The 68,873-nt window shown below is 39.8% G+C and overlaps 1 protein-coding gene across 2 annotated transcripts; it reads left to right on the top strand.

The window, feature by feature from the left end:
• Nucleotides 1-19,479: 19,479 nt before the first annotated feature.
• On the top strand, nt 19,480-66,768 carry DICER1 (dicer 1, ribonuclease III). 2 transcript variants are annotated; one of them, XM_006925562.3, is made up of 28 exons: nt 19,480-19,555; nt 20,508-20,608; nt 24,060-24,248; nt 24,860-25,022; nt 25,990-26,120; nt 27,088-27,222; nt 27,676-27,836; nt 29,672-29,840; nt 31,061-31,533; nt 37,413-37,545; nt 38,784-39,026; nt 39,594-39,748; nt 42,207-42,339; nt 43,131-43,206; nt 43,769-43,908; nt 45,685-45,864; nt 46,085-46,298; nt 46,499-46,652; nt 47,615-47,797; nt 48,068-48,173; nt 48,999-49,174; nt 50,052-50,835; nt 54,135-54,290; nt 57,370-58,252; nt 59,880-60,148; nt 62,661-62,823; nt 62,915-62,990; nt 63,348-66,768. In XM_006925562.3, exons 3-28 carry the CDS (start codon nt 24,105-24,107, stop codon nt 63,511-63,513), a joined length of 5,766 nt encoding a protein of 1,921 aa, XP_006925624.2. In that variant the 5' UTR covers nt 19,480-19,555; nt 20,508-20,608; nt 24,060-24,104; the 3' UTR covers nt 63,514-66,768. The 2 variants fall into 2 exon arrangements, with proteins under 2 accessions (XP_006925624.2, XP_015455138.1); XM_015599652.2 differs by having other exon boundaries at nt 19,537-19,555; nt 20,513-20,608.
• Nucleotides 66,769-68,873: the final 2,105 nt, after the last annotated feature.

Here is a 68,873-nt window from a genome sequence, read left to right as displayed (position 1 = left end):
GCCGGACGGGAGCAGGGCTTTGACAGGTCCGGGTACGCGCGCGGAGGGGTGCGGGTCGGCAGCGGCGTCGGGGGAGCATCCTGGGGACCTGCGGCGGTGGCGGTCCCTGCGCTGGGCCTCAGTGGACACCTTCGCAAGGGCCGGGAGGGAAGGAAGCCGCTGTTGGCAGGAAAGCGCGAGCCTTAGGGGGCCCGCCCGGGGAGGATTGTTCGTGTGTGTTGGCAGGTGACCAGGTCTGGGTCCCAGGGGGCGGGTGGCCGAGGCCATCTTTCCGCCCCTCCCCTCCCCACCGATGTTGTGTGCCAGAACATCTGGACTCTGCAAAGGAGCCTTTCTCCGTGGTTTTTAATCTTTGGGATATCAGTGTTATATTTTAAGTTAGCACATCAGATTTATGTAGATGATTTGGAAAAGCTGAGCTGCTTTGCTCACAATGCAGAGCTGCAACCACTTAACGTATCTTTAGTAGCCTGAAGATTTGTAAAAACAGAGATGAGTGGGGAGTCCTTGCTCTATAGTGTTGTCAGTGCTTTTGTGAAGAAAGTCATGTTTAAGAGGGACGCGTTACTGATCATATAAGTCTAAGTGTTCTTATGATTAGTGCGGTTTAAAACGTTCATCTAATTAAAGAATATTCCTTTGAAGTCTGCTTCTTGAGGATGCTTTGAATTTTCTGAATCTTTACAGTTACCATTTTCAGTTGTCTTCGTGTTTGGTCTCCTAGTGCAGCAACCAAATGGAAAAGTGCAAAAGTTAGGAGTTAAGTAACTTGGAAAATATATGTGTATATATTTTAATGTGTTTTAATAAGAGGTTAAGTTGAAAACTGTATTGGTGCAAACATTAAACTTTCTAAATAAAAATACCCATCTTAACCAAGAGCTCCAATAATTTACAGGATGGATGATGGTACAGGATTTTGGATGTGGCTGCTAGCGTATAGTCATTTTGTATTACTAATATCTTTAGAAACTAGGTTCTGGAATAATCAGTTTATTTTGCCAAGTGCCTTTAAAACTAGCTACCTGTGGCACGTGAATATTAAATGTAATATATGCCGTGTACATATATTACAGACATGTAGATATTTTCAAAACTTCATTTTAGGCCATCTTTTACAAAACTTATTCTGTGGTTTAGAAATACTAAAGATTGCTCTTAATATGTTCACTTTAAGTATTTAAATGATAACAGTTTATGGATTTGTGGCATCAAAATGCTGTTTTAAGAAAAGATGTATTAGTCAAATTTTATTTGGAGAGAAAAGTCTCTTTCTGCAATTATTTGAATAAGGTCTTGCTTTACTTTTTACCCTACCGTATCATTATTAAAGGTTAAAAGTTCTGTCTTCTGTATAAAAGTTCTGTCTTATGTGTGTGAATTTTATAGTGAGGTGGTTTTGCCATTGCTGAGTTTTATTGTCTTGGTTTTAGAAGATGTTTTATTTTGATGTGGCTCATGACTTTATTTGATAGTGATTTTGTGGTGGTATCTGGTGGGTAGTACTCTTAGTGTAGAGCCACCTTCTAGGAAGGATGACTTTTATGGCATTGAGATATTTATTCCCTGCTACTGACAGGTGAGATGCTTGTTTCATTTGAGAAAGCAAATACCTCATTGATATTCTCTCACTTGTGACCTTAAGATCCCGTGGTCATTACTTGTGGCAAAGGATACAAGGGAAACATTTATTAATAAGAAGTGCCTTCTTATGTGCCAGGATGTTTCAGGTGCTTACATATATACTCACTTGATCTGCACTGTGACCCTGTCCTTATAGATAGTGTCCTTATTTTAATGCAAGGAGATTGAGACTCAGAGACCGTTGCCCCGAGTTTGTGAGTGGCAGAGCCAGGACCTTCGCGGTGTGATTTCAGAGTCCTTGCACGTGGGCTCTCTTCGTGTTGCGTTGCTGTTCCAAGTAGGTGCTTGGGAAAAAACCTGTATAACTTGTAGGTAAGTTGTTACTTAACACTTGTTGAATGAATGAAACTAACCTTAAATGTTCAGCTGACTTCTTATTATGTGACTATTTCAGACTTTTTTCCTTTTTTTGTGGTGGAATATACATAACAAAATTTATCGGTTTAACCATTTTTAAGTGTACAATTTTGTGGCATTAAGTACACACATTATTTTGCAAGGATCACCACCATCTATCTCCAGAACTTTTTCCTCTTCCTCAGCTGCAACTCTGTATCCATTAAACTCTAAATCCCATTAAACTCTATATCCATTAAACTCTGTATCCATTAAACTCTAAATCCCATTCCTCCCAGCCCCAAGCAACCATCCTTCTACTACTTCTTTCTATGACTCTGACTACTCTTGGAATCTCATATAAGTGGAATCATACAATATTTGTCCTTTAATGACTGGCATATTTTGTTTGGCATAACATCTTCAGGGTTCATTCATTCAGGATTCATTCATCTTGTAGCATGTGTCAGGATTGTCTTCCTTATTAAGGTTGAACTTTTTAAGTTCATTGTGTACGTATGGACCACATTTATGTATGCAGTCTTTTGTAGATGGATACCTGGGTTGCTTCTACCTTTTGGCTTTGTGAATAATGCTGCTGGGAACATAGGTGTCCCAATACCTGTTTGTTTGAGTCCCAGCTTTCACTTCTTTTAGGTGCATGGCCAAAAGTGGTCAAATTGTTTCGGGATCATCAAAACACTAGACTCAGAAGTTATTGCAATAAGACAGTTATACTACAAACAGTTCCCTCTGTCAGTTACAGACTTTTTCTCCTCCTGAGGCCCAGGATTGACTCCTTTTTATGAGTTCTTATCAGAGTCTGGCAATTGGATATTCAAATAACAATTTACTCAATTAATCCATCACGGAGCTATGTTGTGCTCGTTTTGATGCCAGAAGGATACGGGTAAGGTCTGTGTTTAACTTGTGTAAATATTAAGTTGGAGCCGAGTGATTTATCTTGTTTACCTTGTGCTCAGCTTTTTGGACATTCAGGAGTTTAGCTCATTCTGAAAGCCCAGTGGGTGCATGTTTTATTATTTGTCTGCTTTGAGAAAGGATTTGTGATTGTCTTAAAATAATGTTTGAGAGGACTGTGAAAATGGTAAAAGTTGAGGAGTACAGTGTGGAGGGGGATAGAGGGAATTAGATGAGAAGCTTAGGGCAAGGAGAGCTCAGCCATCTTCATGTAACTAACTAAGGGTTTTGTTTTTTTTTAATTAGTCAAAGCAAAAGTACAAATTATACTTGGCATTGATTAATGGAAGGAAGTATACCAATTAATCAGGAGCAGGCTTTTGTATGAAGAATAGATAATTGAATTCTTACGTGAATGACGTTAACAATACATAGAGAAAATGTTTTACACTTTACAAGTGATAGAGAAACATTTTTCACATGCCATTTTGGAGAAACTGGATAAAAGCCTCAGGCATAATAGACAAGCTTTAATATACGTGTACATTGTTCTGGTAATTTAATTTATTAGAGTTTAGTTAATTTATCATTCAGATCACGTCCCCGAAATATCACTTGTCACAGGCTTTTGACAATTGCCAAATGACAGTTCATCCATTCACAGCTTAACTCTTTTCTCGACAATATAGATTTCCCAATTTCTCTCTGTCCATCTTAGAAATGTGTGTTGGCCTAAAAGTAGGACTGTTTGGGTGGCGGTGTATACTCAGTGAATGAATACAGAGAGAAAGTGTTACAGTTGACCCTTGAATGATGAGGGGGTTAAGGGGCACGACACCTGCTCAGTCAAAATCTGTATAACTTGACTCCCCCAAAACTTAGGTTGTCCCTCTCTATCCTCAGAGGTCTGGTTCCAGGACCCCCGTGAATACCAAAATCCTTAGATGCTCAGGTTCCCTATATAAAATGGCATAGGTCAATGCATACAGCAGGCTCTCCGCATCTGTGGACTCCCAACCATGGATCGAAAACAGTACAGGTATTTATTGAAAAAAATGTGCGTATAAAGGGACCCGCGTTGTTCGAGGCTCACCTGTACTTTTGAGGTGTACCTGATGAAATTGAAATTTTCAGTCATGTTGGAAGACCTTTGTTAAAATAAATTCTTAGTACAAAATGGCTTTCTTATTTATCTAAAACTGTCAGAACTGTTGGTTCTCCTTTAATATGCAAAGTTCCTATGCATTTTAAATAAGTGATTAAGAAGATGCCTCAAGAAAACATGTCAGTAAGATGTCAGTAAGACTAGAAATAAGACATGAAAGACTTAAATTTTGGTTTTAGTGATTTGATTAAGTACTTAGAAGCTAACACAGGGTTATGGAGAATAACATTGCTTGTACGTTAAGCTTTTAAAAAGTTCGTAACTTTTGATTTTGGACCAATGTGCCTGGTTCCTCTCCATTTGTGAGGTACATGTGATTAGCTGCATAGAAACATTGTGGACTAAGAGAAGTTGTAAGAACTTCATAGAAGAAAACTGCTATAAAAATTGGGAGTTTTACAGGTACGGTAGGCTTTCTCATTGTTGAAGCGGGTTAACCCTGATAGTTGGGGTTGTTCTGTTTTAGGCGACAGCTCAATATGTGCAGTAAAGTAGGGATTTAAAAAAATAGACTTGCAAATTCTTTGGGGGATTAGAAGATGTCAGTAAAGCATAATGAGAGGAGGATTTCAGTTTAGAAACTGATCTTGATGTAGAAAGCGTCTTCGATGAAGGAGTTAGGTCAGTAACTCTCCTTGAAGAGAGAAAAAGGCAGTAGAATTGCCTGCTTTTTTGAGATTCTAGGATTTCTGGCGTCCCTTCGCTGTTAGCCACTTAGGGAGGGCAAGGGCAGGTGGTGACCCCAAAGGCGGGAGTGGCCTCTCTGCCTCTGAGCCGTCCTGCTACACGGCCATCACTCACTGGTGGCTCCAGTTAATGGTATTTTAAGCTTTTTAACTTTGCAAAATTAAATATTAATATCTTATTATAGCATTACAGGGATGTTTAAGAGTAAGTTGTTGGCGTCAGAGAGACCAGGGTTCAAATTCAGATTCCTCCGGTTTATAGCTGAGGAACATGGGTGTACGGCAGCCTCTCTGAGTCTCATCGTTGGTAAACTGCTCATAATAATCTTATCTACTTCTTGAGGTTGTGAGAAAAAAATAAATTCCTGAAGCTCTTAGACGAATTCTGACACATAGCTATTATTGGATAAATTTTAGTTGATATTTTTAATTTAAATATGTATGTTAGAGAAAATTATGCTACCTTCTTGATGTGACTAGATTTTATTATGATCCCCCCAATCATTAATATTTAGATGTATATGCAATACATTTGTAATGGAGATGTTGAAGAAAAGAGGGCTTTGAGAGCAGTATTCCACAGATTTTCTCTGTTGAGAATTGTCTATACTGGATCAAATGGTTCAACTATTTTAGTGATACCAAGTGTAATAGTACCTTAAATATTGCTGACTTTCTCTAAATAACCATTCTTCTATCGTGCATGAATGAATGCACCATCTTTGAATCTGTCTTTTGAACCAGCCTAAACTTTTTACATATGTGTCACATAGACTTGATGCGGGCCAATGGTTTTTGCTCTTGGAGGCTTCTGATTTGATGAAAGAGATGAATCTTATCCCTAGAATAATGTGCATATTCATAATGTTATGTAAAATTATAGTAGCTACAGTGACTCTGCCTGAACACCACCCATAGTTGCTTGATTTAGGCTGTGTCTACACATAGAAAGACAAGTAATAGTTAACTAAGGGACAGCAACAAAATTCCAGATGATCAAAGCATGGGTTCCACGTGACTGGTGAAACTGACTGAATAGTGCAGAATCATGAGTGGCTAAGAAACCTGTGTTCCGGTTTGCTTTTACTTCTGAATAACTAGCCGCATTTTAAGGGAAGGTTACCTTGGCTTTTCTAGACTTAGTTTTAATTTTCTCACTAGTAAAGTGAGAACATTCACAAGTCCTCAGGATATCTTACAGTCAGTCATCTTTGAAGCACCCATGTAATTCGGGTACCTCTCCATTTCACGCTGAGAATAAACTAAATGTGAGGCGTGGAAAAGAGAGACCGCGTTCGCTGAGCGTGAAGGTTTGGATATGAAAGGACATGATGGGATTGTGAGGTGTTCTGAGGAGGAACTGTAAGATGAAAACGGGGAAGCAGTCTTAACAAGTCAAGTCAGATTTTGCCTTGAATGAATGGATGGCAGAATCTTTCAGAGACAGTTGAGTTCCTTCATTTTCTACCTCTGCATCTGGTACAGGTTAGTAAATGTTAATGCTTGAGAATCTGACAAACTGTTTAAAGCTTTCTACCTGATCCGTATGGCGAAGTACAGGTAACCCATAGAGGCCCTGGCGCTGTTAATGAGAAAAGTGTCTAACAGGAACCCCGGTGTTTTAATTTTGAAACCTTTTATTTATAACTGTATTGAGATGACCTATCTTTTTTACCTAAACATTGAAAAGAAAACTCCAATTTTTAAATCTTTATATGTATCTGCTAAATATAATAAACTTAAGTGATTTATTAACCATAGATCAAATATAATTTTGGGTGTTTTAAGGACCATGCTTAATTTCGTTGATAAAAAAATAAAGAACAACGTAAATTAGGCATTTAAATGTAGCGTGTAAATTGAACTGGAGTTAAGTCGAGCTATAATTTCTATACACTACTGTATTAAAAGGAGTAATTCTTTATTGCTTATATAACACATAGACTTTGGTTTCTAACATTTCTTCAATAAATATGGGAAATAAGGCATTGCCAAAAGGTGCTTTCCATTTTGGATATGTTCGTAAAACCTTTCCATTGACGTGAACAGAATTCTGAAGGAGAAAATTGTTTTTACACTCAATCTTTGTAAACCTATAACTTTTCCCGTTTCTGAAAATTAGGGGAATTCCAGAAATTTTTTTACTTAGGAGCTGAGTTGGCCCATAGTTTGGCCAAGAGTAGGAAAAGAAATAATTTTCTTACAGCCCCTTCAGCATATGCACACACATATGCACATACAGTACACACACGCACTTATACACGCATCTATGCATATGTGAACTCTGTGTCTGGCCTCAGCAGCAAATGTTCTGGTAAAGTGCTTACCCGCATTGTCTGTCTGGAGTGGAGAAAAAGATACACAGTACATTTTATTTTCTATAATATAGTTTGTTTCGCTATGTCTGAATCCCCTTTGTGATAGTAATCTCTCCTAAGGTAGCACTTTTCACTAGAGAAAGAAGTCATCTTGTAGTGTTTATGTAAGCAGGAAGTCTTGTTTAGTCTTCAGCTGAATGGAATAAAGATGCTGGAAAAAGCGGTGAGTCATATAGTCAGTTACTGTGTATCTATTGAGCACCTATGTTCCCAGACGAGACAGGTCTGGCGAAACGCCAGTGGGCAGGACTGACTTCAGTCGCTAAGGTTTTACAATGAAAGCAATATTTACTTAGGTGCAGGTTCAGTTAAAAATAGAATATTCAGTTATTTTGCTTCTGTTTATGTGAAATTGGGTCCCCTCTTATTCAACCCCTTGGGGAGATCAAAAGGAGCGTATCAGGATGCAGCTTATTTTGAGTGGCAGATCAGTGTAAATAGATACCTCCTTTGGGATCATAGTGAACTGTATATTGTGGAAATAAAAGTTTGGAGTCAGATACAATTTTAGGTAGAATTCCACTTCTCTCATTTATTAGTCAAATGGCCTTGGATAAGTTATTTCGAATGCCTGTAAAATGGAGATCCTCATTTTAGTGTTGTTTTGAGGATAACATTAAACCAGACAATGGAACTTAAGTGCTCAAAAAACGTAAAATGTCTCCCTTCCCTTCTTATTCTGGGAGCTTTTGGTATTTCATACTCACCATGGTAAATGAAGAATTTTTATGCATTGTGTAAAGGATTGTTTTCTTTTTTAAAAATCTTTAAATGAAATCAGTTTCTCTTGATATACAGGAAAGTACATAAATCGCAAGGATATACACAGTGAACAACCTGTAAGCAAGCGCCAGCTTAAGGAACAAATATGCCCAGTACTTTAAAAAAATTTTTTTTAAATTACATTATTAATTACAGTTGACATTCAATATTATTTTCTACTCTGCTATCTTAATTCTGCCCAGTATTTTATAAGCTCCTCTCTGCTCCCTCCCAAAGGCCCCCCCACCAAAAAGGGTAAACACCATGCCAACTTTCTCTTACTTTTAACTTTTATAATGGAAATCATACAGTATGATTTTGTGTTGGAGTTTTGTGTTGGGTTTCTTTCACTTAAAATTTTTAGTTTGTGAGATTTCATGTTGAATCGTCCGTCTAGTAAGTATTCTGTAATATGAATATGTCAGTATTGTATTTTGTTCATGAGTATTAGGCTCGTTTTCAGTTTTGGTTATTATGAACAATGCAGTTTTGGGCATATTTTTCTGATGAATATAAGCACATATTTCAGTTGGGCATACACTTAAGAATGGAGCTACTTGGGATATAGGGTATGTGTACATTCAGCTACAGCAGTTACTTCCAAATTTACAGTTCTACCAACAGTGTATGAAAATTCTCTAAGCTCCACATTCTCCCCCAGACTTGATATTGTCTGTCTTCATTTTAACTATTCTGATGGGTGTGTGGTAGTAGCTCATTGTGGTTTAATTTGTATTGCTCTAATTTTTTAAGTTTGTTGGCCATTTTGATATCCTGTGCTGTGAAATCCTTTGTGCCTGCTTTCTATTTGCTTGTCTGCCGTTTTCTTATTGATCTGTAGGTGTTTATCTCCTGCTCTGGCCTATCTTCACTCTCTTAATCAGATCATTTAATGAACAGTTCTAATTTTAATGTAATCCAGTTTGTCAATTTTTTTTTTTTTATAATTAGTGCTTTTTACATCTTGTCTAAGAAATTTCTGCTCACCCCAAGAACATGAAGGTATTTGCCTGTGTTTTTTTCCTAATAACTTTTTTGTTTGATTTTGTACATTTATAGATCTGTAATCTGACTGGCATTGATTTTTGTGTGTGCTACGAGGCAGGAGTCAAGATTTACTGTTTCCATCTGGACACATGGTTAACGCAGCTTGTGTTTGGAAGGGCCATTCTTTTCCCTACGTTCCTGCAGTATTGTTTTTGCCATTAACTAACCTTATATGTCTGGGTCTGTTTTCATATTTTATTGTTTCATTGTCTTTTCTTGTGCCAGCACCTACACTGTGTTAATTATTGTACTAAGTCATAATAAATTGATTTTTTTTTTTTTTGTTAAGCCATCTTTGCATTCCTTGTGACAAACCACAACCGGTCATGATGCATTTTCCTTTTTATATATTCTTGTACTTGGTTGCTGATATTTTGTTTAGGATTTTTACATTTTTTGTTTGAGAGCTAGGTCTGTAATTTTATTTTCCTGTACTGTCGTTGTCAGGTTTTGGTGTCAAGTTTTGCGGGTCTCAGGGGAAAAGTTGAGAAGTATTCTCTCATTTTTGTCTTTCTGAAGAGTTTGTTTTTTAAGATTGCAGTTATTCTTTATTTAGAAGAATTCACTAGTGAAGGATCTGGGCTTGGAGTTTTTAATAATCAATTTTTAATAATCTGTTTTCTTTAAAAGCTATAGGCCTCTTTACATTTTTGTTTCTTTGGATGTTAACGTTGGTAAATTATGCTTTTTCAAGGAATTTGTCCACTTCATTTAAAGTATTTCCTAAGAAGTAATTGATACCAAAAATAACCACATTAATTTTGCTCCACTTGAAAAAAATTACAACTTTTTAAGAGATCATTAAGTAATATAAAGAATACTCTGTTGTGGTACATGGAAGAATAGACAATGGTAAATGCTACTTGAATTAGGTTTTTTACATTCTTAGAAGTTAGGCACAAGTGTGATTTATGTGGACAAAGTTAGTTCCCTGAAAACTAATGGTATTCAAAAGCTGTTGGTATGTGAAATCTAATTAGATTGGAAGCTAAATTTTTAATCTTTGACCAAAATTCACTTTGGATTAATCCAACTAGTGAATTATAATTTAACATATTCTTTATTATTCTTTGAAGGAGTTTTTCTAAGTAATAGTAAAAATAAGTATAAAATAGGAGTATCCTAACATTTTGAGAGAGGGACAATCAATATTCAAATGGCCTCAATGATTGAGGAGCAGTTACTCAGGGGATGGGAAGTGCAGAGGCTTTGGGATAGGCAAGAGCTTGGTGGAGGTTCTGAGAAATCCTGTGACTGGGAAGAGGTGGTGGAGTTACACAAGCCCCAGTTAGAGAGGTGGATGCAGGGACGTGCGTAGTAAGGATTTTGGATTTTATCCTAAGTGCAAAGGGAATCCATTGATGGTTTTGAGCCATCTTGCTGTACCGGTTTGATTCATTATTTTTCTCATACCTAGAGTTACATGATACTTTGAGCTCCATTAGTACTCTTGTTTTTAATCTCTTCTCTTTTTTTCTGAGACCGATGTTTGTTCGTAGTCCTTGGCAAGAGGTTGAGTCTGGCTAGTAACATGTATATATACTTGTGCTTTTAGTATTGCATCCTGTGTGTATCACATTGTGTGTTTGCCACTCCGACAGTTACTAAGTCCCCTAGGGTGCCAGACTTTAATCTCTGTGATAAGGCGTAAGCAGATGTGGAAAATTCTAAAGTACGTATTGAGTGTCCTAGTGGCTTTGCTCATGTTCAGGCAGTATAGGATGTTAAAAACATGCTAGCTTGCAGGATACGGTGGCTGCCAGTTTTGTCCTTCAGTCCAGTATGGATTCTTTCTTTTTTTTTTTAAGAGGGGTAGAAATGTTCTGCAGTTGTAGTTTTGGTTCTTGCTCCTCTTCTCATTCTTTGTAGTCCCCAAATTTGGTAGCAAAGTAGCGTGGTCTCAGTTGACCTTCAAGCTGAGGCTCTCAGAGAATGTTCTTTTGTAAGACTCCTGCCGTGTCTAACCTCCTCCCTCCAAGACATGCAGTTCTTTTTTCTACAGCAGACATCTTACCTGTTTTTTATGATTTGCATATTTGACTTGGCTAATGAGTTACATGTATGTGTTGTGGTTTATGTAGGGGAGCAAGAGGAGCCTCAGGTGGACAGCTTTGTAGGTTCCATTATAGAAATGAGGTTGACACTGGAAGGTGAGGCCATTAGCCCCAGGTCTTACAAATGGATTCAGTCACCACTCGGACTTTGCGCCCGCCTCCTTTTCTGTCTCTGTAATATATGTATGTTGGCTTTAATTGTAACACAGTTGACCAAGATAAGGGTTGTTACCCTAGAAGGCTGCATTTATTCTGATGCTGCTGCTTTTTTGAAATATTTCCAGAATTCCTGTAATGGAGGGTTTAACATTTTTTTTAAAAATTTATATTTAGCAGTAGCAAATCTTCATCTTTTTAGATTAGTTTAATTTTTAGAACAACCACAAATTCCCTCGGCAGCTAAGCGTGGCTCTCCCAAGTAGAAATGGGAAGTAGGCAGGCAAGGTTAGAGAACTGGAGCTAGAGATGGGGTCCCCAACCATCCTGGCTCATCCCGAGTCGGAGGACATGTGTGGGTGGTTCCTGTGACAGGGACTTTCAGTGCACTAACGGGGACAGGTCCAGGCAAGCCAGGATGAGTAGAGGCAGTGTTTGTAACCAGGAAAAGAAATGTTCTCTAAAGGGAAAAGTAAAGCCTGAAGTTTCTTCTTTGTTGTGTTCAGATGTTCTTGTCCTGGGCTGGCCTGTGGAGTGAGTTGTTTGGGCCTGAGGTTAACTCGGTGAGCATGAAGCCAGCAGTTCGAGGTTCAGATCCCTGTAGAGCTATACATAAGGTCCTTTATGATCTGCGTAGCTCCAGCTTCTCACCAGTTTCGTTGTTTGACCATTCCGTGGACCAGTGCTCCGGGCCGCTGGTACTTCCCTCAGCTTGACCTGCATGGTGTCTGTTACTTTTACACGGGCTGTCTCTTTGCCCCACTGTGCCCTGTACTGTCCCCTCCCTGACTAACTCAGTCTACAAAACTGACCTCTAGTCCAGTTCTTACTTTCTCCAAAGTACAGATTTGCATTAGGGATGCCTTTCTCACTAAATATTTGTCGAATGAATGAATAAGGGGCAGGAAGTAAAACAAAGGTTTTTAAATGGGGAAGCCAACTTCAATATTACTTTTTATACTACTCTTAAGTAAAATTGGGTAAGTTCCAATTTTCTGTATTCTACTGATAGCCAAACATATATATCGGTATTTAGTAGTGTTTTGTTTCTAACTTTGTTTCACAATATTTCAAGCTTATGAATAGAATTCCCTGCATTTACCAATAGTTAACATTTGCCATATTTGCGTTCTCTTTCTTTCTGCATGTCATTGTTTTTTTTTTTTTTTTCTGAAAAATTTTTAAATAAGTTGCAGGCATCATACTCTTCACTACCAAATGTTTCTAAGAACAGAAACATTCTCGTACATAACTACATTATAGTTATTACTGTCAGGGAATTTAACATTGATAATGATATTTCAATTTTACCTGAGTTCCTACGGGGGAGGGGAAAAACTCTTCTTCTGTGTTCTAGTTCAGTGGCTGGGGACTGAATGAAACAGATGAAGGACAGGTTAACGAGAGGAGTGAGTCACTGGAAGAAGCGAAAACCCAAAGAAGTGGTTGGGCCTGAGAGCTCATATACCGTTTTATTAAAGGGTGATAAATCGTGGAGAAGTGGTAAGACAAAGGAAAAGAGTTTGGGCTTCTGGGTGGTAAACCTGTGCGGGAAACTAATGGATGGTAAGAAAGGGTTCTTTCGGTCAGGTTTGTGTGTGCAGAGTCAAGTCAGATAGGGTCTCTAGTGATAGGCGTCATCTCCTCTTCCCGAACTGGAGTGGGGCGAAGGGACACCTTCACAAAGGGAAATTTGTGGCCTGCCTTTAGGCAGAAAGCGGGAGGGCAGAGAATTCCACCTGTTCGCTGCTTCCCGTTTGCCTTCAGCTCAAAAATTATCTTTATGCCAAGTGGCATATTTTGAGGTGGTGTATTCTGATCCTCCTTCATTCCAATGATGTCCTTTTTAGCCAGTTTCCTTCCTTAATACAGGAGTCAATCCAGGAGCAAGCAATATGTTTAGTTGTCATGTCTCTTTCTCTCTTAATCTGATGGTTTCTCAGCTTTTATCTTTAATGATACTGACATTTTTGAAGAGCATGAGCTAGTTGTTTTGTAAATAAATCTCAGGTTTGGTTTTCAAGTTTACTCGTGATTAGATTCAGGTTTTATACTTTTGGCAGGAAAACTACATAAATGGTATCATATCTCACTTCATCGTATTAGGAGGTACATGTCAGTTTGTCCCAATATTGGTGATGTTAAAACTTTGTCACTTAGAGTAAGTTAAAGTGATATTTATTAGGTTTTTCCAATGAAAAATTTCACTTTTTGTTTGAATTAGTAGATAATCTTTGCAGAGATACTTTGAGACTTAGCATCTGTAAATGATTCTTGCCTCAGTTTTACTAATGCGATGGTTAAAAATGGTGATGTTTTGGTCATTCCTTCTACATTTATTAGTTGACATTGAATAGCATTTTATCTGGATTTTAAACCTAGTAAAATTCCCTTTCTAAAATAAAAATTAATGAGAAGTATTATTTGAGCCTTTAGGTTTGCCCAGTTGTACTTGAAACATTAGTTTTAAGTTGCCGAAACATTTTCAGGGTCAGTGTTGTCGACTAAAAAATGATATCGGTGTTTTATCACCAAAGAGCATTTATTTGGGAAAAAGAAAGGATTGCAACCCAGAGCATGGAGCCATGGCAGGCCACATGCACCCTCTGGCCTTCGTGCCAAGATGGAAGGGTATTTACAGAAGGGAAGAGGAGGAAAAAAGAAAGGGAAGTTAGCACCATAGAGCTTTATTATAACCAGAGTTCTTCGGTAGGTGATCTCTCTCGTGATTATGTGGAGTGCAGAGCTTCTGTAAGCCCTAGCTCCTCCTGTCGACCTTGCCGATTGGTGATGTTTGCTTAAAGTTCCAGTTGGTCTTTGTAGGGAGCAGGGGGCAAGGATGGGGCATTAAACTTGTTAAAATCATTTGGATTGTTTAAAGTCTTTAAAAGGTAGGAAATATCTAAATTGAATTTTTTCTTTGACCTATAAAAAGATACATGTTAACTTAAGTTTAGATAAATAAGGTTTATTTTCAACATAGAATTAACTAATGAAAATTATTTATGGATATTTCCAGCTTTCCTTGAATTTAGTGTAAGTCAAGTGTGAGATTATCTTTCATTTCAAAGATCTTACACTTTTGGGCTGGGAGAGGGTAGCAATAGCAATAACATCTAATAGGAGACAGAAGATATAATTAAGCCCTGATTTGGATGGTATAGATAGCCCATGGATGCTGGACAGAGCAGAGTCAAGTGATAGAGGTTTTTAGGGGAAGCTTGGGGGTGGTGGGGCAGGGGGCAGAAGGTTGGGACACATTTGTCATGGCATTCCAGGGAGAGCAGGTAACATGAGTCGTTGCTCATAGCGCACACAGCTTGGAAATTCTAATAGGTTTGCTTTCCTGAGTCAACATTGATTAAACTTCCATCACACTCAGCAGTCTCTTAGGCTCATTTTGTCTCAGGACTGACCTCTCTTTAGTATGAAATGTCCAGGTTATATTGTATTAAAATCATTTGACGTAGAAAATGTGTCTTCCCTTTCCTCATGGGTGGTCTTCCTTGATGTAAAAGATAGAAGGTAGTCATGAATTGAGTAAAATTCTAGTGCTTGTTGAACAGTGTTTTGGAGTCACGGACAGAAACTTGGAATCAAACATTAACTTTAAAACTCACCTTGAAAGCTAGTGGCATTTTAAGGTATTTACCTTTCTTGAAACGAAACTGCAGGGGTAAATGTCATAGGTAACTTGAAGGGGAGGGGTGGGTCTCTGTCCAATTTGATGAGTTGGAACGTTGTCTTTTTAAGAAATATTCCAAGTAAGTGGGCCATTGGCTGGCAGCCTAGAGATAATTTTTCTATGGAGATTTTGATGGGTGGAATTTGTTAAAATGGTATTTGACCTGCATTCAACTTCAGTTTTGGATAAATCTAATTTTAGGCATAATTACATTGAAATGTAAACATAATATGTTTATGTTTCAGATTTAGAGAAACCCAGAAATTCACTTGGTTCATAGAGCAGTGCAGGAAAAGAAACTAGTGAATTTGTGGTTTAAGTTACAGAAACTAGGGTAAAATTTACCACATTTAATGGCTTAAGAAGGGAGAAGTTTTTTTTTCCTTCAGTACCTAAAACAGAATTATATCTCTACTATTGTTTTTAGACAATTTTCAGTTTGAAAATTTGTCTTCCAGTTCTAAAAATAAAGTGTTCAAATTGTAGGGAATTTTAAAATGCAAAAAAGTTTTAAGGAAAAAGAAATTACTTGTGCTAGTAACCCCATTCTCACTTTTTGAGTGTATTTTCTCTCCCTTCCTATTCCTCCACTCCCTCATTTTTTTTAGTGTTTAACTTGCAGACATAATCATCTTATTGTCAATAAAAATGTTCTGTTTTCATTGAATGCCGTAACATAAGCATTTTTGTTCGTTATAAACTCATCATTTTTAATGGCTCATTTGAATTGCATCATGTAAAATGAACTATGGTTTACCAACCGTTTCCTCATTCGTTGTTAGACATTTAGATTTTGCGGGGGGGGGTGGGGGAGAGGGGGGTGTAAGAGGGGCATCTTTCGCTATTGTAAATGGTAGTGTTGAAGGGAACATTTCTGTTCGAAGTGGTTTTTTTTGTGTGTTGTATGCTAGATTCAGATGCAGGGATTTCTAAATAATAATGACGTATGACAAGTAAAAAATGGAACTGTTTGTCTTGTACTGTACATTTAACTATCTAAAGATACCAGTATTTAAATTTGAAGTTATTATCCCATTTCTCTGGTCTCTCAGTATTTGGTTTGACCTTAGTCTTTTCATAATCTATATTCACCAAGAAGGAGTTGATAAACCTCTGAAGTGTTTATTTTATATACTGTAGAAATTTTGGGTATTTCTTATCTTTTTTTAAATTTTAAATTTTCAAAATTTGTCCATTTGGTGATGATGATGATTTATTGCCCATCTGTGGACTGTTTCAGTGCCTAAGAAACAGTTAAGTGAATTAATGTTTACACTGATGTCTGTGGAACCAAATAGCATATAATATTTTTTGATTTTCGCTTTTAAAGAGAACTAGTGGACACAAAGTATTTAGTTATATTACACATTATGTACCATGTTTTGTAATTTACGGTTTTTATCCTACTGTAAATGTGTAGTTACTGGGCAGTTTGGAGTTTGTGGGTTTTCATGTTTAAGTGGTTAAAATACTTTATAAAATCTTGTGTACTTTAAATTTATATGAATACATTTTCCTTACTGAATTTTAGGGTAATAAAACATTTCAGGCTTTCTTTAAGGAATTCCTTACAGCCTTAAGAATTGTTTGAAAACATGGGTCTAGATAGAGTTGGTAAAGTTATTTTTTAAAAACTACCATTATCGAGCATTTTCTGTGTTGCAGAAGCGCCTTTTCTTCACTAGGCCTGGCATGTATACGTGATTGTATTTAATCGTCATCATCGTCAGGTGTTCTGTTTTACTGGCAAGGAAACCACCTTAGAGAGAGGTAGTAAATCTGATAAACCCTGGACTCTTTTGGCATTCAGATGATTTTAAATGAGAGGTACTTCCATTTAAAAAACAAGACTTGGCTTTCCACATCCCCAGTGGCCTTGGTCGGTGCCCCTCCTGCAGCAGAGGGCCTCTGTGAGCGGGGTGACTGTGTGGGAGGTGTTAAGAGGTGCGAGCCTCAGCTTGACTGAGGAAGTTACCTGGAAACAGTTGAGACTTTCTCCTTTAACTTCAATTTAGAAAAGGAACTTGGATCCTTTCGATGTGCAGATTTCTTGTTAATGTAGCTAAGTGTTCGCCCACTTAGCTCCGTCTTCATTTTAGAACTCCTTTCCCCAGTATAGTTGGGCAGCATAGTTTAGGGTTTCTCTAGTATTTAAGTTCCAAAAAAAGGAATTTCGTTATTTGGCATGACTAGTACTTGAGAATTGGACTGTTTTTTAAGCCAATGTTGAGGAAATATAATTACAAACAAAATCTCCCAACCCAGAAACTCTCCACAAAGGTAGAAGGAAAGAAAACAGTTTTACCATTGAGAAAACATTGAACCCACACGTGCTGTGCATCACAGGCTAGCCACTGAAGAGTCCGCAAAGACAGGAAGACATCTTTCTGTAGCTAAGTGGTTACAACCCATTACATCCCTGTTTTCCAGATAAAATTGCTAATTTTCTTATACCTTTATGATTAGAGATAGGTTTTGCAATTTGGAATCTAGTGACAAAGTAGGCCCATCTCTTCCTAGGAAACATGCAAATTGGACATAATCTTTCTCATTACATTTCAGAGATGGCGCTCGGGTCCTTAGGGAAATATTCCTGAGAAGGGAGATGCAGGAGGTTTCTGTAGCTTTTAAAAAGATGCACATCCATCCGAAAAGGGCTGAGAAGGAATTCTGTAAGGAGTGGGGAAGGAGGCTCTTCCATTTATTTTCAGCTGGCAGAGTTGAGCCTTTTATTTTTAACTTACCCTTATACCAACAACCATATAAACCAAATAAAGCTTGTTACTTTATATTCAGAGCCAAGGGTGCCTTTAGCTATTTAGGCTCAGGCGGAGTTTAAGTAATGCCTTGGATGCCATAGCATACGTTTATGTTAAACAAAAAATTTTAACTTCCATGGCTGAAAGTCTTTTTAAAAGAAAGGGTTTGTTAGGCCATTGCTAGCAAAAAAGAAGACGGGTCTTGCGGCATGGAGTTTAAGGCACCAGCGGCAGGGCCAGGCCGAAAGGACAGTGTGTCTTTGTCCAGGACAGCGTGGTCCTGGGGTTTTACAGGGATTTGCACACATCGCTTGGGGGAGAAAGATGCAGCCGCTCTGAAGGCGTTTGCATTAGCCGTAGGCGGAGCGGGTGAGAGAAGGTGAACCGGCTGCTCCTGGGAGAGCAGAGCCCGGAGGGAAGTGTTTGCTTCCGAGGGCGGGTTGCGGGTTGCGGGCCAGTCAGGGAAGTTCATGAGTAAGTAAGAAGCGGAGGCTCCTGGGGTTCAAAGGAGCCTGGCTGTTTTCTCTCTTTAGAATAATCGGGGAAGTAGCCAAGTGGAAATTAATCCGAAATTCCAGCATCCACTGAGGAGTGCGAGCTGTCTTTTGTCAGCCGGCTCACAGCTATTAGCACGCTAACTTTTCTTCCTGTGTCTTTCGCTCTTTAGCCACCGTCATTTTAGTTTAGAACATCTCAATTCTTTTTCTTGTCAATTACGATGAGCTAAAAGCTCTTCAGACATTTTTTAGTTTTATATGTTAGCTCACAGAAGTACTTTGGCCCCGTTTTAATGTCACACAGTTCATGTTTTTTTCTTTTTTTTAATTCACTATGGGACTTTACGGTGGTTGTGGTTTCACACGAGTAGAAATGGAATCAGGACAGTAGTATTTGTAGAAATAGTGTCAGAATTTGAGATACATTACGATAAAATGAATGAGTTGGAAGTTTTCTGTTACCAGTTTTGAAAACGTGCACCAGGAAGCTCTAGATGCCTTTGGACTTCAGAAGAGTTAAGCTAAGTCTGTCGTTACACAAACCTTTGTGTGAAAGGCTGGCCGAGATGCTAATGCGGATTAAGTCTGTTGGTTTATACTAACACTTGACATAGTGTCTGGTATGTAGTGTGTCTTGTTCAGAGTTATCTTAAAAGGGCCTATGAAACAGGAGTTTGCACATTTGGAATTTTAAGTCATGGTCATCAATTTAAACTAGCAAATGTGACCTGTTGGCTTTGTATCGTGAACGTAAAATGAGTTGTCATTGTACTTGGCATATTAACTTTCTAATGTATCTATACAGAATTATCTTAGGGAAATAATTTAGATAAGAGCAATAATTTTGAGTGGAGTTGAAATGAATTTTAAAGGATTATCAGCTTATTTTGGTTATGGTGCTTCTAGAAAAGAGGCGAATATGAATTAGAAAATATGTAAAGTATGATGTTCGTGTATTGAATTTGCATCTTACTAGGTGGCAATATAGAATGGAAAACTGGGGTAGCCTTAGAAAACACAAACTGACAGACTGGGAGATAGGGAGATACTTATACACTCATGTAAAGCATGATGCTGACTTAACATAATGTTCACGTATTTTTAAAGCCAGATTTTACTGAGGGGAAATGTGATTTACTGCCAAGAATTCTCCCTTATGTCTATTTGATTGTACTAACAATTTAAATTTTTTTCAATTGTATTAGAACATAATAAATGCAAATTTCAAAGGGCAACTCTTTCAAACACATCCTGCTTTCTTGACTTCCCCAAAATAAATTATTTTATCAGAGACCTTATTCCGATAAGTAAATATGAAAATTTTGTTAAGTAGGAAATTTCTTAAAGTTGGTTTTTAAAAATGAGTTATATGTTCTAAAATATTCTCTCTGTTGCTTTTAGGTTACCTAGGGTATGAATTAATACAGACTTGGGAACTGAAAGAACTTAGAATCAGCATTTTGAGGTAAATATGGACATACTTAAATAGCGTTAAGGTTCCCCGTTTTGCTTTAACTTACTGACAAAACAGATTTGTGTATGCAGTGAGAAAGTTTAACCTCCACAGAAATGTCCTTTAAACAACTAGATTGGACTTAGATAAGTGAAGAGAGACCACTGTCAGTCTGCCCTTCCCGAGCTTGTGCTAGTCCAGGCATTGCAGTAAGTCAATGAGCGTAAATGAAACTGATGTCACATCTAACAGAAATCAAACGTTTGTTGATTAAATTAAGCTTTTCAGCTCATTACTTTTTATGCTTCCTTAGTTTCTGATTTATAATCTCTTCTAGAACCACCCCTGAATTAAAAATTTCCCATAATAGTAACATTGTCGAACTGTGTTCCTGAATTCTTTTATTCGTAAATGAATTCTATAAGAATTTATGGTGTGGCTTTAACTGTTCTTTGAGTTTTTGTTTTTTAATTTCATTTTGACAAATTGGAATTGTTCATACATTTTATACACGTATTGACTTATTACAGGTGATTTGGAGTTGTCAGCCAAGTTTCCTTTTCTGGTGACCTCCGTTATTTCTTTGTATATGTGAATTTAGGAAATAACACATACTTATCCTTTTATTTTTATATTTTTTCATTATAGTCACTATCTTTAGGATTTATTTGCTTTGTTTCATTTCCTTGTATTTATCTTGAAGTCTTTTCTGAACTTTTCTCTTTCTTTCCCCAGATCTCTGGGAGTTAGGCATGCTATTGCTGTAGTTCATTCTCTTGTTCCTTGTTTTAGAATAACACTAAGGATCCTAAAATAACCCAAATGTCTTTTGTTTAAAATTTCATACAAAAATAAAGGTCTTTTTTTTTTTTTTAATCTCTTCATATCAGTAGGACTCTTATAAGTGTGTTTATATTCAGTTTAAAGAAATCTTAAAATTGGCTATTTTTGCATTTATTTTTAGAGCAGAAGCTTGGGCATGCTGTGATTTTCCAATAAACTGCTATCACAATGTCAAAATGCAGTTCAGACAACAGCAACACAGAGATCTCAAACATTAAAACGGTAAATCAGTGATTTATCCTGTGTGGAAATAGGAAAATAATTTATTCCTGTCTTTTACTAAGTTATTTCTAAGTGAATGATATATAGAAGATATGAAACAACTTCACCAATTTGATGAGTGTAAATTGGCCAGAAATTTAAAATCTATGATTGAAAAACAGTCACGTGGTTACTGTTGGCGCCGCTAAAGCAGTTAACTACAGTCAGTTCATCTGTGAAGCTAGAACGTTTACGTGCCAGCAGGGATTCAGTGCTTGTCATTAAGGCCAAGTTAAGGGGAAAAAATCTATTTCAACATGTGAGAGAGAGTAAAAATTTGCAAAATTACAGGTTTTTCTGTTTTCACATTATTAGATTACTTGTTGAATTTTTAAATCTTGGATTTGCTTTCCCTAAATGGGAAGTGTATTACCGGGCCTAGCTAGCCACTGTATACTAAATGAATGAAAATTTATTTAAACATTATGACCTTATGGAAAATAAAATTGGGAGAGGTAAATTGCTGTCCTCATTTCCTTGCAGATCCTCTCTCCTGCACCCCCTTTAAAGGCACGTCGGAGGGGGGTGGGTGTGGATTTCCAAACCAAATAGAAATATCTTTTGAACGGCCTATGATTCTGTTCTGTACGTTATTGTGTGGACATTCATGAATCTCTGATTCAGTTCATCAGATATTTATTTAACCGCACATATGGTACATTGTACCAGAAATTTAAGAGCTGCAGCAGATAAGAGAAATATCTTGTTCTTGGTGTGTGTATGTATCCCTTTGTGAATGTATGCAATATGATATAAATTATGAAAAGCAGAGGCCGTTTGAAGATTTTTATGTCACTCACGTGAGCATCGTTTGCATTCTACAACTCTGCATTGTATGTTTGCCATGTCCTGGGTGTGGTTTGGTTCAGTGGGTGACACAGATATGTGGGAGACATACAGCTCCGATACTAAAGGAACTCCTAGTCTCGTTGGTCGTATTTATTTACTTTTTAAAACCGTTTGGAAATAATTTCAACCTTATAGAAAAGTTGCAAGAATAAGAACAGGACAAAGAATTCGTGCTTTACCCATTTTCGCCCCATTTGCTTTATCGCTTGCACACACTCTCTGTATAACTACATGTGGTTTCTTTTTCTGAACCATTTGAGAATAAGTTGTGTACATCATGGCCCTCTACCACTGAGTACTTTAGTGTATGTTTCCTGAGAACAAGGATATTCTCTTACGTAGCCTGTAGCCATACTGCAGTTACCAACGTCAGTGAATTTAACAGTGCTGTTTTCTACAGTTTTATCAGTGGTCTTCATAATGTCCTTTGTGGCATTGTTCTGTACTATAGCACCCAGTCTGAGATGACTTTCTGCATTTAGTTGTCATGTCTCTTTATAGTATTCTTTAATCTGGAACATTGCCATCGTTTTTCTTTGTATTTTATGATATATTTTTGAAGAATGCAGTCCTCTCTTTTAGAAAATAGAACATTCTTCTCATTTGTTAGACGGTTTTTTTCCGGAGTTATGAATATTACTAATGTCATCTATATGAGAAGTGGTGACGTGGTGGTAGGGAGAAGGAAGGTGTTCCTGCTTCCTGGCTGTTCCCGGTCTCTGGAGGTGGAGGGAAGTGTATTTGGGGATTTAGGCTGTTGCTTTCTTCTCATTTTTCCCCATCCGCCACCAGGATTTAGAAGGATTTCCCATTACCTTCTGCTGTATCTGCGGTTGGTCTTGGATTAGCATTTGGGTTGGGTGAAAAGTGAGGGGTCAGGGTCAGGGTTAGGGATAAATAATCCTGGACAGGAAGCAGCCTGGGGTAAGGAAGGAGAAGTACGGAGGGATCCTGATCCCGTGAATGGTAGCCATTTGGAACGTGCCTATGGATCTCAGCCTTGGGCCTTTAGAGTGACTTGTTGGATCTCAGGAAATCGGATAAAACAGGTTTTCATTTTGAGTTCCTGGCAACTGTGTTGAGTAAAAAGCTTTAGCAGTGAACCTGAGCGTGTGTGTGCATCCTGTGGGTCTGCAGAACTGAGAAAAGTGAATCCTTAGTGTGGGGTGAAAGGAACGGCTGTTGGGGCTGCGGTTCACTGGGGAACCAGCAGATTGTCTCTTTGATCCAGGGAAAATAATGACTTGGTAGTTTTTCGTAATGTACTCCGGAAGACTTTGCTCGCCATCTTCCTCTGAGAAGCGTGATGAGAATGGCTGTACGGTCTGGTCCCCAGATGTGCCTGCCTCCCTGAGGTCCTGGGCTCCTGCAGCCATTTGCCCTGGTACCACTTACTTGAGATTGCACGTACATTAGTTGGATGGTGAATTCTGGTCAGCCGAATGAATCTCCGAAATCAGAATTTGGTATCGTGTCTATGCAGAAAAGAGGACTACACTTGAGACTTCTGGTTGGATTAGATGCAACAGCTTAAGTCACTCTGTTGTACCATGGTTATAAATTTCACGTGTCAGGAGATTCAGAGATTTTTGTCGTCAAGGAACAAAGAGCAGTATTCTTTCTTTTCAGTTTCGTAGAGTAACAACAGTGAACACTCCGCAGCAGTACAAGGGAGAAAAGGCCGTTCTGTGGGGCGTGTAAATTCTGCACAGTCAGGAGAGTCGGTCATGGGCTTTCACATAGAGACTTAAAACCTTAACCCTCTTCCTGCAGTTGAGGAATTTTAGAAAGACCCAGTATTGTCGTTTTACATGATGACATTTATCTTTGGGAAAGAATACATGAAATACAGAAGAGTGTTTAGATACCATGAAAAGCTATCACAGAATGGCGTGCTTCGTTTTCATTTATCTAGGATATGTATAATTTGAAAGATATATACTTAAATAGTTGATCATCTCTACTCGGTTGTTAATTGAAAAAAAAGACCTGTGTTTTTGGTCTTTCGATAAATGATGGCAGGCATTTGAACCTTTCCTGTGTGCAGGCGCAATGCTCAGTGCCTTCTGCACATTGTCTCATTTTATCAATAACATAGATTTTACAAATAATATTTGAAATATATATGTTTACATTTTATATATACGTATATTTTGAAAGGCACCATGCTATACATATTTTCTTTTAAAGATATATTATGGACATGGTTCTGTGTCAGTAAATATAGATGTATATTATCTTAATGGATTCAGAGTATTCTATTATATAGCCATACTGTAATTTACTTAGCTAACTTTTTATTAAGACATTTATTATTTCTTATTCTTGTACTTACATCTTTGTTCAGTTGTCCGATTCTTTTAGACAGGTTTCTGGGTCTAGGGTTGCCGAGTTGGAGAGTATAGAGTGCTTGACTTTTAAAACAATCCCCTTAGATCAAGAAAAAGCTAAAACAGTTCTAGAAAGAGTTTGAATGATGTTCTGATGTTTCTCTTGTTTCTGTGCTTGCTTTTGTTTTTAACCCTGCATGGTTGTGTAATGGTTTTCTTTTTCCCTTTTGTAGTAAGCTGTGCTAGAACAAAAATGCAATGAAAGAAACACTGGATGAATGAAAAGCCCTGCTTTGCAACCCCTCAGCATGGCAGGCCTGCAGCTCATGACCCCTGCTTCCTCACCAATGGGTCCTTTCTTTGGACTGCCATGGCAACAAGAAGCAATTCATGATAACATTTATACGCCAAGAAAATATCAGGTACTAATGAGAACACTAATACTGGAGCATTTTTACTAAAATGGAATAAATTAGCATATAGTTGACACAACTTATAAAACTCATTTACCTTTTCAAGCTTTCCTCTCTGATTAACTGTCTCATTCCAATACCTTTGTTGTTAATAGTCCTTTTCTCTGCTAACATCTGCTGGGTAATTGGTTTGATAGTCTTATTTGTGAAGTTCCTTATTTTTCCCCTCTGGAAACCTCACTGTTCCTTAGTCCCCATTTGGATGTGTCTGTCCTCATGAGCTGGGTCGGAATTGAGATCTGTTGGAACACTGTGAACTGGCAGAACCACGGGTATTAGAAATTTAGTCATTCGTGTATTCTAAAGAAGTATTCTGTCCGTGCAAAAAACATTCTTAAAGAAATGGTAGATGCGTTTCGACATATGGGTCCACAGCACAGCTACATGAAAACAGGACTTTTAATGCCTCTGATTATCATATGAAGATGTAGCAAGTAAATTTTTTGGCAAATTTATTGGAAGATTTTAGAAAAGAGTGAAATGAATTTCCTGCAGAACAGAATTCTAACTTTTGTACTCAGCTGAGAAGTGTGTAATCGCCCTTTCTACTGTATTTCCAGGTTGAACTGCTCGAAGCAGCTCTGGACCATAATACCATAGTCTGTCTGAACACTGGCTCAGGGAAGACGTTTATCGCAGTGCTACTCACTAAAGAGCTGTCCTATCAGATCAGGGGCGACGTCAGCAGACTCGGGAAAAGGACGGTGTTCTTGGTCAACTCTGGTAATACAAAATTATTTTATCGGATTGTGTGGAGGAAACGGGATGAGATTTTATGGTTAAGCAGATTTTCTCTTTGGGCATTAGGTTACATTATCGAAAGCGTAGAGAGTTTGACGAATAATGTTCTTGTCGAAACTCTGATAGAAATAGGAATCTTGTCTTGTTTCTTTATTAGATTTCTCTTAAATGTTCGCCATTTTATCTCACAGGCGTTAAACTTCAGTTTTCTCCTAAATGTGATTGTGTTTAATTCCGATTCTGCATTCCCTTTGAACGGATTACTTTCGGAACATAATCTAAGTTGCTGCCGTTATTTTTGTTTTCGATGTTTAGCTTTACAAAATATGTCAAAACGTGCTTGATTATGAGACATGCAACTTTAATTTATGATTACGCTAGTTGTAGAAAGAAAGTTAGGTGCTTCTTAATAGATATTCAGTATGTTTAAAATACTGTGTTTTTTTTGGTGTGTGCGTGGGATTTTATATTAAAAATAAAAAGCGGGAAATGTGAACCCGAGCTGCACGGTTACGGATATAACCATGTCACTCCTCTCCTTTTCTTTAGATCGTCTCAGCATGCGATGCTCTCATGTGCTTTCAGTACCCATTAGACTGTCTTGTTTCTTGCTGAAACGATCTGATTTTATTGAAGAAAACAGGAGGGCTGGATCTGGAGTAGTTACCATTCCAGCCCAGAAGTTATATTCTTAGGTTGGGGAAAATCAGCTCTAAAGAAGGAAGGTGATATAAGGTTCTCTGAAGTGAATGAGGGTGGTGAGTCTCATACGTACATTTTGGAAGATGTAACCTTGGAAATGTGATTTTAAGTGGACTATCTAAAAAATAGGTGGTTAGGTATAATAGTTAAAAGTAAGGATTTCCATAACTGTCTTAATTGCTAGTAGTCCCAAGAGCCAACTAGGTAAGATCCCTCATATTTACATGGAGTTTATATTTGTAATCAGCAAACCAGGTTGCTCAACAAGTGTCAGCTGTCAGAACTCATTCAGATCTCAAGGTTGGGGAATACTCAAACCTAGAAGTAAATGCATCTTGGACAAAAGAGAAATGGAGCCAAGAGTTTGCTAAGCACCAGGTAAGACTTGTAGAGAAATTTGACTCTGTAAATCCCTACAAGTCCTTGACTCGGTTTGTGAGATGACCTGTAGCCTTGGTTGTCTGAGTTAGGCTTGAAAACTACTTTCCTGTACGTTGGCAGCCTAAAACTAGCCCTTAGGCACTTTTTCTCACTGTGAGTCTCATCCTAAAACTACATAAATTGCTAATTTGTGTTGCTCTCACTTCATAGAAAAGAAACAGCTTTATCAAGCAGGCTTTACTCGCTTGAAAAGCACAAATTCCTATTACGTATTTCCAACTTATAGATGACCACTGCCTTTCAGAAAATTTACTCTTGAGTTAAGTGTCTTGGAGACATTTCTAGGTTGAGATCTTTGGGGGCGACTTCCTCCCCCTTAACATTTCCGCGTCGCCAGCATGCGTTGAGGGCCCCTGTGTGCTGGCGTTGGCGGATGTGAAGTGGTGAAGAGACGCTTCCCAGCTGCCCCTGAGCAGTCTGTTGTCTCCTAGAATGTCTCACATACTGGGTTAAGTCCTCCTTGAAAAAGCACTTAAATGTTCACAGAATGATAAGGTGTAAAAAGAACATTTAGCGTGCATCATCTTCCAGAAAATCTTGTCAGTTCAAAAGAAAAAAGAGAAAAGCAGTGTGAATTGTTCTGTGATTTGCTTAAATTGACACGTGTCATCAGTCAAAATATGACTGTAGGAGCCTGGAAACCTGAAGTAAATTTAATAGATTTATCATAAATACACGGTCTCCATTATTGAAAATTTTTTCTCTTAGTCTTTTTCATGTTTTTCTAGTTCTACTTCTTGGTTCCAAACTGTGAGCTACCACACAGTTAGAATTTTTGTTTTAATTTTGGTTAATGGATTTCTCAGTCCTCACCTACAATACAGTGGCTTAGTAATCTCATTTCATATAAGTGTGTCGGGCAGGTAAATGGCACGTTTGTATACTGATGTTGATTTTATTATAGGTTCTCGTTATGACTTGCTATGTCGCCTTGAATGTTTTGAAAAATGGTTACTTATCACTGTCAGACATTAACCTTTTGGTGTTTGATGAGTGTCATCTTGCAATCCTAGACCACCCCTACCGAGAAATTATGAAGGTAAGTTTTTAGATTTTACCAGGCTTAATAACACAGGCTGAATTACTGAGTATATAAGTAGTGTTTTTATATATCAGAAACAATCATTTTAGTTACCAGTTTGGAGAACTTGGTTCCAGTTTTAATTAGTACATTAAAACTTATTTAATGAATGAATATGAAATTAATGTTTATTTACATCTATAATAATAAACTATAATAATCTGTCATTACAAATCTAAACTTGTAATAAAATTTTAAACATAATATAAATAAATGAATTACGTAACCTGCCTTAGCATATTTAAATATGCCTTTTTGATCAATAGATCTTTTAAACAAGCTACAATAATTTCATAAGTAATAGTTTTAGTATTCGTCAGTCTTTTTGACATGTTTTAATATGGTGATGTCTTTCGTTAGGGCCTTGCAAATCGAATTTCTTACTGTCAGTATCTTTTGTTGTTATGTTAGCTCTGTGAAAATTGTCCGTCATGCCCTCGTATTTTGGGACTAACTGCTTCCATTTTAAATGGGAAGTGTGATCCAGAGGAATTGGAAGAAAAGATTCAGAAACTGGAGAAAATTCTCAAGAGTAACGCTGAAACTGCAACTGACTTGGTGGTCTTAGACAGGTATGCACTGAGATGACTTGGCTTTAATGAGATTGGCTGTAACTAATTTTAAATGGTGGTTAAAGGGAATTCGCTAGACCGACAGTTCTTTTGCAAGGCAGTTGCCTGTGAATGCGAGGGTCTGACTGTTTCCACAGAGAGTGGTAGATGGGGGTGTTTCTGCCTTAAGAGAGAAGATTGCATAAACGTTGGCCTTTCATATTTGCTGATTTTGACAAGGACTGGGAGCTTGGACAGTAAATTTGTGTTCTTTTCTGTCAATGTGTGTGTTTTATTCTGACCTAAATGTGTCCTACATGATAGTTTGAAAGAACGTTTAGAGAATTCAGTATTTTACAATACGCTTTTATATAATTAAAAACACCCTGTAGTTTTAAAAATGGGCATGAATGTCTAAGAAAGATATTTATGATTTCTAGATTTGTCTCTTTTTGAGGCGGTTGCTGTTTTGAGTTTCATTAAAATACCCATACACACACCTTTTTTGATTTAAGTTGGTGGAAGGAAGCCCGTATAAATTAGATTTTTAAATAAATATAACTAATTTAATTTATAATAAAATGCCTTTATATCCTTGTTAGATGTAGTCTTAAATAAGGCTACAGAATACCAAGTGGTGGTTCTTGAAACATCATAAACAGAGAAAACTGATATCTCAAGTTAGGGAGTTAAATCAAACATGAGTTTGAGTACTGGCTCTGTTAATTATAAGCTGTGTGACTTAAAGTGAGTCATGTACTGTCCGCAAACCTGTAAAATGGCACTGACAGTGGTTTCAGGGGCTTTTTTGATGGTTAGTTACATTGACACATGGAAAACACCTTGTAGTGTGCCTGTCATTTAGTAGAATTTGGGAAAAGTTGTCTTGGTAGAATGAGAGGAAAAGCTAATGTTTCAGGTTTGTGGAACTTAGGTATCCAAATGCCCTAGGAAATACAGACATCGTGACCGTTTGGATATGCTGTTTCTGACTTCCCTGAGCCAAAGCATCTGCAATGTCGCAGTAAGAGGCCATCCGTCAGCTTTTATCTGACCTGAGTTAGATTGGCAGGCCTGGAGTGCTGCCGTCTTCAGGAGAAACAGGGTATCAGAGCATTTAAGTAAAGCTGATGAGTAATCTGTTGAATTTGACATTGCCTAGTTCTCCCAGTGTGACTCTGGTTAAGTATAGATCCTGGTTGAGAATAATGAAAACTATAGTATTTCAGTATATCTTACTGTATTTTCCTTAATTCATCATCATATGTGTTTTTACAATATCATGTGCTGTTCTCGTCATACTTTATGAAAGGCGCGAAAGATCCAAGGAATGATATGTAATTAATTCAAAGTTTGGAGGAGCTTTCCTTAGGAGGATACGTTAAAAACACATTAAAAACAATTGACATTTGCAAATGCTAAAAGTCTCAAATAGTATGGAAATGGATAAATAATAACACTTTGCCCCATGACTTACAAATCCCTGATTTCTGCTTCAGAGAAGTGATCATTATTGAGTTTCTTGAGTATTTTGACCAACATTGTTCCTGAGGGGCACAAGATGAAAGTCTAAACCTAAAACACAAAATAAGCAGCCTGGGATAATAATGACATCAGAAAATTCACCAAGTGCGTTGACCGTCATCCTCCTCAGTCGTTCATCCCTTGAGCCCTCACGGGCACTCACAGCGTCAGCACGAGGGGATGCCGCTCAGGCTCGTTGCGAGCCCGCCTGTCATCCCACGTAGGCGGACAGACTGAACGTGGGCCGTTTCTGTTTTGGTTTAGACACGTAATGGATCATTTGCTGTAGTGAATTGATTGCGTATCAACAACTTTTGTTTCCGATGTTTAAGATACACTTCTCAGCCTTGTGAGATCGTGGTAGACTGTGGACCGTTTATGGACAGAAGTGGGCTTTATGAAAGACTGCTGATGGAATTAGAAGAAGCACTTAATTTTGTCAGTGACTGTAACATTTCTGTTCATTCAAAAGAAAGAGATTCTACTTTAATTTCTAAACAGGTAAGCATATACAAAGTAAGTAAAGGAAGTATAATAAAAGGCTTCTGTTTATTTTTAGTATCGAAATGAAAATATGCTCCTAGCAAGGCTGTTTTCTACACATTGTAGTTTAGGGCCTTCTTGTCTCTTTGGACATTTTTCATTGAACATAGATTGGGTGAAATTTACTGTTACCTGACAGACATTTCTGTTAAGTATAGACCTCCCTGATGTAAGAGATGAGGATTCATGTTATGGTTATTTAAATAAAAGGAGTGAGTCCAATTTTTTAATTTCTTGGTCAGAATCGGTTAGTTCCTGCTTAAACTCTTGTGCTAACCGAATTGTGCTATTTCCTTGTGTGTAAGTGGACGTGAGCCTGTCATTCCTGAGTGGGATCCGGCTTGGGGAAGAGATCCTTAGGGTAGTGGTTCTCACACATGTGGATCCCAGACCAGCATCCCCTGGAAGCTGCTGACATGCAGGTTATGTGTCTCACCCTTGACCCAGCGGAGTGGGGTCCAACCGAGAAATTTGACGAGCCCTCCAGTTATCCTGATGCATTAAAGCTTGAAAACCATTATCCTAGGACTTTGTGACCATCTGTTAATATTAGCACTGAAACTGCATCTTCATTTCTCTCCTGCTGATTTTTTCTGAAGCAGCAATGCCCAGGCTTTTCTGAGCCCTTGAATTTTCAATAAGTCCATGTTCAGCTCTATCTATAACTTGCCTATAGAGGATTCCTTAGTTATAGCCTCTCTGTGGATTCACATTCTGCTCTGAGCTAGGGTTGTAAGGTGTGGCTCTCTGGGCATAAAAACGTTAAAGGAAAATTGTCTTGCTCTTTGATACCTAAAATAAAATGACTCTGCCATATAATTCCTTGCATAGTTACCTGGGAGTAAATGACTCATTGTACTTCTGACTAACCACACGTCTAAAATTCAGTCATATTAACTTTATATAATTGTATCTTTTATTTGTATTATTTGATAATTTTTGCTGGGGAAAATGAAAGGATAGTTTGTTTCGGACACACACACACACACACGAAAAAGTGAGCTTGAGAAAACCACTGGCCACTCCTCCAAACCTGGGGCATTAACCCCAGTGTTTATATTAGTTGGGTAAATTTATTTTGGAGGAGCAGACTGAAGACGCTGTAAACCCCAGTTAAACCGCATAGGAAAATGCTACCTGGTTGTTGTTTAGCATTCGGCTCTGTTATTTGTCTGTAGATACTGTCGGACTGTCGTGCGGTGTTGGTAGTTCTGGGACCCTGGTGTGCAGATAAAGTCGCTGGAATGATGGTAAGAGAACTGCAGAAGTACATCAAGCACGAACAGGAGGAGCTGCACAGGAAATTCCTTTTGTTTACAGACACTTTCCTACGGAAAATACATGCACTATGTGAAGAGCACTTCTCACCTGCCTCACTTGACCTGAAATTTGTAACTCCTAAAGTAATAAAACTGCTTGAAATCCTACGCAAATATAAACCATATGAGCGACAACAGTTTGAAAGCGTGGAGTGGTACAATAATAGGAATCAGGATAATTATGTGTCTTGGAGTGATTCTGAGGATGATGATGAGGATGAAGAAATTGAAGAAAAGGAGAAACCAGAGACAAATTTTCCTTCTCCATTTACCAATATTTTATGTGGAATTATTTTCGTGGAAAGAAGATACACAGCAGTTGTCTTAAACAGGTAAATCTCCAAGATCAACATTTTTCCCATGGTAGAACAAGGCAGCTTTTGTTTGTGATGTGTGCGGTCATGGCTTTGAGGGCTAGCAGAAGAGTACGTACGTGTCCTTTGCTTGGCGCCACCACAGTGTAGTGCTCATGCGCAGTGCCATGCATTGACGGGGAGGGTGTGCTTCTATACAGTGGCTTTCCCAAAAGGCTAGATTCGACATGACAGACTTTTTTTTGCTTAAAGGATGCTAAACTATTCTAATCCCTGTAAAAGAGAGAGCAAGTGTAGAAAATTAAAGCATTCTTCGTTTTAAATTCACTTAATTGATTCAATTCAGATATTTGTAATCTGTGATGATGCGTTAGGCATCGTTTTAAGCGTTCCACACCAGGCCTTTTCCTGAAAGTAATCTTTAGATAAATTTTACTTGGATATTATTGTGGCTAATTTTTTTGTTAGCCTTTTCTCTTAACAAATGTTGATTCAGGTTTGCAAGTTTGCGTTGGAAAAAGTTTACAACAACTAGAGTTGCAATAAAATTTTCTGAATCAGAAGAGAATAAAAATATTAGGGAAGAATTTGGAGGATGTTGACCAAGGTGACAGTGAATCCAGGCTGTGGATTCCCACTCCTACCCACTTCTTCAGCAGAAGTGTGTGTTTCCTGAACGCAGACCTAGCCAGGGAGCTCCGCTTCAGATTTGTGTCAGACGGTCACCTAACTTCTAGTTCTTTTGGTTTGTGGATAGGTGCTCTATTATTTGTAAGGGCCAAAAACAGGGTTCTTATTTTGTACTTCAGACAATCTGCTTTTCTACAAGATCCATTAATTGGCCAAAGTTGATCCCTAAGAGCCTTTTCTGCAAGTAGTGATCTCTGAGGAGAAATTAAGCTTTGTTTCCTGAGGTAATTTGGGATTTTTTTTCTAAACTGCTTCTGACTGGTTTGGGGTTTTTGAAAACTTACTTGAGTAACGAGAAATTGGACTCTGGGGTCGTCATCTGGTGGTTTTCAGTCTGGTAATTTTCATAGTCATTGGGCCTGATCTTTGTGATGAATACAAAGTAAAATAACTTTAGGTAGTGAATTACACTGAAATCAGGAGTTTAAGCTTGGAAAGGGACTTCACTGACTCTCTAATCCAAGCCACTTATTTTTATAAAAAAGAGAAAGGGCCTCAGGAGGAAAAGCGATTTGCTGTGAGTTAAATTGCTAGTCAGTGGCAGAGACAATTCACGAATCCTGATACCTTACCTCCTGGTCTCCAGCTCTGGCTGCAGTCACAAGGCCCCTGGGCCTTGCAACACCGAGCCTGGCCCTGCGGTGGGAAGGCCGCCAGGAGCCAGGCCCGCGAGAGCACGGTGGGCGGTGGGTTGTTTCTCAGGGCCGGGGAAAGGCACGTCAGCGGTCAGAAGTGTCGAATGCTCTAACCCTGGTTCTAGACATACTCCCTGCCTCCTCACAGGATGGTTTAAGGATTAAATAAATTTTCTAGGGCTCGGAGAGAAGAAATGGGGGTTTATTTTCTTTCTTGCCACTCTCCTCTACATGTGTTGTTACATGTGCCAGTTTTCATTGGAGGAATTTTAGTCTGAAAAGGTTTATCGAAAATCAGTCAGTTACTTCCTATATCGACTTTGAGGACCAGATTAATTGTGATCACCTTTCATAAAATGTGGCTGGAATTTAGAGTTGGATGATGAATCAAGAGCGACTTGAGGGTTGACTTTATGGGCAGCTAATTAAATATACAATAGAGGTCTTGTTTCAGTAAGCTTTTTAATAAGCTTAGAAGAACTTCCTGAAATCCAGATTCTTTCCTTCCATCAGTTTAATGGGAGGAAAAACCCTTCTTCAGTGAACGGTTTTCATGGGAGTGTAAGCTATGGTAACACACGGCAGTTTTCTGCTCTCCTGATTAAGAAAATAAATCATAGCCACGTCTGTATGCGATGTAGGTCTGTGTACAGTCTTATGTTCACAGTTTTCCTTTTGCCATGTGTATATAGGGCTTTATGGTTTATAGTTTATATATGTTTTTAAATTTCACAGCACTCCATGAGGAGGGAAGGTAGATATTTTTACTGTATTATAAATGAGGAAACTAAGACTCAGTTTGCGACCCTCTCGAAATAACACTGATATCAAGTGGCAGAAAATGGCCTTCACTCTCCAGGTCTGGGGCTCTTTTCACTGTGTAATTTACTAGTCTTGTGTGACATTGGCATTGAACACACCTCGGTTCACATCCTCTCCCTCGCTCTCCCCCCTCATTGTCCTGATAACTTTTTGTTTATAGAAAAGTTGCGAAGATAGTACAGAGTTGCCCATGACCCCTCACCCGCTTCCCCCATCTCTTATGTTATTAAAATCTTACATTATTGTGGTACGTTTGTCACAAACAAGAAACTAACGTTGGTGTATTACTATTAACTGAACTCCAGACTTTATTTGAACGTCACCGGTTTTCCCATTAATGTCCTCTTTTTACCTGCTGAGAGATGCTTAATCACGTGCCTTTGACAAAGCTACAGGCTTCTGGAAAGACAAAACAGGGTGCTTACCAGTGAGTCACACAGCGAGGTACCGTATTGCATTTAGCTGTTATGTCTCCCTAATCTCCTTTGGTCTGTTGTTCTAGTTTCTCAGGCTTTCCCTGGTTTTGGTGACTTCTGCAGTCTTGGTCAAGGTCAGGTGTTCTGTAGAATGCTTCTCCATTTGAATTTGTCTGATGTTTTTCTCAGGATTAGACTGGGCTTTTAGGATTTGGAAGAGTACTGTAGAGATCAGGTGCCCTTCTTGTCACATCATGGTACCAACATGAAGTGTCACTGGTGATATTAAACGTTATCACATGGTTATGGTAGTGTTTGCCAGCTTCCTCCACTGTACAGTTATTATTCTGCCCTTTCTTACTTTATTCTTTGGAAGGAAGTTATCAAATCTGGTTTATCCTGGGAGGAAAGGAATAACCTTTCTTCTTGAAGAGGGCTGTGTCTGTGTATCCTGTTGGAATTTTTCTGTAAGGAAAACAGGTCTCTTTTGTCCTGTTTACATTCGCATTTATTGAGTTATGTTCTTTTATCTGTGTGGACTCATGTTTGTTTATTTTATACTTTGAGTTACAGTCTAATACTAGGTTATTTACTTTGTTGTTCAGATTGGTCCACCTTGGGCCATGGGGCAGGTGCTCCTCAGTGCCCTGTGTCCCTTTGACCTGCCCTCATCCTGTTGTTGTTTCATCACTTCCTCACTTTCTGGCACTACAAGATGCTCCCGGCCCTTCTGCTTTCTCTGCTCCAGCTGTAGAATCAGCCACTTCTCCAAGGAGCTCTGGTTCCTTTTAGTTCTGCTCACTTTGTAGATGTATATTTTGTGACAGTTACTTAACTTTTTAAAGCCTCAGCATCTTCCTTTATAAAATAATAATAGCTTCCTCTCCTGTTGGATTGTTAATAAGTGACAGTGTGTGTAAAAATGACTCTTATCACCTGACACAAAGTGGGTACTCATTTCTTATGTTCTTTATGCATATATTTGGGGAAGATAGTATCAGTGTGTTATAACTACGATAGTTGTTTTTTGGGGGTAAGGTCATAAAGGAATTACATTCGATTTTCTCACACTAATAAGTAAATATAAGGAGTAAGGTATTAGTGATAACATGCGTCAGTACCTGGTAGATGTTTCCAGTGATATGTGTGTATCTTTGAAGATTTTCCCCCTCATGGTTGTCTGTATAAATTCGCACATTTAGTCACATCACAATGTTCAATAATGCATCTACTAGTTTTTGGAATATAGGATACATATTTCCTGGTTTTAGCCATGCTGTTTCCAATATAATTGGGGAGGCAATGTGCATGTACATACAGTGTGGTCTGTGGGCTTGTGCCAGTTGTGGTGAGTTAGGTACAGAGATTGAGAGTAAGCACCCTGAAACTCTATAGTTTTGAGAGTTATGTCTGCTGAATATAATATAACAGTAATGCTTTATAAGTTTCATTTTGTTAGTGGTTAATTTTCATTGAAATTTACAAAAATATTGATCTATGATGGGTTCAAAATTAGGAAAGAAAACCAGTTCTTCACTGCAGATGGTCTCAGAAGCTCTGTGCGCTAGAGAACAGCTAGCTGATCAGTTTGCTTGCAGAGCAACTCAAGTAAAATTCGGTGTTGAGAGTCAAAAGAAACAGACTTTGTCTTAACCAATTCTGTGGTACCATGAAACTACAGGCAGTCTGTGTGACTCACTGGTAAGCGCCCTGTTTTGTCTTTCCAGAAGCCTGTAGCTTTGTCAAAGGCACGTGATTAAGCATCTCTTAGTAGAGAAAATTTTTGTCTAAACGTTGTCAGCCTATGTATGTAGCATTTAATTATTGCTCAGAAGGGATTTTGTTTACAAATGTGCATGTTGTCTGTTCTTTGCAGTATGGATGTGAGTTTCATTAAGGAGAAATAAATTTAGCATTCGCATTTCTCAGTTAATTGAAGTCTGCCAGATTGATCATTTTGGCAAAGTAAAATACATTCTTTGCCTAATTAGGAGTAACTTTAAATGCATTTTCTTTTTTTCCTCTATTGCATTTACATTGATGCTTATTTATATAAACTAAAATTTGGAAGTACATATTATTTCTAAGATAACTTCATAGTTTAGATTTTGGGGCATGCTATTCGTTTGCATGTCACGTTGCTTTCTGTTACTGACGTAAGTTTATTATAGTGACGAAACAGAGCTTGGAACATATGATGGAAGTTTCTGATTCTGAACATTTCGAGTACTTGAATTATAGACAGGCCCTCAGACTAACCTGGACGTGCCCGGTTCTGCCGATGTGGAAGCAGGAAGATACTTTCGATGGCCACTCCGGGTTTCTTCCAGCTCTTTGATATTAGTCTGTTTCATGTAGTCAGAAGAAGGAAAGAATGGTTTGACTTAAAAATGCAGTTTTCTGTTAGGAATTTTTGCTATGTTGTATGACTTCAGAAGAGCCGTATGGAATCACTTACATCAGGTGTGGAACCATTTATCCTGTGTGCTGAGTTTTTGAATGTGGATATTTCCAAAATAGCTGTAATGGCAGCACTGTTAACCTTCCGTACCGGGTAATGCGATCTCATTCTGTAGCTCTTTTCCGTTTCTTAGCCAGAAGGCTAGCCCCGGGGTGTGGGCATTCTGGCTAATGCAGAGGAGCAGGCCAGGAGAGGGACCAGAGTCCGGAGTCTTTCTCTTTCATGATGGGGTGGGGTGGGGTGGGGTGGGGTCTGGCGTTGCTGTGCCCAAGTCCGTATTCTGTTATGCAGAACTGTGATCAGTGCCTGGGAACAGGAGGTGCTAGGAATAAAGGTGCTTATCAGTAGATGCAGGTGTTTCTTCTCTGGGGCTCCACTTCCGGCGACACAGGGTGTTGGGGTGAGACTGGAAAAACTAACCAGGCTTCTTAGGACGCACAGCTGGAACTCTCGTTACACGCGGAGGGGGTGGGTTTCCTTCGCTGTGGAAATTCTCCCCTGGACGTCAGGGTGTTTGGTGTGTATTCTGCGTAAGCGTGGCCATAGCGACATGGGCGTGGCTGCTGCCACAGGCCACATTTCTACTGCGTCACCACTGCCAGATTAGAAAGTTTGCGGTCCTGTGACCATTCAGTCATCGTTGTAAAGAAACTCTGTTCTTGGTGTTATAAGTATTTGATCCACAGTTCTACTCAGCGAAGAGTGGCGTGATTTCCGTTTAAGCTAGTCGAAAAAAAATACCAAGATCGTTTTGTTAGGTACGATGGCAAAAAAATACATGTATTTCCATTTTAAGGGAGACCTTACAAACAAAGGCTTAAATTATTTTCCCCTCAGCAGTGCTTAACTTCTAAATGTATATAATTTTCCTAGATTGATAAAGGAAGCTGGCAAACAGGATCCAGAGCTGGCTTACATCAGCAGCAATTTTATAACTGGACATGGCATCGGCAAGAATCAGCCTCGTAACAAACAGATGGAAGCGGAATTCAGAAAACAGGAAGAGGTAACTTAAGTTAGAATAATTGTAAAATGACAACTTTCAGGACATGTGCTCACAGACTCTGCCTGTCGGAACCCCCTTTCTTCATAGTTCCTCAGCATTCTCTTGTAATGTAGAATACTTGCTCATAATTAGAGCAGCTGTCTCCTGAGAGGTAACTCTGTAGTGATTCATAAATACAGCATTAGAATAGTTGTCTGGCGAATCAATTTTCTGTCTTAACTGCTATCAGCCATTTCATTTTCCTTTATTGGACTGACGGCAGGCACACAACTGCATTTTACAGAGAAGCTCAGCATGTGTAACTATAACTCCTGTTGACTCCTTAGGACTCTGAAGCGCAACAGACTGAAAATTTTTCCTGGAAAATGTTTTGTTTTCCATATAGATTTTGGCTTATTTTTTTTCATGCTTTTAAAGATTTTAATGTAGGAAACAGCATTGTAAATATGCGAAAACAATATGGTGTTTCAGCTTGCAAACCCAAAGTCTTTATTTTAACTGTTATTTAACATAAAAGTAGCAGAATAATTCACATTGACGCCATTTTCTACATCGTAGCTTTTTGATAATATTCCAGCTTTGGGGACACCAGGAGACGGAGCTGCTAGATCTGCCTAAAAACTCAGCTCACTTTATCATCTAACCTATCCTGGATCATGATACAATATTATTTTAAATCTAGTATGAAAAAAGTTTTCACTTCGTTAAATTGTTCTGATTTCTTAAATTGAAAATTCCTAAAATTCAGAAAATAAGTGAATCCTTGCTTATAATTTTAATTCCAAGTGACTTAGGGATTTTACTGAAATGTTAACATTTTTGGAGGGATGTTGCTCAGTCTCCAGACCTAAGATACCTCTTTGGAGGGCTGGAGTGTCAACAGGACTCCAGAAGTGTATTCGTTTGGTCACTCACTGTGTCGATTAGATTCTTTTGTGGTTGTTAAGGAGGCCAGCCCCTTCGCCCTGCAGGCTTCCTGGGGTTTGTAGAGGGCACTTCTGTAAGTTGAAAGGCACTTTGATTTTTCAAGTCACATGCGGTTGAAAAATAGTCATTAACTCGGAGTTTCTTTGCCCATGTGTTCATGCATCTTGAGTTTTGTTCGATGTCATCTTCTTGATCTTAAAGATTTAGCTCGCTCAGAGTATGTGTCACTGACAGTTGTCACTTATTTTTACTACATCGTTTTCCTTGGTAATGTTCTTAGAATTGCTCTTTTTTGGTGGATTTTTTTTCAGGTGCTTAGGAAATTTCGAGCACATGAGACTAACCTGCTTATTGCAACAAGTATTGTGGAGGAGGGTGTTGATATACCAAAATGCAACTTGGTGGTTCGTTTTGATTTGCCCACAGAGTATCGATCCTATGTTCAATCTAAAGGGAGAGCAAGGGCACCGATCTCTAATTATATAATGTTAGCAGATACAGACAAAATAAAAAGTTTTGAAGAAGACCTGAAAACGTACAAAGCTATTGAAAAGGTAGGATCCAAAAATTAATACGATATTCTTAAGTTATTTTTATGAGCATGTAAATAGATAAAAACGATCTGTCTACAGAGAATAATCTTAATAGTGGTGTGCAGTGTACACATCATGAGAAAGTCAAACATAATTCCAGAGAGCCAGCGGTACTTTACGGAGTGTTTGAAAACTCACAGTAAAAATAGCAGTGAAAATGATTGGATGGATAGTTGGGGAAGAATACCTGGAAAGTGTAGTGTGGACAGTAGTAACAGTCGACTGAGTCATAGAGTGATTTGAGAGTGGCAGCATAGCTCCTGTACTCATGCAAGATAGGCAGTCGTGTGCATGCACGCAGTACAGCGTAAACTTTATACCTGTGCGATGAGTGTCTCCGCATGATTGAGCTGGGAGGAGTGCACTGGGAGGAACTTTCTGAGCAGATGACTTTGGGGTACTGACGTGTGTTTAGGAGAGAGAGGTCTCACGTCAGAGGAGCCTTTTCTGTAGGTGCAGAGGAAGACAGCCAACATGTGGCAGAGGAGGTATTTGTTCTCATCATAAATTCTGTTTTAAAATGTTCAGATCTTAAGAAATAAATGTTCCAAGTCAGTTGATACTGGTGAGACTGAGATTGAGCCCGTTGTGGATGATGATGATGTTTTCCCACCATACGTGTTGAGGCCCGATGATGGTGGTCCACGAGTCACAATCAACACAGCCATCGGACACATCAATAGGTATGGCCTGAACTCATTTGCTTGGAAAGTCTGTGAGTATTGCAAGACCTAAGTCTAAACCTATAAGTATTGTATTGCTGAATACCTTTTGCAAACAATCACCAGTCTTTCTATTTGTAATAGTTAGATATGGGAAAGAAGTTGCTTTTTCCATTCATTCTTTTTGGTCAAAAAGCAAAAACAGAATTAATTATGCAGTAATAAATGTTTAGTTCTCATTGACAAGACTGATGTAATGAAGGTGTGCTTATTTTAATTAGATTTAATTTAATTTTATAGTGCTCACTAATATTTTTCTGCAATTTGAAATTTGTTTTTGTGTTGTGAATGTTGGAGAATGTTGAATTTTCCATCAGCGGTGATTTAAGATTGTGATAAATTAACTTGTATTTTTGAGTTTGTTCTGATTTGTTTCGCCCTGAGTTGGTGATAACACTTCCAAGAACTAAGGAAGGCAGGTACATACCTAGCTTACGTTCGCATCAGGGTGAACTGCATGCAGGGGCAAAATAAAGGAGCAGCAAGCGTGAGGTTTTCTTTTTAACTTTTAATTTTGAAGCAATTTCAAACTTTAAAATGTTGCAAGAATACTACAGAGAACTCCCATACACCCTTCAGCGAGAGACCCATTCAGATTTCATGAGAAGGTTCTTTTGTAGAGAAAGAATCCAGTCCAGGATGGTGGGTCGTATCCATTTTCCCATCGTCTCTAGTCTCCTTCAGCCAGGAAGCATTCTTCAGTCTTTCCTCGACTTTAACGACCTTGAAGCTTTCAGAAGAGCGCAGGCTAGTCATTTTGTAGTCTGTCTCTCAATTTGGGTTTATACAATGTTTCTCATGATTAGACCCAGGTGATGCATTTTGCGGCCAGCACATCACAGAGGTCGTGCTGCTTCTCCTCATTTCATTTTATCAGGCCCCCTTGATGTCGATTTGTGCTCTTGCTGGTGGTGGTGACTTGGGTCACTTACGTAGGTCTGCCAGCTCTCTCTACTACCAAGTTACCTTTCCCCTTTATAATTAGTGATTGATTTTCTGGGGAGATACTTTGAAAGTAAAATTTGTTTCTCTTCCCAGTTTCGCCCATTACTTTTAAGTATCCATTGATGTTTCTTGCCTGAATTGATTATTCTTGTGATAACTGCAGAATGGTGATTTTCTAATTCCATTTCCCTTTCTGCATTTATTAGTTGGCGTTCTACTGTAAGAAAGCGTTTTTGCTTTTTTTCCATTTATTCTTTTTAGTTTTTCATTCAGTGCGAACTAATGGACTCATGGATTATACTCTGTTACTGTCATTTATTATTTATTTTGATGTTAAAATTATCTCAGATTTGGCCAGCAAGAGCCCCTTCAAGCTAGCTTCTGTGTCTTTTTAACATGTCACCATGATTCTTCAAATACTTCCTTATTTATGGCCTACCAAAATGTTCTAGACTCAGCCTAGAGATTGGCTGTTTCTCCAGAAGGCCTTGGTTCCTTTTAGTGGAGAATGAGTGGTCTTTAAAAACCACTAGGTGTACTCACTGCCACTGAATATCGCTGCTGCCAGGCTCCTTAGCAGGTAGAGCTAGAACACATGTTTATGCATATGTACATGGATATTCACATACATGTTTATATTTGTTTCTGTATCTGACTACCTATATGACATTACCTCCGTTTTTAGTATGACACGGGAGGGTTCATTCTAGCTTTCCTCTTTTCCATCTTTGATCCTGACTTCTTCAGTAATGAGAAATATGATTCCCATTGTTTTCCAAATAATTTTGCGTCCATTTTCCCAGTATGCAGCCACTCCGCAGGGCCGCCACCATGTTTGGGTGCCCTGAGTGCCCAGGCCCCGACCTTGCAGGGCTGCTGCCCGGTCCAGCGCCCTTCTGTCCCAGCAGCCTCCTTAACTTGGCCTCACACCCGCTCGCAGCTTCTCACCCGGCTGCAGCAGTCACCTGCGCTGCCGCTCCACGTCCTGTCCTCGCGTCCTCTGTGCTGGTGCTGGGCTGGCCCTCCACCCTCTGCTGCCTGCCTCGCACAGGGCCCTGTCGTGGCCGGCCAGTGTAAGGAGCAAGCACTGGCTCCGTGGTCTCTTAACGGGCTCAGAACGATATTTTCTGCACTGTCCAGTATGGTAGCACTAGGCATGTGGCTAGTTAAATTCAAATTTCAATTTTAGTTAAAATCAAATAAAATGAAAAGTTTGTTCCGTGGCTGCCCTCACCATGTTTCAGGCACTCGGTGGCTGCGCCGTTGGACAGTGCATAGGCAGAACATTGTCACACAAAGTCCTTCCGTCTTACTGAAAGCTTGAAGCCACGGAGCTCACATTCCACGTGTAAATACCAGTGCAGTGGCAGGGAACAGCGACAGAAGTCAGACTTTGAGATGTGAATGTTAATACAGTGGTTTTCATCGGTCTCTCACGTGTGAGTTCAGCGTCGGAATTTCTGTTTCTTCACAGATACTGTGCTAGATTACCAAGTGATCCGTTCACTCATCTGGCCCCTAAATGCAGAACCCGAGAGCTGCCTGATGGGACATTTTATTCAACTCTCTATCTGCCAATTAACTCACCTCTTCGAGCCTCGATTGTTGTAAGTTTAGGAAAAAAACGTTTGTGCCTTTAATGTATGTCATTAATGTTTTTTCTTTTTTTCAGCTTCTCCAAGCCTATGTGATTTATAGGTAATCTGGCTTTAAATCTACTAAGTAGATTTATGAATCTCTTTTGCAGTCAACTACACACATGTTCAGATCTTCAGTAGACTATGTAGCTTACAGACTCAGGAGTGGAATAGCTGACCTCTGAAGTTTCCTTTCCGATTTTATCAGTGCGAACATTTCTGACAGAATCATTCAGCTGTGGCTTAGTTAATGTAGTGACATAGAATTCATGAAATATGCTTGGGCCGCTCTGGTTATTTTGTTGTCGACTTGAAAATCTGCCTTTGTGTAACTGCTGTCCCCGGTCCCAATGCAGATTTCCAGATATTCCAAGATGATTGGTCTCCACTGTGTGTGAAAAGCAGTTCCGAGCCATTAACGTGTGTGTTATAGTCACATCCTGATGTCTTTATTTTTTCGGTTACATATTTGTAGATTAGTGAAAATAAGATACGTTAAAATCTTATTGAACTTTAAATTCACCAATACTGACAAATCTTAGTTATAACTTATTTAGTTTTTTACTGGGCAAGATTTTTAGAGATGGCTATCTCACAAACGGAGATTAGGAGTTTTAAAAACTTGCTGACGTTTTTTAAAATAAAGAACTTTGCTCTGGTGAATTTTAACTCTGAAGGTATTGGGGCAGCGGTTTCATAGCTGTTTTGGGTGTTAACATAGCTATGTGCATATGTGACGACAATGGTTTTTTTACTTTCAGGGTCCACCGATGAGCTGTACACGCCTAGCCGAAAGAGTCGTAGCGCTCATTTGCTGTGAAAAACTGCACAAAATTGGTAAGTGTTTGACAAGCACATGCAAATAAAACTGAAGTTAGAAACAGTGTAAAACAAGCATATCAAGGACTTTAGAGGTCTCCGTGGACTTTGTGGCTCTGTGAACCTGCTGCCCTTGCCATGTGGCCTTGACTGGTGGGGGCGGGGCGGGGCGGGGCTGCATACCTGAGTTGCAGCGGCTGTAGTTTTTCACTTTCTTTTCTGATGCCTTTTGAATACATAAAGGTTTTTCTCGTACTGTTGAATCACGAATGTGTTAATATATCAGTCTCACATTTATATAGTGTAAAATTCACCCATTTTTTTTAAAATGGGGAGACTTGTTTTCCATGGCATTTATAAAGTGATGGTTTTTATTTCTGAAACTTAGAACAAGAGTTTGTAATTCTTCTCACGCTGAATAAGGGAATGCCAACATAGACTTTTCCTTAGGTATCACATCTGGTTACTTTTTTTACGATTAAAGGTAAAGATTGCTTCCTAACAGTGCTGTTCTGTATCATTTACAAATTAATTTGGCAAATTTTGGATTGTATATGTTAATTCTCTTTAAATCTCTTAGGGGAACTGGATGACCATTTGATGCCAGTTGGGAAAGAAACCGTTAAATATGAAGAAGAGCTTGACTTACATGATGAGGAAGAGACCAGTGTCCCAGGCAGACCGGGCTCCACAAAACGCAGGCAGTGCTACCCCAAAGCAGTTAGTATCGGTTTGAACTATGTCGAAACCGGGCCTTTCTGACTCTGTTTCCTGCTACGTCACATCCAGATGCCTCAGCTTGCCTTCCAAGCCCCTGTGATTGGCCCACCCTGTGGACCTCGCGCGTTTCTCCACTGACGACCCCTCCGACCAGCCCCTTCACTCTCGCTCCTGCCCTGCGCATTCTCTCCCACTTCAGACGCCACCTTGTTTTTTCTTCTCAAAGGGTTCTTGGCCTCATCTTTCAGATTCTATCCAGAATGAGTTTATTCCATTTAAAGAGACCTCTGTTCTCTTCATTGTAGTGGTAGGAGTCTTGCTTTACTTTCGTTAGGGGCTAAGACAAAAGAGGCTTTGTATGCTAAAATAGGCAAGTGAAAAGATGCCCGATCAAGGTGAAGGGTGCACCGGCAGGTATGAGGACACCTGTTTGTCAGGAGTTAAGATGTGGCCTGCTCGGAGTCAGAATCAGGATTTCAGCGTGTGGCGTCTAGTTCGATCTGTGGCATGCTAGCAGGTTTCGTGCGTTAAAATAACCTCGAGAGCGACTTCTAGTTATAGCCATCCTGGGCTTACTTAATTACAAGATGTTAACATTTTTACCTCTAAGAACCCTAAGCAAAAGCAAAATTTTGCTGTGTACTTTCATCTTAGCCTAAACGTGTCATCCTTTTATTTCATTTTTGTAGTTTTATTGAAGTTTTACTTTAAAAATATTTGCACAGCTAAGCAGTTTCAAGATTGAGAATCTTGTCAGTTATTCAGAAATGATGAATGTTACCCATTTTCTTGAAATGGTGGTTTCCTTCCTACCCCGATGAAATTAAGAGGTCCTGTAAATGTGCTCTGACATTTACCCCGAAGATAACTGGACTAATTGCATGTGACATACGTCACTACTAAGTGTTTGAGAAGCATAGCACTGCCTTACATCCTGTTTAATTAATAGGTATATTCTGTGTTATTGGAGACTCTTAATTATAACCATCTCTAAGCCAGCATTTTTCTGCCTTTTAACTATAATCATTTCTGTCACTGAGTCTCAGAAACTGAAGGATTCTATTGGGCGGGGTTGTATGGATGTTGAAAGTTTAGAAACAATTTCAGATTAAGTTATGATTTACTCATATAATGAGGTAGGTAGCCATTAAAAATGATGACACTGATTCATATCAACCCTGAAAGATAGTCTCATTTTCTACTCATATAGAAATCGGAGAGAAAAATCAGGCTGTGACACCGTCTTTGAGATTCCATTTGTAATGAATAATACGTGCGTGTGTATGTTTATATACATTGATACCTAGGAAAACGTCTAGAGGTGATACAGTATATCAAAATGTTAATAAAGGTTATCTGAGTAATAGTATCATGTGGGTTTTTTAAAAATTCACCTGCCTTTATTATATTCTATAGTGAATAAAGACTCAAGGAAGAAAAGAGTTCTCGAGCCAAAAAAAATAGATCAGATGAGTAGTATTTTTTTTTTAAATAAAAAAGACCCTACAGTGTTCGTTTTGTCTAATTTTGGCATTAGCCTTATAGTCAGCAGTGCATTGTAAGGTAGGTGAATGTGGGCCACCTTGCGTCCTAGACCTGAGATGTGCTTACTCTCCAGCAGGTTAAGTAACTAGGAGGTCCTGTGCCTCGGCTACCCTTTTAGCTTTTCCTTATCAGCATTTGGTGAATCCAGGAATAAATTTGTTTCCTTGCCAACATCTGGAAAAGAGGCCATTAGACTTGAGCTTGATGCTGAATTTTTCTTCCCAATTCTAGATTCCAGAATGTCTGAGGGATAGCTACCCTAGACCCGATCAGCCCTGTTACCTGTATGTGATAGGGATGGTTCTCACGACACCGCTGCCTGATGAGCTCAACTTCAGAAGGCGGAAGCTTTATCCCCCCGAGGATACTACACGATGCTTCGGAATACTGACAGCCAAACCCATACCTCAGGTGAGACTCTTCAGGGTAACGATTTCTATCAAAAATAATCATCTTTTTAAAAAGGAGAAACTACTTAAGAATAACTGCCTTTCGTTACCTCAGTGTGTTTAATACTTAAAAATCGAGGTATCTTTTCTCTGATAGGAAGCATCGTTCCTCTTTTGAACTTAAATATTTATAAAGGAATAAACCACCTGTTAACTTTGGGGTGCTTTTTCTTTTTGCTAAGATTCCGCACTTTCCCGTGTATACTCGCTCTGGAGAGGTGACCATATCTATTGAGTTGAAGAAGTCTGGTTTCACATTGTCTCTACAAATGCTCGAGTTGATCACAAGACTCCACCAGTATATATTCTCACATATTCTTCGCCTTGAAAAACCTGCACTAGAGTTTAAACCCACAGACGCTGATTCGGCTTACTGTGTTCTACCTCTGAATGTTGGTAAGAAGATGCAGACTCTAAAGCGTTCACTTTTACTAGCTAAAAATTGCAAGTTTTATTGGATAATTAGCTTATTGGATATACTACAGAAACCTCTTACTTTGATAACTCTAAATTAGACACATATGAATATATAGCTTAAGTGATAATCTTATCTGTGTTATTTTATTATAAGCTAAAGAGTCTTTTTCTTTCTTAAGTTAATGACTCCAGCACTTTGGACATTGACTTTAAGTTCATGGAAGATATTGAGAAATCTGAAGCTCGCATAGGCATTCCCAGTACAAAGTATTCAAAAGAAACACCCTTTGTTTTTAAATTGGAAGATTACCAGGATGCAGTGATCATTCCAAGGTAGGCATTTAAGTGGAAAGCAAAGTGGTGGTGACACTTTCTTTCTAAAGATTCACTTGCTCACATGGGAATGTGAGTGGGCTTGATTTTGACATTGATGCTACTACTGGGAAACTTAGATCTCGCTTCATGGTGGACCTGTTTTCGCCAATTTACATCCTTAAAAATGAAACCTAAACTCTGGGTGAAGGTATTTTACTTGGTGAAGGTATTTTACTTGGTGAAGGTTAGATAATCTGAATGGTATTAATAAACTTTCTTCTTAAAATCTCCATCCTTTTAATCCCAAAGTCTTCTAGAATTTGGTCATAAATATTTCCTTTCTTAAAATTTTTATTTGTAATGTTATTAAGTGCAAAGAAAATAGTAAATCAGAATGCTTTCCTTCTTATTTTGTAAAAACTTAGAGGATGGAGATTTTTAGCAATAAAATTCAGTAAAGGCAGTTTTCAAAGAATTAGAGTACTAATTCTTTCTTTTTGTACCTCAAAGCTATATTTTAAGTGTTAGCTATATCATCAAACCATCAGAATTGTAAATGGTACAGTAATACATTTCATATGACAAGTGTCTTTCATGTTTAGCATTAGTACATTACTCAGTTTGGATATTGGAAGTTTCCCATACAGTTTGTATTGATGAAATTAAGAGGTCCTTAAAGGTGCCGTTTTGCAGTCATGTGATATCAAAGTCTAGATATTTAGACTAGTCAGTAGTAGAGTAGGATAATAGGAAAGTAGGGAGAAGAGGGAGTCAGTCCATTTTTGCTTGATACAAAGAGTTCTTGTTTCAAATCCACTGGAAATATATTATTTAGAATTGAAGTTTTTGTTAATGTTATTTATTTTTAACCTTTTGAACTCTTACTTGAAAATCATAATGTGCATTTCTGTATTAAAAACAGTCGTTTTGAGGATAGTTAATTTAAACACAAAAGTCACTGATTATTTTTCTTTTTTTAGATATCGAAATTTCGATCAGCCTCATCGATTTTATGTAGCTGATGTGTACACTGATCTTACTCCACTGAGTAAATTTCCTTCCCCTGAGTATGAAACTTTTGCAGAATATTATAAAACAAAGTATAACCTTGACCTGACCAATCTCAACCAGCCACTGCTGGATGTGGACCACACATCTTCAAGGTAAGGCGTTTCCGAAATGACGTTTCAGCTTCACTTGAGGCATTCTCCCAGAGGGCAGGAGGCACCTGCAGAGGTTCTCCATCCCTACCACCCACCTGTAAGCTGGACAGGCAGGACAGCCTCTGCACGTGGGACTGCCGGGTGTGGCTCCGGGCCCTGCAGTCTGGATGAGCTCTTCGGGTGCTGTGTAGGCCTGCCAAAGTTGGCAAGTCGCTGCGAGACTGTGCTCGTTTTTGTCTGTTTGATAAAATTATTTTGCAATTTTTATAGACTTAATCTTTTGACGCCTCGCCATTTGAATCAGAAGGGGAAAGCTCTTCCTCTGAGCAGTGCTGAAAAAAGGAAAGCCAAATGGGAAAGTCTGCAGAACAAACAGGTAACGAGCTAAGGTCCTCAGCGTGACTTACTATTTGGAAAGACAAATTTGCAGTTTCTGTTGGCAAGTGAACTGAGTGGCTTGCGAATATTTTGAAAATTGCCCAACCCGTAGGTTTTTTTTGGTTTAACTAATACTGTGTGTCGACTTTTATTTGAATGTCTTTTTGGTCAGTGTGAGAGGTTTGGCTTTTATATTTGGTCCATCGATACAATTATATCATGAAATAATCCTTACAAATCCTAAGATAAATCTCATTTGGCCTTCAAGGATTATTTTAAAATATTCTTTATTTTTTTATTTTTCAACTACAGTTAAGCTTCTGTATTATATTAGTTTCAGGTGTACAGTATAGTGGTTAGACATTTATATACCTTACGAAGTGAACCCCCCACCAAGTCTAGTTACTCCCGGACACCATACGTAGTTATTATACTGTTGCCTAGATTCCTTATGCTGTATTTTACATCCCTGTGACTGTTTTGTAACTGCCAATTTATACTTCTTAATCCTGTCCCTTTTTCACCCCGCACCCCTGCTGCCCTCCCATGTCGCAGTCTTCAGTTTTGCTTTTTGTATCTGGACCAAATATCAATGTTTTCGTCTATTGATACAATTATATCATGAAATCATCCTTAATAAATTCCTAGGATAAATTGCACTTGGCCCTACAGGATTCTTTTTGTAAATTTTTAAAAAAATAAGATTTGCTAGTACTTAACGATGTTTATCTTTATTCATTAGTCAAATTGATTTTAAATTGGTTTTTCATTCTTTTGTGTGTTTGCTTCATATTTATCTGTTCACATCTTTTCACATTCAAAGATACTGGTTCCAGAACTCTGTGCTATACATCCAATTCCAGCATCACTGTGGAGAAAAGCAGTCTGTCTCCCCAGCATCCTTTATCGCCTTCACTGCCTTTTGACTGCAGAGGAGCTAAGAGCCCAGACAGCCAGCGATGCTGGCGTGGGAGTCAGATCACTTCCTGTGGATTTTAGGTATGCCTGTGCCGTCTGCCAGAATACGGGCCATGAAATCTGAAATCCTATTTCCAAAAGAACTAAATTAAGTTCAACCTTTAATTTTGTATAAAATGGTTCTTAAAAGATTAATAAGAAAACAGGGATGTCTAATACATGAAATAAGTGCATCCTTCGATTCCTAAGTGAAAATCTGTATATTGGGGTCTTCGAGGCCTGTGTTCTTGTAAAGTTACAGAGGGAGATGAGGTGCTAAGGACAAAAGTAATTATTCTTCCCTCCGTGGTGGCAGTTGAAGTGAAAATGAAAACAGTCTTTTGTTCCTGTGCCGACATTCTAAGACTGCTTTGTCTTATAAAACTCGATTCATATTAAAAAGCGATTGCCTCAGTACATTCTTTACCTTCATTATTTTCTTCCCACTAGTAAAATCTCTGCATTCTAAGGAAGTTTTTGGTTTAACCACTCAAATTAATTTTGGTTATCCAATTGGCACAAGACCAAGATGGTTCTAGAGACTGAGGAACTTTAAAATATAATAGTAGGAATTGTTAGCCCCTCTTCCAAGTGCAGAAGCTCAGGCACAGAGAGGTAATGTAAATTGTCCAGCGTTACCCAGCTAGTTAACCCTAGCCCCGCAGGCCAGCTGCAGACTTTGAGACCTAACCAGCCCACCGCCCCCCAGGCCGGGGTTAAAGCAGTGCAGCGAACCGCGTCCCCATCACAGTTCACACTGTGCAGACATCCAGTAATGTTGATTTCTGCCTCGGAAATTCGTTTTTCTTCTAAAGTAGTAGTGTATTTGTATGGCTCTTTATTTTTCATTCAAATTGCTCTTGTTCTAAGCCTAGCCCTTGTGAAGGACCTGATGAAATTTATAAACATGTCTCCGCAGATACCCTAACTTAGACTTCGGATGGAAAAAATCTATCGACAGCAAATCTTTCATCTCAATTGCTAACTCCTCTTCAGCGGAAAATGATAATTACTGTAAGCACAGCACAATTGTAGTCCCTGAAAATGCTGCACATCAAGGTGCTAATCGAACCTCCTCTCTAGAAAATCATGACCAAATGTCTGTGAACTGCAGAATGTTATTCAATGAGTCACCTGGTAAGCTCCCAATTGAAGTTTCAACAGATCTGACAGCAATTAATGGTCTTTCTTACAATAGAAACCTTGCCAATGGCAGTTATGATCTAGCTAACAGAGACTTTTGCCAAGGAAATCAGCTGAATTACTACAAGCAGGAAATACCTGTACAACCAACTACCTCATATCCCATTCAGAATTTATACAATTATGAGAACCAGCCCAAGCCCAGCGATGAATGTACTCTACTGAGTAATAAATACCTTGATGGAAATGCTAACAAATCTACCTCAGATGGAAGTCCCGTGACGGCCGCGATGCCTGGCACTGCAGAGGCTGTCCCCACGCTCGAGGACAGGGCGGGTTCTAAGCAGAGCCCTTCTCCCGGGCGCTCCTCGAGGACTCTCGGCCCAAATCCTGGGCTTATTCTTCAGGCCTTGACCCTTTCGAATGCTAGCGATGGGTTCAACCTGGAGCGGCTCGAGATGCTTGGCGACTCCTTTTTAAAGCATGCCATCACCACCTACCTGTTTTGCACTTATCCTGATGCTCATGAGGGCCGCCTTTCATATATGAGAAGCAAAAAGGTGAGAAGTAATTCTTATATTTTGAGCAGTTAGAGTAATTATAAGTACTCGGTTGTTTCAGAGGATGAGGAAAGTATCAGCCGCAGGGTGTGCGGCACCGGGCACGCGCAGCCAAAGCCTGTGGCACATCCACCCAAGACTTGGCACGAATCCGGTTTTCACTGACAAAGCGCCCAGCTTTTGGGGGCTCGCTGATCTGTATGTGCTTTATTTATTGATAGAAATTTAGTTCAAGTACAACTATTCGTGAGGGTGCGTGCCCCTGCTAGATCCAGAGGACGATGTAAGCGGGCAGCATGGTTGTTCCAGGAGCTTGCGCTTTAGTTTAGTTGCGTTAAACGTTTTTTTGGGAGGGTACTGTTTTGGCATTCGGGGCGTACAGACGTGGATGACACGGGGCTTTCCCGGAGGAGCTCATCTGCAAGGTTTTCAAGGTAGGCGGGGACAAGCAGCGCCTGCCCCTCGCTCCGTGAGAGATCCAAGGAAGCAGAGCTTCGCAGACCAGAGGAAGGGCGTGTTCCCCAAGTCAGAGTGGGACAAAGGTCTAAGGAAGAAATGTAATGACAGTAAAATGTTGAAACGGTAAGAGAGGTGTCACAAGGCAACATGGACCTGGCTTGACAAATGCCATACAAAGCCTCAGATCACCTGGTCAGGGAAGGTGGTGACAGAAGAGGTACGTTGACACTGCGTAAATAAAACCAGTGGTGGCAGCGCGTGCTGGCGCTCCGAATCGGTGGCGGCAGCAGTCAGAAGTGTGGAAGTCCCTGCGAAAAGACTCGGAAAGGCAGGTGGGCTGAGGCTCCGCTCTGGGGGCTCTTCAGCGCCGGGCCGGGCCCTTTATGCATCAGGGTCTGTTAATATTAATAAAGGGGTAGTTTTAAACGATCGGTCTGGTAGCAGAATGCACTGTGAGTTGAAAAGCACAACCAAACCTCTCTGAGCAATCAGCTGGGCCTTTGAAGAAGCCTGAGCTCGAGCAGAAAATGGGATAGAGCTGGAGTTTTGGCAGTGAGGAGAGGGCCGAGGTAAGTGATGCTTCAGAGGAAATAATCATTTTAGCCCAACTTACGAAGTGCTTACTCTAACCAGACACCACTGTTATTCTAATTTTGTAGATGGGCGTACCGGGGCAGGAGAGGCTGATTTGCCCAAGGTCACGTGGCTCTCAGGTGGCAGACCTAGCTCTACCCTGTTGCACTGACCTCTGTGACATTACCCTGTCCGCACCAGGCAATGCGTTGGGAGGCAGAAAACATTTTGCAGATGAGAAAACTGCCGAGAGAATCCAGTTAGCTTGTGCGAAGTCACCTGGCTTATCCCGGGTAGTCAGGACCGTGTCTGAGGCTAGAGCCGTACCCTTCACCGTCTTTTTCTGCCTCCCAGTGTTGGGGGAGGCAGGCTGCTGGTGCAGCGGTGACAGCCACAGCATTGGGAGGCTAGCGCAGTGGCGGTGCTGCTGGGGAGGTGCACACAGAGGTGTGGGAGTCAGGGTTGGGGCTGGGTTTTTGGACCTCATGGAATATGAAGTGGAATGTTTGGTGAAGCGTTCAGCTAATTGAGAATTTAGGACTCAGATACAGTTTAGCGGGGAGTAGTCATGAGATGGTTGGAGCTTGGAGAATGAGATTGCCCAGGGTGGTTGCAGAAAGACGATATCAGAGGCTAAGAATTGGCAGGAAGTACCAGTATGTATACTCTGTTCGGTAAGAAGGACATTTCTATTTTGAAAATTCATCGTCTGCTCAGAAAGCTTTGATCCCTGTTTTCCTGCAGAAACCCTCCCCCCAGCTGAGAGATGCAGGGCCCAGTGCGCGCGCCCCAGGCGCGTCCGTGCCCGCTGCAGGCAGGCTCCAGCCTCCTCGCTGCTCTGCGCCCGGGCTCCGTGTGCGCATGGCTGGTGTTCCGTCTCGGAGCACTTACCCATCTCTACCTGCCGAATTCGTCCCGTCCCACGTGGAGCCTCACGTCAGGCCTCACTTAGTTCATTCCTCCTCTTCCATCCATTTCTGTCGCCTTTGACTGTGATTTCCATCCCTTTGGAGTCCCCGTTGCACTTTACCTATCTTCTCAGTGGCATCTGTGCTGTTGTGTTCTCATCGCCTGAAAGGAAACTGGCGTTTATTTGCGTGCTATGTGTCGGGCAGCGTGGGAAAGCCGGTTGGCACGCAGCGTTGTGTAGACCCCCCCCCTCCCAGCCGAGTGCTGTGCAGGGACCGCCGCTCTGTCTCGCCGGCTCCGTCCATTCTCTCGGGGATGCCTGAGCCAGTGCTTTCCGTGGTGGGTGCTTTTTCCATGGTGTTGAATTAATGTGGAAAAAAAGGCACATGAAGTACTTAAATAAAAAGAATCCCAGATTTTAGAAAATGAAAATAAGATCAATAGTTCTAGACCCTAGTTTCCAAGTAAAAACAAGACAGAAATGCAGTGATTCGAGTAAATTAGGAGATGGAGGCTTTAGAAAAACAGACCCAGAGGGTTTTATTGATGCGAATAAAAATGGAGGTTTTTTTTATTGCCTTTTGCTCTATTTTAAAATGATTGAACCAAGATATATTGAAGTAACATCCAAAACAAGGGAATAACGTTTGAGAAAACAGTACAATTGAAATCATATTTCTGCCTTAAGTTCTAGGAATATAAAATTATTTTAGCCATGTTCCGTGCCAATTTCCACTTTACAGCTGAAGTTTATGGAGTTTCCCCCCTTTATTTCTGTTGGGACATCTTGGACTTTTTACAGCGGTCCCCAGAACTGGTGCTCCTAGGAGAATCTGACACCTGATGACCTGAGGTGGAGCTGAGGAGGTGAAGCTGGCGTGGGGAGCGGCTGCACATACAGATGTAGCTTCACTGGCTGCCTGGCCGCTCACCTCCTGCTGTGCGGCCTGTTCCTAACAGGCCACAGACGGGGTTAGGGACCCTTGTTTTATATGGATTCTTTTCTCTGGTAGTCCCAATTAGCATTTTGCATTTCATATCATATTGTACTTTCAAAAGGCTGAAATTTTCTCAACTGTTTCTTCTGACTTTATAAGGAATTTGCATATTTATATGCATTTTTTCTGGTATGCATTTAATATTCAGAAGTATTCATCTAAGTACACTAAAGGACATAGAATATGTGGGAATTTAATGTTTCCTCTCGTGACTAGGGAGAAAAACAATACAGTTTTTATTATTGATGACCACTCATAGTAATTTGAAGAACATTTATGTAAAGTATGTTAATATGCCTGGCATGAATTCCAGCAGCGGTCATTTATGGTAAGTGTCTTACAGATTTTTTTCTGCTCTAGGTCAGCAACTGTAATCTCTACCGGCTTGGGAAGAAGAAGGGGCTGCCCAGCCGCATGGTGGTGTCGATATTCGATCCCCCCGTGAATTGGCTTCCTCCTGGTTATGTAGTAAATCAAGACAAAAGTAACACAGATAAATGGGAGAAAGACGAAATGGTAAGTTTTTGGTAGCTGGAAGTTATTGTTTTTTGATGCGGGGGAGAATTTTCTATTTTTGTTACTTTTCCTGGTATGTTTGTGATAGAGTAGATATTCAATATATTGAATTAATAACCATAAATAGACTATCTTGTCACTGAATTTAGAAACAATGTTGCAATTCTGATGGAGGACAATTTCTATTATCTTCCTTTGCCAGAGGCAGAAGAGTATCTGATGTTGTGACTCAAAAAAATAAAAAAAAAGCAAAACCCTAAAACATTTTACTGTGCTGTTCTGTGTTATAATTCATCATAGCTCCTTCGCTCTGTGTAATGAAATGACTTCAGTAACTTATAATCTCCAAGTAACCTATGAAAGTCTGCCTGTGAAATAATTAAATTTCAGTAAAATCTTGCTTTTGCAGCTCAGGGTGTTCTCAGGATTGTTTCTCCTCTTGTGACTTACAGAAGAAAAAATAAATAAATAAATCTCCATATGTAAAGGTTGTAGTTTTCTGGAAATAGTTTACATCTGGCAGATGATTTCAAAAGACGGAATGTTAGCTGCAGCTGCTTCACGTCGTCTTGTCTTGCGGGCCACCAGAGGGCACCGTGGAGGGCCTTGGAGCCGAGCTGTGAGAGCAGGCCGTCCAGTTGGCTGGAGAACTCCGGCGTCTCTTCCAAAGGGAGAGGCAGTTTCATTTTGCGGACTTTTTTTTTTGTGTGTGCGTTAATGAATAAACTGCGTCGTTGTTGCTTCATTTTTACTTCGGGCCAACAATGAGAATGCCGTTTCTCTCACAGGTTATATTTTTTAAATATACATGCTCTTCTTTCTGACACGTACATCCTAGATATCTGTCTTAAGTGTTTCCAGTTCGTGTACTCCCTGACTCTTTTGATTTTTACCTCTTTATTGAATATATTTTTAAGTCATGCAGTATTCGACTAATTGCAGTAGTTAAACTTGTGGAAAAGCATTAAGAGAATATTTTAATGCAATTTGGATTTGAAAAATCACATTGTTATTAATTTAGAAATAGATAGAACCTTAAAAGAAAATGTGTAGATTTTGAGAACTTTAGAGAAAATATTGCATTTCTACAAAAAACTTTCCAGTTACAATTGTCCTGCCTTGTAAATACTGTTTCATAATATAATTGGCTCTTAAAATTAGCATGAACTTGACATTGGCATGCCCTTTTGATTAATTTTTTTTTTAAAAGGTACGACAAAAAATTCTCATTTTTCTCGATGTTTCAGGTGAGCTGGCACTTTGGTTCTTGGAATGCATTAGAAATACTGTTCATACATTTACTGAGTAATTTCTACTTATCGAAATAGGCCCTCACATGACGTTGAAGAGCATGTCTGTCCCATTCCTCTTCTCCCCGCCCTGCTCCTCAGCAAATAGGTTTTCGTGAAACCTTTGCATGGAAATGCTGCCGGTGTTAATAGCTCGGAAGGTCCACTTGAACTGTAGGAGGAGAGTTTCACGCTGGTGTTTTGTTTTGTTTTGTTTTAAGAGCATGAAGTGCTCTTGGAAACCATTTAGTGAGGCGGAATCCCACTATTTTGCAGATTAAGAAACTGAAACCCAGAGGCTTAAAGAACTTTGCCCAAGATCACACAGTTTATTTGTGATAAAACCCAATCTTTTGCATATTTTTCATATTCTGCCAATGGTAGCTTATGTTAACATCTTACTAAAGGTATACAAGGATTTTTTTTTTAATTAAAATATTGTCTGATTTTTTTTAAAATTGCAATTTGACTTTTTTTTTTCCTTAAGGACCAAACAACAGTCAAAAACATCTCATGTTACCTTGGCAAGGTGTAGGGTTTTTAACAGGAAATAGTTCCTAGAGGTCTGTCTGCTACTGTAGTTTCTTTTGGTGTTCTTCCTTATTCTCGAAAAGTTTTACAAACTTTTTTCTTAAAAAAAATTTAGATAGTTATATGGCTTGGTTCATTGTGCTTCTTTTCAAACAGATACACTATTTGCATCTCTTTTGAGTGTGGCTTAAAATGAAAATATTTGCAGTATTTGAAAAGTGCTCGATAAAGTTTGAAAACTTTTTTTTGTCAGAATGCTCTGGAAAGTTATCAGCTATCATAATTAAAGCACATGCTCCTGCCTTTTCCCAAAAATAAAGTCTTGTTTTTTGCATTTTTAAAAAAAATTTATTGCGCAACAGAAATTTGGCATCTTGCTAGCATTGCAGAAAAGTTAGATCATTCCTGAATCTTGGCCTATTATTAAGGTTGTCATTCACAAATAAGCTTTTGCCAAAGAAATTGGAATTAGCAAGGATCTTCTGACAGAAATTGGATTGTTGTGTTTCATGTAAGTCTAAATTTTCTTCTATTTTTGTCAGTTATGCTATAATCTGTTACCCTGATTACCGTAGCTCAGTGGAGGGGAAAAGCATAATTTCTCAAATTCATAACTTGAACTAAGCTTAGTTCAGTGACCACTTTTAGTTTTCAAGCAAAGCAGTTTAGTTTTACATCATGGCAAATGTACTTTGATTTGAAGTAGAAATAGGGACAAAAACCTTATGAAACTTTTGCACGTTTTTAATGTTATAAAGATTTAAAAAAATAATTTTACCTCTTTTCTTCTTATACTCTTAATTGCAAAGATAATGCTTTTTCTACATCTGGAATTTAATTTTATTAATTTGAAAACCTTTTTAAGACATTTTAAGACTTTGTCAGTGAACTCGAAGGGGCCTGTGCATGAGTGCTTTCATTGTGTGTCCTGCCAGGTAGAGCTCTCAGCTAAGTTTCTTGCCGTGTGGACATTAACTTTCTATCCACGTGTAAAATCCTTAACTTAAAGCTTCGTACTGGATAAAAGGTCATTTTATAACTTAGAAAACGAACATTCAAAGAACATGTTTTACTTTGTTTATGTGATTAAATAACTTATTTTATGTTAATTGAAAACAAATGGCCATGATTTTAAAGTTGCCTTTTAGTATTTGTGGTTGTCATTTGAAATTATCCATAACCCTTGCTTTTATTGAGTCTCAAACCCTTTTAAAAACAGCAGCTATGTCTCCCCTTCTTCCCCGTTCCCCTCGCTGCAGACAAAAGACTGCATGCTGGCTAATGGCAGACTGGACGACGACTTGGAGGAGGAGGAGGAGGAGGGCCTGACGTGGAGGGCCCCGAAGGAGGACACCGAGTACGAGGACGACTTCCTGGAGTACGACCAGGAGCACATCAAGTTCATAGACAACATGCTGATGGGGTCGGGAGCCTTCGTAAAGAAAATTTCTCTCTCTCCTTTTTCAACCACCGATTCTGCATATGAATGGAAAATGCCCAAAAAGTCCTCCTTAGGTAGCATGCCGTTCTCGGCAGATTTTGAGGATTTTGACTATAGCTCCTGGGATGCGATGTGCTATCTGGACCCCAGCAAGGCCGTGGAGGAGGACGACTTTGTGGTGGGGTTCTGGAATCCGTCAGAGGAGAGCTGCGGCGTGGACGCGGGGAAGCAGTCCATTTCCTACGACCTGCACACGGAGCAGTGCATCGCCGACAAGAGCATCGCGGACTGCGTGGAGGCCCTGCTGGGCTGCTACTTAACCAGCTGTGGCGAGAGGGCCGCTCAGCTTTTCCTCTGCTCGCTGGGGCTGAAGGTGCTCCCGGTCGTTAAAAGGACTGACCGGGAAACGGCCACATGCCCGACACGGGAGAGTTTCGGCAGCCAACAAAAGAGCCTTTCAGGGGGCCGCGCTGCCGCCTGTGCAGCCAGCCCCCGCTCCCCCGTGTTTAAAGACTTGGAATACGGTTGTTTGAAGATTCCACCACGATGTATGTTTGACCATCCAGATGCAGATAAAACGCTGAATCACCTGATATCGGGTTTCGAAAATTTCGAAAAGAAAATCAACTACAGATTCAAGAATAAGGCTTACCTTCTGCAGGCTTTTACACATGCCTCCTACCACTACAATACTATTACTGGTAAGGAGCCCCACAGCCAGCTTCGTTTCTCTGAGAATGCGACCATGTGTTAATCGCATTATTTGGGCCTTGTAAAAAAAATGATCTGTGCATGTACAGACTCAGTGCTTGGTATGCATGGCGGGGGAGGAAGCAGAAGGAAAATGAAAGAAGCCTTTATTTGGGAGCATGCACTGCCCCTAACCTCGATGGTTGGGAGGGGGGATAGCCATCTTATATACTCGCTATGTGTCATTTCACGTGCTGCGTAATTAGAGAAATTCGAGCCTTAGTATTTTGTTGCGCTTTTCCTGTTCTGTCCTGCCCCACTGTCTTTCCGATGCCTGTTCACTGCTGCCGCCTTTGGTTCTTGATTTATCTGTATGTTCCGGATGTATTTCCACATCTTTTTATTGTTCTTCCTGAACAAAAAGACCCCTCTCTTCAGGCCTTTTTATATCTAAAGGTGAACAGATTATAAGAAACTGTTTCACAGAAGGTTCCGCTGCCCTCGCTCTGACTGTCACCTTCCGCTTTGCATCGTGCTCTGTTTGTCCCCCTCCTTTATGTCACAGGCTCCCGAGCCATTAGATTAGAAGGAAGAACACTGGCCTGAAAATGAAAATCAGCTTCAGCCTGTGAACCGTCTAAAGTCTACATATTTTTCTGTATCAGAATAGCAAGTACTCGAGTCCCGAATACCAAAGCAAAGCATAAAGTTTATTTAAGAAAAACAATGTAGGTTAAGATGGTCTGAAAAATGTAAAGCCAAAAAGTGAAAAATGATCTAACGCTGGCTAGGAAGACGCTGGTGCAAGCAGAACCTCTTTTTCTGGGTGGAGAAGCGACAAGGCAGGGTTTTCTTCCGCACTCTGCAGCGGCGAGAGCCGGGTTCCAGCAGCCCAGCGCCTGCCTCTCCACTCACTGGGGCCGAGTCACCACCCCTGCCTCGGGTTCCTCACTCGAGTGCACTCTGTTTCTTCACTGAGAAGGTCGAGGTGCTGGTCAGTGCTGATAACTTCTCACATTTTGACAGCTGACCGCTTTTGCCTAAGGTCTCCGCTCACTCCTGCAACCTTCTTTCTCGGTCTCTTGGTGTGTGTCGAATTCAGTATTTCTAGTCCAGGTTGAGAAGAGGGTCTTCTTGTACTAAGTGTCATCTGTGAAACACACAGCCGGGAGCGGTGAGGCATGGCATCACTCACACATCCCGGTGTGGGTGCGGCCGTGTGCACTGAAGGCAGCGAAGCGGAGAGTGTGTGGAAGGCGCGTGCGCAGGGTGTGACAGAGACTCTAGCGTGATGACCCGGCACCTGCCCAGCCAGCACGGCGCCAGAGGAGCAGGGTTCGCTGATAATAGTATCACCTGGGAAAGGTGTTTCCTTAACAAGCACGAGTCTTTGGGCCACTTAGATATTTTAGGACCCCAGTTATATGTAAGCAACGTGCTTAATTTGACATTCAAATTTAATTGCCAGAGGCTTCCGTAATATCAGATAGTCAAATATGTCCGATAATTTTGTCATCGAGAACCCAAGTAAAAGTCACTTAGCGGCTCTGGGGGTCTGACCTCTGCATTGGCGACTGTGCGGGAGCCGCGTCCAGTTCCTGCCTGACTCATGGCTGCGCTTCTCCCCCGCCCTCCCAGATTGCTACCAGCGCTTAGAATTCCTGGGGGATGCGATTTTGGACTACCTCATAACCAAGCACCTTTACGAAGACCCGCGGCAGCACTCCCCAGGGGTCCTGACGGACCTGCGGTCTGCTCTGGTCAACAACACCATCTTCGCGTCGCTGGCGGTGAAGTACGACTACCACAAGTACTTCAAAGCGGTGTCCCCTGAGCTCTTCCACGTCATCGATGACTTCGTGCAGTTTCAGCTTGAGAAGAACGAAATGCAAGGGATGGATTCCGAGGTTAGTGCTGCTGAAAAGCACGTTAACGTGAGTGTTTGCAGTAAGCCACCCGGCTCGGTCATCGGCAGCTGCAGACTTCAGGCTGCACAGCTGTCTAGAGGGACAGCGAGGGTCAGGGCTGGAGGTCAAGGCTGCGGTGCCCAGCAGCTGCACGGCCCCTGGGAGGGCCGGGGCTGAGCTGCAGGCTCTGGGCAAGCCTTTTAAACTTGACCGCCCCCATGTGGCATGTGTGGCCATGCGCGGGAGGAGAAGGAGCCCAGCGGTCAGGTGTTCACCCTCCCGTCGGATCCAGGCTCCCGACCCCGGGCCAGCCCTGCCAGGCGCCACCCTTGGCCCCCACGTGACAGTAGCCGGGCCCTAGGACAGCTCCGCGGGCTTTGTCGTGTCCACCTTTCCGCTCGCAGTGGATCGGGGACATTTGCTCATGGCTCAGGTAAGCAGCACAGATACACCTGCTTCTACGTGAAATGAGGAAATCTCATTTAAAAAACCAGATTTCAGAATTTTTACCCATTGGAATTTGCGAGCCTTCTAGTAAGTTCCGCCAAAAGGTTCTCTGGTGCCGGAGCACATGCGTTTGTGACCGATTTTGCGGTTTTGTCGGAAGGGATGCTGCTTAGACCTTTCCCACATCCCGGCCCTTCGCCCACGTCTGTCCACATCCCCGAGTTCCCGGGGTGGGGGGCACTCGTCCTCATTCTTCCCATTCCGATTCCTTTGTTTCCTTATTTTTGTAGGTTTCTTTTAGGGAGTTAAGGAATTTATTCCAACTTTGGTTCTTGAATTTGTACCTTCCCTTTTTTCAGTTGTACCAAACCGTTGTTGGGGATTTCGTGCATTCCCTTGACTTTCTGTGAGGGAAATTAAGAGTCTCAGTTTTGAAGGACAGCCAGCACGTAAACCACATCGAATACGTGCGGAAGGAAAGCTCACAGCCCGTGTCCTTGACCGTGGACGCTCTCCCGGGCTTGTCATTTGAGCTGAGCACAGCTGGCAGTGTGACCAGGCGTTAGAACTGTCGTGTTCAGTGTTATTTCCAGTCTCATTCTGTAGAAATATTTAAGCTTAAAATTTGAGAAATTCACTAAAATTAGATTTAAATTCTCTTTTGATAACAGTGAGACCTACTGGTCTTATTTTTGTTCATTCCTCTTCCCTTTGTTTATAAAAAACACGTATAGAAGTTACAAAAAACTGAAAATGTCATGGTCTGGCTTTTCTAATTTACTGTTCGATCTTAAGAAAATATTTCCACCTTTTTGGGCCTCACTTTCCTCATCTGTAAAAGGAGCGAATTATACTCCGTAAGTTTTAAAATTCCTTTCTGCCTAAAACCATGATATATGAACAATAACTATCTTATTTTTTCACTAGTTGGCATTGTAAATGAGTTCCATAGAACTTTGTGTGACTGAACAATCTGTTTAGAAATTACTGTCTCACCTTTTTATTTCTCCGTCACAAGTAATTTGTGTTTATTATAGAAAATACAGATAAGCAAAAGAAAATTAAAGTGACACCAATATACTACCTCAGCAATAACCAAAGTGAATATTTTGGGATGTATTGTTACGAAAGTGTGGAGACGCCCACATATATAAACATGTAAAAGGGAATGACGTTATGCAGAATCTACTACAACCGCTTCTTTTCACTTAATATGTTGTGGATTGCGTTCCCTGTATTGACTGCATTATGTTTAAGTAGCTGCACGATAGTCAACGTACTGCTATAAAGTAATGTACTTTAGATTGTCCTTTGCGGCTGGATATTTACATCGTTTTTATTTGGGGCTTTTAATAAACATGGATGTGATGGATATGCTCATAAATCCAGTTACTTCCTTAAAATAAAATAAATTTCTAGAGATGGAATTGCTGCATCAAAGAATTAGGATCTTTTAAAGGTTTTTGATACATATGTAAGTTATTACTCTTAATTTGAATACGTGATATGTGTCAGGTACTCTATTATAACTAACATGTATTAAATAGTTTAATTAAAAGGGACCTTGGAGGAAAATATCTTCCAAATAGAATTTCCCTGCCAAAAAAGTGGCAGTTCACGCTCCCGGAAGCAGCTCCGTCCTCTGCAGCGCCGTGCTCGTCAGTAGTGTGTCCGACCCTCGCCAGTGCTGGGCAGTAGACTGTTTAACATGCGCTTCTTTGATTACAAGTGAATTTGAAAAGTTTTTAAAATACATTTATTGACTATTTCTAATTTCGTCTTAAAGTTGTGTTTGTTTTTATTTAGAAATCTTTCCTTCGCTGGGTATAGATATTAAATAGGAGGAGATTTTTTTCCTTTGTTTTTTTTTTTAAGTTTGAAAACACTTTATTTTTAGATAATGTTTGTGAAGAACCTGTTACCACGTAGTAGGCGTGTCATAAAGCGTCGGTATTGTTACCTTTGTTAAAGATATAATAAAAGTCATATCCAAGAAAAGAAACACCCCCTGTGGACTGCCTTTCAAAATGGCCTTTTGCTTACAAGTCACTTTTCTCTCTGATAGCTTAGGAGATCTGAGGAGGATGAAGAGAAGGAAGAGGATATTGAAGTTCCAAAGGCCATGGGGGATATTTTTGAGTCACTTGCTGGTGCCATTTACATGGATAGTGGGATGTCACTGGAGATGGTTTGGCAGGTGTACTATCCTATGATGCGGCCGCTAATAGGTACTGTTGGCTCCCCTCCGAAAGAAGCAAAGTCAAAATTAAAAACAACTGCAAGGATATTATTCACATTATTCTTTCATTTTGATTATAGAAAAATTTTCTGCGAATGTGCCCCGTTCCCCTGTGCGAGAATTGCTTGAAATGGAACCAGAAACTGCCAAATTTAGGTAAGCAAAAATGTGCGTGGAAAAAATTTAACTTTTAATTACTTAAAAACAAGGGGGGAAAGTTCTCAAAAATGCCATAAACCAATGATTCTGGAAAATGTTTACACTGGGGCACACTCTTATGCAGTTTCCACTCGTAGTCTGGTTGACTTCTCTTTTTGTTTTTGTAAAGCGATGCTGAATTACAGAGGAGACGGCAGCCCGCTGCCGGTGATGTGTGACAAGGCACAGCGGCCCGCCCTCTGTGAGCTGTCAGCTCGTTCGCGGGGCCCTTGGCCTGAGGGGGCACACTCGGTGCCAGTGCCAGTGGTCATGAACGCTCTGACTTCTAATTCATGCTCTTTGGCCTCTTTACAGCCCGGCCGAGAGAACTTACGATGGCAAGGTCAGGGTCACCGTGGAAGTGGTGGGAAAGGGGAAATTCAAAGGTGTCGGCCGAAGTTACAGGATCGCCAAGTCTGCAGCAGCCAGAAGAGCCCTACGAAGCCTCAAAGCTAATCAACCTCAGGTTCCCAACAGCTGAAGCCCCTTTTTAAAATTAAAAAAAGCAGAATTAAGGTGGAAAATATTTAAATTGAAAAGGATGATTTAAAGTTGATATTGAACAGAATGAATTGAAGGCAGAATTTAAAGTTTGTGTGATAACAAGATAGATTGCATTTAACATATGTATAAAAATTTTGGAACTAATGGTAGTTTTAGTTTTTTGCGCAAACACAATCTTGTCTTCTTTCCTCACTTCCTGCTTTGTTTAAATCACAAGAGTGCTTTAACGATGGCATTTAGCGAGCACTCAGCGTAATTATCGACAGTTGTTTGTTTGTTTGCTTAATTTGTCACCTTCGCTTAGTGTTAGGGAGCCACGGAGCTGAAACCTCAGACAGTCCCTAGGGCTAGGGTCCCGTACCACCCCTCAGTGTGTGCGTCTCGCCCGGTCCATAAGCCGGGGAGCATGGGGGAGGGCGCGGGTCGCGAGGGGAGTGTGCCAGCGTCGTCTCTTCTCCACGTTAGGTTGTGTGAGACGCTGTTGCCCAGTTGCTACTGCACTTGACAGCGAGGGACAGGTGTCGAATGAGCATTGGCTGGCATGTTGGCGAATCGGATTTTAGTGTTCTCATGCCACATAGTCTTGCATAAAAAAGGTTCTTGCCTTAAAAGTAACACCCTCATGGATAGTCTTTAATTTCTGATCTTTTTGGAACAAACTACTTTACATTCCCTTCATTTTATTACGCATTAGACGTTGAGATAGCGTGATATTTACAACTCACTAGCATAGTTGTAACTTAACTTATTACAGGATATGACAGTTTCTGTCCTGTGTGTACTAAAGACATTTTAAAACCCAGAATATGTAGTCTATGGATTTTTAAAAACACCACCATTAAAAGGATCTTTGACTAAGTACACAATTTTATTAAAAACCTCCTGCTAGGTCGTTCCACTGATGGCAATTGTTTGTGGCAAATAATTTTGCCCTGTAGGCTGTTTCTCTCACAAAATAAACTTTAGACATATCACACCTAAAATATGCTGCAGATTTTGTAATTGATCGGTTACTTATTTAAAGAAGCAGAACCCAGCACCTTTACTGTTAGTCTTCTCACATAAATTTCTTACTGTACTTTTCACAATTTTGCATGCACATTTCACCTACCAAAGCAGTGCTGTTAATGCCATGAAAGTTTAACGTTTGCGATAAACTGCCGTAATTTTGATACATCAGTGATTTAGCTCATTAATTTAGATAAACTAGCTCATGATTTCTATCTTTGGAAAAGAAAAAAAAAAAAAGACATTTTTAGGCGTTTGCCTGAGTTTCTTTAATTAGACCTGTAGGCACTCTTCACTTAAATACCTCAGTTCTTCTTTTCTTTTGCATGCGTTTTTTCCCCCGTTTGGTGCTATGTTTATGTATTATGCTTGAAATTTTAATTTTTTTTTTGCACTGTACCTACGATACCTCTTCATTTACCTTTATAAAAGCCGTGGGCCAGTCTTGCACTCCCACCAACACACCAGTAGAGGTTTGCTGCAATTCGCCCCATTAATTATGCTTGAAGTTTAAGAAAGCTGAGCAGAGGTGTCTAACGTTTCCCAGCACGTCATTCTGAACTGACGCTTCGTGCGATGCTGCACTTGCGTTCGAATTGCAGTCGAATACTGTGCGTCTTGCTTTATCTGCAGCACTCACGCCCAGGGACGCACCTCTGCACGTGTCACCCAGAACACCGTCAACGTCACTTCCTAAGGAGACCGGAGTGACGGGGGTGTTAAGCTTCTCCAACGTTACTTGTTGTCTCCAACCTCAAACTTAACATTGAGATCTAAATTGTTAAATGAGTTTTTGAGTAAATTAATTTGAGTGGGCTCGTTTTTAAAATATTGAATTCTGGTTTGGAACCTTAGATTTCTGTTTGTTTTTTGAAAAAACCTCAATGCGAGATCTGGCAAGTTAAAAGCAAGCAGTTCTTGAATTATATATAACTGTAAACATGTACAATTAACAAGAAAGACAAGCATGTAAATTTTACTTGTGAGGGAGGGTGATTTGTGATGAAGTTATATCACAAGTCTCTTGATAATTTTTAAACTACCTGATGCCAGGAGCTTAGGGCTTTGCGTTGTATCTAATGCACTAATCCCAGTGTTAAGGGGTTCTCTCGCTTCCTGGCACCAAAACCAGATTGTTCCGCAGTTACAATTCCCGTTGGGAGAAAATGCCTCAATATATTTTGTAACCTTAAGAAGAGTATTTTTTGTTAATACTAAAAAGTTCAGACTTGGATGTGATTAGGTCATACATTCTCAGGGGTTCAAATTTCCTGCTACCATTCAAAATATTTTATCAACAGCAAACTTTAGCTATTTTGTATTTCTTTCTTTCTTTCTTTTTTTTTTTTTTTTGCTGGAGAAAAATAGCTGATTTTAATTTGCGACTCACACTTTGAAGCATTCTATGATCCCCTGGTTACTGCATTAAAAAAATAAAAACTATGAGTTAGACATATGAAATGGTTATGAACGCTTTTGTGCTGCTGATTTTTTATGCTGTAAAGTTTTCCCCAGTTTAGCTTGACATGTTTCGCATCCATTAATTAAGAAAAAAAATCACTCTGTTGCCCCCTCTTTCCAACCATGTGTGTGTCCTCCTCTTGTTCCTGTGATTGCCACGTGAGACCGAATGTAACACGGAAACCTACTAGTGGGAGGCGTCGCCGTGCTGTGAGCACACGTGTAAAGGACTGGCGAGGCGTGTCTTGAAAGCAACTACAGAAACTCCTTGTGATGATTGTGTGGAGGTTCGTTGGCTCGAACCTTCATTGTAAATGTTTTAGCTTTTGTGATACACGTTCAGCAGTCCTAACTATGCTGCGTTTTGTAATAGCTTTCCCCCCCTCTTCTGTTCATGTAGCACAGATAAGCATTGCACTTGGTACCATGCTTTACCTCATTTCAAGGAAAATATGCTTAACTGAGAGGAAAAAATGTGGTTTGGCCTCGCTGCTGTTTTGATTTACCGAATTTGAAAAAGATAATTATAATGCCTGCAATGTGTCATATACTTGCACAACTTAAATAGGTCATTTTTGTCTGTGGCATTTTTACTGTTTGTGAAAGTATGACAGAGATTTGTTAACTGAACTCTTAATTATGTTTGAAAAAATGTTTGTTACGTTTTTTTCTTTTTCTCTTTTTTCTTTTACGTTATGTGATTAAATTTAGAATGACCTCTAACACTCCTGTAATGATCTTTTCAAATACTAATATTTTTATTTTCTTAATAATAGCTTGCTCTCAGAAAGATTCAGATTACCCCGCCTAAATAGCACGAGACTTGAGGCTGCTTCGGTTCTGTTGGTTCAGTTCATAAGTACAATTATTCACCCAGCAGTCAGCTCTTTTAGTCGTTACCTGAAGCCACATGGTGACTGCAGAGGGCAGAGAATAATCAAAATTCAGACCTACCACAGTGCAGTCCTAAGGCCCAGCTGATTTAAAACTTTCTATCTTGCTCTGTTGGGTGTCTAATTTTTTTACACAAAATTTTAGCCACCAAACTGAGACCTTGATATTTTTATTTAAACTGCATCTGAAATTAACCAGTTTGTGTTATCTGCAGAAGAGAAACTCATGTCACGTTTATTCTCTATGTGGTTATTTTAATTACATTTAAATAGGTATATTTTTTCAACCACTGCTTACTTTTCAGGAATTTAATTACTTCCAAATAAATTTCTTTATATTGTACATGAAAAGCTTTTAAGATATGTTGAAGACCAAGAACATTAAGATTATTTTAAAAGTCGTCGGAGATGCCAGTAGCCGTATCTAGGGAATTTGCTTTGAGACTATTGTATTTTCCACTAGCAGTGAAACGATCTTGCAAAACTAACTTGTAAATATATTTTAATCATTAATTGCTTTTTCTTTCTCGTCCATTTTTATTTGGACATCAACCACAGATGATTTAAATTTTATAGATGCGTTCAGAATTCACCTCAGGAGCAGGTTGCATTGCAAAAATGCAAAGGTGAACAAGAAATAACATTTCTGGCTTTTCTGCTGTAAATAGAGTGAAGGAAAATGACTAAAATCAAGTAAAACTAACACAATTTGATTGACAATACGATGTTTGCCATCACGTGCTGCAGCTGTGTGCAGGGAACACGATGTCTTTCATTCACACCGTAATCGTGCTGCAGAAGCTTGCGTCTGCGCCTCATGGGTCACAGTTACCTTTAGTTGTTGTGTTTTTTTTTTTTTTTTTTAATGTAATAATTGTAGCCGAGTAAATCTCCAATAAAGTTATGGTCTGTTCACTTTGTGTCCTTTGATCTTTTTCTTTCCTCAATGATTCAGTTCAGGTGGGTGATAACTTAAATAGTTGTAGCAGAAATGATCTTTAAACTGTTTTCATTCCACAGTCATGTGAAAATGCGGAATTTTGTTCACCAAGTTCCGCTTCACATCTGCTTATGGCCTTAATATAGGAACGATTGTCTTTTTCTTTTCAAGATTTAAATAATGCCACTGTGGTTTTCTGAAATTCTGCCACATTGACTGATGCGTTCCAGGTCCTGGGTTATTTATGATAGGTTTGACACATTCCTTAAGAGAATTTGGTTATTCTGAAACCAAGTGGACAGAATGTTCAGCTTCCAGGTTCTTAGGACCCAGTTCCAAATTGTTGGTTAAGAAGGAATTTTATTATTTCAAGCTTCGACCCAACCTTTTTGTAACCTTAGTGAACTAAGCACTGGTAGGAACGACTTGGCCGTAGGAGCGAGACGGTGGGTATAAATTTCTTAGAATGAGAAAAAAAAATTAGTTTTCCTCTGTAAGAGTTTAAATTAATCCCTTCCTTTTCTCTCCCTCTCCCTCCTCTAAACCGAGGGAGAAAAAAGTACGTAGGTTTTAATCCTGAGGAATTTGGTTGAGCGCCACGTGCTCGTACGTGTTGGTGGTGCTGTCCAGAGTTCACGGGGTGGTGCTGGCCCAGCCTTGGTGCCACCGCGCCTCCCTGCCCCGCGACAGAGAACAAACACCCAGGCCCAGCGCGGCAGTTTCCAGTTCGTGCTGAGCCTGAAAAGATTCCAGATGGAAGAGAAATACTTTGTTTCCGCAGCCGCGTCAGCACAGCGCGTGTCGAGATGGGATGGCCGATGTCGGTTTGCACTTGGCTCGGTGCGATCTTCGCAGAGACGCTGGGGGCACAGGGCACACTCAGGGCGACGTGCAGGCCGTGTGGGACCCACTCTTCCTGTTTCTTGTTTTTTCTCTTGTGAAATATACATAAAACTTGTCATTTTTAAGTGTATGGTTTAGCGACATTAGGACGTTCATATTGTGCAACATCACCATCCATTCCTAGTACTTCTT

The sequence above is a fragment of the Pteropus alecto genome, unplaced genomic scaffold (assembly GCF_000325575.1).
Source record: "Pteropus alecto unplaced genomic scaffold, ASM32557v1 scaffold8, whole genome shotgun sequence".
NCBI classification, from domain to species: domain Eukaryota; kingdom Metazoa; phylum Chordata; class Mammalia; order Chiroptera; family Pteropodidae; genus Pteropus; species Pteropus alecto.
This window is presented reverse-complemented; position numbering and strand designations above follow the sequence as displayed.

Coding starts and splice junctions, on each gene's coding strand:
- DICER1 (XM_006925562.3), top strand. CDS start 24,105: ATGAAAAGCCCTGCTTTGCAACCCCTCAGCATGGCAGGCCTGCAGCTC. Junction 27,223..27,675: donor CCTACCGAGAAATTATGAAG/GTAAGTTTTTAG, acceptor TTGTTATGTTAG/CTCTGTGAAAATTGTCCGTC. Junction 29,841..31,060: donor CTACTTTAATTTCTAAACAG/GTAAGCATATAC, acceptor ATTTGTCTGTAG/ATACTGTCGGACTGTCGTGC.